This window comes from Vipera ursinii, assembly GCF_947247035.1.
Source record: "Vipera ursinii genome assembly, chromosome: 3".
Classification (NCBI taxonomy): Eukaryota; Metazoa; Chordata; class Lepidosauria; order Squamata; family Viperidae; genus Vipera; species Vipera ursinii.
Genome location: NC_139516.1, coordinates 211,281,237 through 211,349,559, shown reverse-complemented (window position 1 = coordinate 211,349,559; position 68,323 = coordinate 211,281,237). Strand labels below are relative to the sequence as shown.

The 68,323-nt window shown below is 50.6% G+C and overlaps 4 protein-coding genes across 10 annotated transcripts in view; 2 read left to right on the top strand and 2 right to left on the bottom strand.

The window, feature by feature from the left end:
* The window catches only part of CPSF1 (cleavage and polyadenylation specific factor 1), a 42,495-nt gene extending 28,262 nt beyond the window's left edge, over positions 1–14,233 (top strand). For all 4 annotated transcript variants that reach the window (XM_083360022.1, XM_083360021.1, XM_083360023.1 and 1 more), the window contains exons 22-37: positions 125–331; positions 2,232–2,321; positions 3,278–3,421; positions 3,691–3,843; positions 4,048–4,164; positions 4,503–4,593; positions 5,701–5,785; positions 7,513–7,654; positions 8,704–8,856; positions 10,082–10,258; positions 10,388–10,454; positions 10,772–10,819; positions 11,386–11,541; positions 12,603–12,732; positions 12,846–12,984; positions 14,051–14,233. In XM_083360022.1, the coding sequence (XP_083216148.1) occupies positions 125–331; positions 2,232–2,321; positions 3,278–3,421; positions 3,691–3,843; positions 4,048–4,164; positions 4,503–4,593; positions 5,701–5,785; positions 7,513–7,654; positions 8,704–8,856; positions 10,082–10,258; positions 10,388–10,454; positions 10,772–10,819; positions 11,386–11,541; positions 12,603–12,732; positions 12,846–12,984; positions 14,051–14,098 (1,947 nt within the window). In that variant the 3' untranslated portion in view covers positions 14,099–14,233. The remainder of the gene's footprint in view (positions 1–124; positions 332–2,231; positions 2,322–3,277; positions 3,422–3,690; positions 3,844–4,047; positions 4,165–4,502; positions 4,594–5,700; positions 5,786–7,512; positions 7,655–8,703; positions 8,857–10,081; positions 10,259–10,387; positions 10,455–10,771; positions 10,820–11,385; positions 11,542–12,602; positions 12,733–12,845; positions 12,985–14,050) is intronic.
* Positions 14,234–16,716: 2,483 nt separating this feature from the next.
* Positions 16,717–42,107, bottom strand: ADCK5 (aarF domain containing kinase 5). 3 transcript variants are annotated; one of them, XM_083360074.1, is made up of 16 exons: positions 42,039–42,107; positions 35,391–35,491; positions 34,425–34,574; positions 33,572–33,647; positions 31,561–31,761; positions 31,149–31,223; positions 29,992–30,132; positions 29,589–29,702; positions 27,712–27,843; positions 25,110–25,193; positions 24,163–24,244; positions 22,439–22,517; positions 21,571–21,662; positions 20,312–20,570; positions 18,737–18,853; positions 16,717–17,700 (listed from the first exon to the last, which is right to left on the bottom strand). In XM_083360074.1, the coding sequence occupies exons 1-16, from the start codon at positions 42,054–42,056 to the stop codon at positions 17,586–17,588; spliced, it is 1,836 nt and encodes a 611-aa protein (XP_083216200.1). In that variant the 5' UTR covers positions 42,057–42,107; the 3' UTR covers positions 16,717–17,585. The 3 variants fall into 3 exon arrangements, with proteins under 3 accessions (XP_083216200.1, XP_083216202.1, XP_083216201.1); XM_083360076.1 differs by lacking the exon at positions 33,572–33,647 and having other exon boundaries at positions 31,561–31,756; XM_083360075.1 differs by lacking the exon at positions 31,149–31,223 and having other exon boundaries at positions 16,721–17,700.
* Positions 42,108–42,272: 165 nt separating this feature from the next.
* On the top strand, positions 42,273–47,894 carry LOC310638750 (flavin-containing monooxygenase 5-like). Of its 2 annotated transcripts, none has more exons than XM_083360088.1 (2): positions 42,273–42,411; positions 45,998–47,894. In XM_083360088.1, the coding sequence occupies exon 2, from the start codon at positions 46,175–46,177 to the stop codon at positions 47,774–47,776; it is 1,602 nt and encodes a 533-aa protein (XP_083216214.1). In that variant the 5' UTR covers positions 42,273–42,411; positions 45,998–46,174; the 3' UTR covers positions 47,777–47,894. The 2 variants fall into 2 exon arrangements, with proteins under 2 accessions (XP_083216214.1, XP_083216213.1); XM_083360087.1 differs by having other exon boundaries at positions 42,371–42,443.
* An 11,775-nt stretch (positions 47,895–59,669) lies between these two features.
* MFSD3 (major facilitator superfamily domain containing 3) overlaps positions 59,670–68,323 on the bottom strand; it is a 9,287-nt gene continuing 633 nt past the window's right edge. Inside the window, exons 1-5 of the mRNA XM_083360098.1 lie at positions 68,220–68,323; positions 63,974–64,121; positions 62,643–62,746; positions 61,489–61,598; positions 59,670–59,857 (exon numbers count right to left, since the gene is read on the bottom strand). The exon at positions 68,220–68,323 is cut by the window's right edge and continues 633 nt beyond it. Of these exons, the coding sequence (XP_083216224.1) occupies positions 59,705–59,857; positions 61,489–61,598; positions 62,643–62,746; positions 63,974–64,121; positions 68,220–68,323 (619 nt within the window). The 3' untranslated portion in view covers positions 59,670–59,704. The remainder of the gene's footprint in view (positions 59,858–61,488; positions 61,599–62,642; positions 62,747–63,973; positions 64,122–68,219) is intronic.

Sequence of the window (68,323 nt, the reverse complement as noted above, 5' to 3'; positions counted from 1 at the left end):
TAAAGCTTCACCTGATCTTGATTCCATGCCTCCGTTGATGCAGCCTAGCACTGTGCTGGCTTTTTTGCCCACTCCACCTGCCCCCTCTCTGGTTCCTCCCACTGTCCTCTCGCCTCGCCCGCAGATCTACCAGCTGCCCGATTGGCGCCTGGTGTTCCTGGTGAAGAACTTCCCCATGGGGCAGCGTGTGCTGGTGGACAGCTCCTTTGGCCAGCCGGCCAGCCAGGGGGAGACCAAGAAGGAGGAGGTCGTCCGTCAGACTGAGATGCCGCTGGTCAAGGAGGTGCTGCTGGTGGCCCTGGGGAATCGACAAAGCCGCCCGTACCTCTTGGTGAGTCTGGAGGGTCACCTGCGCTGAGGGAGGCTGGTGGGGGTGAGGACCGAGCGAAGTTTCAGTTCTTCCCCCCAAGAGCCAAATCGACGTTAGGCGCCGTAGAGCTGGCAGATGCTTCCATGAAGGGAAGGTGCTCCCAAAAAGGTGTGCGGAGAGAGGGAATAAGTGTTCTGTTCCAGCCTACGACCGGCCCTGTTTGTGTGTCAAGGACAACCCCTTTTTCCTTTTAACAGTCAATAGGCTGGGGAAAAAACCAACCCAAATTTATTTGCAGTTCCAAATAATAAAGTCTTTCAAACAAAAAAAGCAGCAAAATATTTTCTTCAACCAAAAATACATGATTCAAAACGTCCAACAAGAGTCAAACAGATTAGCAAGAACAGACCAGGATTCTCTTTGAATGTCCCCGAATGGTTGCCTTCAGCAACTAGCACCGCCCACACCTCCCCCTTATCAGTCTCAAAGCGTGGCTTCTCACTGCCTTCTCCTCCTCTCACTGAGTTGCCTCATTGATTTTCTCTGCTCTGCTCTGCTGGATTGCCTGGTTCTAGCGTCTCTGAAACAGATTCAGCTGTGACTCCTGTGAGTCCCACACCTCTTCCTCACACAGCTGAGCCTCATGAGGAACTTGACTGGAGGGGCCAGGCTGAGAGTCCTGCAGTGCATCAGAGCCTCCCTCCAACACCATAGGCTATCCAAACCCCTCCTCCTCCTCCTCCTCTCCCTCCTCAGATTCCTCGGACTCAGCTGCTGGGAACACAGGCTGACACTGAATCACAACAATAAGTAGATAAACCTTGCAGAAACTCCGAGAAGGGCAGAGTACCGAACCATCTCAGGACAGGCTGTGTGGGGAGATTCTCCACCATCCAGGTCACAGTTGTCCCAAAGGGGCTTTTTCTAAAAGGCAACTGAACTTTCTTGGTTGGTTTCCCCCCCCCCCCCCCCTTTGAAGAGATGTCGCTTCTCATCCCAGAGGCTTCTTCAGTTCTTCAAACTTCTGAAGAACTGAATAAGCTCCTGGGACGAGAAGTGAAATGTCTTCAAGGAAAAAAAAAGGAAACCCAAGAAAGTCCAGTGGCCTTTTGGAAAAGCACCTTTGGGACATCTCAAGACGGGAGATGAGAGAAGCAACCGGGTCAGAATAAGTTCTGTTCACACTTAGAAATGTCGCTTGTTTTGTTCAAGGATCCCGTTGGCGGCATCGGCCGGTATTTAAAAGCTTGTCTGAAGCTCTTCTTTTTGTTTTGTTTTTTTAATCGAAGAAGGCTTTTGGGAAGGGAAACTGGAAAAGCTCTTTTTTGTAGAGAGGCCGGAGAGACGGGTCCAGGGTCTGTGGGGGTCTCTTCCTTTGGGGCTAGCTTTCTTCCCCACCGGCGTATCGCTCCTTGGGGGACTTGATTCGCTTTATTCGTGCTCTTTATTTCTATCCGCTTTCCTTATTTTATTTTATCAGATTTTATTTGCCACCCATCTCATGGTTGAAGCTGACTCTTGAGTAGTTACTTTCATGTAATTCAAGGCAGCAAACATGCCTACTGCTCCTTCACCCTCCTATTTTCCCCACAACAACAACCCTTTGAGGTAGGCTGGGCTGAGAAAGAGTGATTGGCCCAAAGTCACCCAGCTGGCTTTCATGCCTGAGACGGGACTAGAACTCACCGTCTCCTGGTGATTGGCCCAAAGTCACCCAGCCGGCTTTCATGCTTAAGGTAGAAGAACTAGAACTCACCGTCTCCTGGTTTCTAGCCTTCCTCAACTGGACCAAACTGGGCTTCGCGGTAACTCGGTTCTCTCAGGAACGGAGCTGAGGGAGGCACCTGCAGCTCAGAGCCGTGCCTGGTGAGCCGTTACGGGATGGAGTGACTCTCGGCGGCCTTCCCAATTCTCTTGCCAGGTGCACGTGGATCAGGAGCTGCTCATCTACGAGGCCTTTAACCACGACTCCCAGCTGGGCCAGGCCAACCTCAAAGTGCGATTCAAAAAGGTAGCCTTGGCAGTTGGGACCCTCCCTTATCAGTCGGGCGGGGGGTGGGGAGTGCAGCCCCCCCCTTTTTCTGGGTCTCAGTAATTTGCTTAGCAGGGAAGGGGCAGAGCAAGGGGCCCACCATTCCCCCTATAGGCAACCTTCCTTCCTTCCTTCCTTCCTTCCTTCCTTCCTTCCTTCCTTCCTTCCTTCCTTTCTCTCTCTCTCTCTCTTCTTTCTTTTTTCCCTTCCTTCATTTCTTCTTCCTTTCCTTGAATTCTTTCTTTCTTTTTTCTTTCTTTCTTTCTTTCTTTCTTTCTTTCTTTCTTTCTTTCTTTCTTTCTTTCTTTCTTTTTCTTTCTTTCTTCCTTCCTTCCTTCCTTTCTCTCTCTTTCTTTCTTTTTTCTTTTTTTCCCTTCCTTCATTTCTTCTTTCTTTCCTTGAATTCTTCTTTCTTTCCTTCCTTCCTTCCTTCCTTCCTTCCTTCCTTCCTTCCTTCCTTCCTTCCTTCCTTCCTTCCTTCCTTTCTCTCTCTCTCTCTCTTTCTTTTTTCTTTCTTTTTCCCTTCCTTTATTTCTTCTTCCTTTCCTTGAATCTTTCTTCTTTCTTTCTTTCTTTCTTTCTTTCTTTCTTTCTTTCTTTCTTTCTTTCTTTCTTTCTTTCTTTCTCTTCCTTCCTTCCTCTCTCACTTTCTTTTTTCTTTATTTTTTCCCTTCCTTCATTTCTTCTTTCCTTGAAATCTTTCCTTCCTTCCTTCCTTCCTTCCTTCCTTCCTTCCTTCCTTCCTTCCTTCCTTCCTTCCTTCCTTCCTTCCTCTCTCTCTCTTTCTTTTTTCTTTATTTTTTCCCTTCCTTCATTTCTTCCTTCCTTCCTTCCTTCCTTCCTTCCTTCCTTCCTTCCTTCCTTCCTTCCTTCCTTCCTTCCTTCCTTCCTTCCTTCCTTCCTTCTCACCTGCTCTCTTTGTCTCCTCCAACCAGGTTCCCCACAACATCAACTTCCGGGAAAAGAAATCCCGACCGTCCAAAAAGAAGTTCGAGAGCGCGGGGGGCGAGGAATCGGGAGCCCCCCGAGGACGAGTCGCTCGCTTCCGCTACTTTGAAGACATCTACGGCTATTCGGGAGTAGGTGAAGAATTCCTGGTGGACAGAGGGGCAGACCAGGAGGGGCTTCTGGGTTTCTCTGAGGAACAACGGAGACCAGAACGTTGGGGGTCTCCTGGTGGAGATGGTCAGGGAAGAGCCACTTTGGGGCACCTGCTGAATAGGACCCCAAAGTTGGGGGTGGTGAGATTTTTTTTGTACTGGACAAAAGGGAGTCAAGGAGGCTATCCTGGAGAACCAGGAGAATTCTCGGGATTCCTTAAGCAAGAAGCACCTGTGTTTCTTCTCAGGTGTTCATTTGTGGGCCCTCACCACATTGGCTGCTGGTGACATCTCGGGGGGCCCTGCGCTTGCACCCCATGACCATAGATGGCCCCATTGAGTCCTTTGCCCCCTTCCACAACGTCAACTGCCCCAAGGGCTTCCTCTACTTCAACCGGCAGGTAAGCCTCACTCATCCAGGGTTAGAACTTGGAAGGTTTCCCCTGGTTGGGACACCTGCCTGCTGAGTTCCTTAGAGCTGATCCAGAACCTGGTAGAGCAGGGCTGGCTGGGGAATCCTGGGAGTCGAAGTCCACAAGTCTAAAAGTTGCCAGGTTTGGAGACCCCTGTGGTAGAGGAACGTCTGACTGTGTTCTGTCCTGCAGGGGGAGCTACGCATCAGCGTCTTGCCCGCGTATCTTTCCTATGATGCGCCGTGGCCTGTCCGGAAGATCCCACTGCGTTGCACCGCCCACTACGTAGCATATCACGTGGAGTCCAAGGTAGGACTGGGCGCTCTGGGTAATGCTAGATTGGCTTGGAAATTGGGTTGCCCTGGTAACACAAGCCAGTTTAGTTTCTTTTATCGCTTTGATTCTCTTTGGAAATTCCTTCGTTGGTTTTAACGTGTTCAGATTACACCCTTAAATGTTTCTTCAATATCCAAAGAAGTCGGGCATCGTGTGTGACAGCGTGTGAGAGTGTTCAGTTTGTTGATTTCTGGATCATCAGCCTGCATGACTGCAAGCTTCACGGTTTCAGAGGCCGAGAGGATCTCGTTTTCATTCCGTGTATTCCCGTCTCTGCCCTGCGCCTTGAACACACTCCCCCTCCTGCCTAGGTGTACGCCGTGGCCACCAGCATCAACAACACTTGCACCCGCATCCCCCACATGACGGGGGAGGAGAAGGAGTTCGAGCCCATCGAGAGAGGTGGGTGTGCCGGGGGCTGAGGTGCCACATCCTCCAGCCAGAGGGCTTCCTTGTGGAAGTTTTGCCTGAGCTGAGGACGGCCCCGGGAGCAGTACTGCCCTGGTCCTGCCCAGTGGAGGGTCTTTGGGGCAAAGGAGCAAGGAGGAAAATTTGCTGGACTGTCCCTGAGCTGCTTGGTGAGGGTCCAGGGAGAAGAGCAGGGGACGTGCCCTTAAACGAGGCAAGAATGGCTGCAGTGCCTTTCTGGGCTAAATATTAATAACGAATAACAGAGTTGGAAGGGACCTTAGAGGTCTTCTAGTCCAACCCCCAGTTTAAGCAGAAGACCCTATACCAGCCAGGTCAAATAACTGTTATTGAAAACCTCCAGTGATGGAGCGCCCATACCTTCTGGTGGCAAGCCGTTCCGCTGGTTAATTGTCCTCACTGTCAGGAAGTTTCTCCTCAATTCCTGGTTGCTTCTCTCTTTGATCAGTCTCCATCCACTGTTTCTTGTCCTGCCCTCTGGTGCTTTGGAGAATAATGTGACCCCCTCCTCTTCTTTGGGGCAGCCCCTCAGATCCTGGAATTCTGCTATCACGTCTCCCCTGTTTCTTCTTTTCTCTAGACTAGCCAAACCCAAGTCCCGCAGCCGTTCTTCGTGTGTTTTAGCCTCCGGGCCTTGGATCATCTCTGTTGCTCTTCTCTGAACTCTTTCCAGAGCCTCAACAACTTTTTTATATTGTAGAGACCAAAACTGCACATTGGATGCATATTGAGGCAGTATCCTTCATGCAGTCGTGGCTTCCTCCTTCCCACCGGAGTTGGCAGAAACCATTGGACTTGCTAGGCAAAGAGCTGCCGTTTGGGGAAGCATAGATTCCCACAACCATAGACTGGGAGATTTCCTCCTCCTCACTGTCTCTCCAGCCTCCTTGAGCCTTGGCCCTCCTCCATCAGTAGGCAGGTTCTGTGGCTGCCAGGGCTTGGCAGCACATTTGGCAGCTACAGATATTCTCCTTTATGGGTACCAGGCTCTCTGGAGCTCAGTCTCTTTCCCCCCACCCCCTCACCTCCCTCTTGGAGTGGGCCCAAAAGCCGGACATCCCTCTTCCTTCTCCTCCGCAGATGACCGCTACATGCACCCACTGCAGGAAGCCTTTTCTATTCAGCTGATCTCGCCGGTCAGCTGGGAGACCATCCCTAACACCAGGTGAGAAGAGGGGAGGGCAGCCCTTGGATTAAGCCAGGGGAGGCTTTCATGGGGAGGGAGACGTTTATTTTATTTATTTTTTATTTTAATTCCATTTATATCCCGCCCTTCTCCGAAGACTCAGGGCGGCTTACAAGCTTAGCAGTAGCCTTCATTCTATGTATATGCCTGCTTATTAGGGCTTTCACACACACCCCAAGCGGCATTATTACAAATTGCCCCCAACAATCTGGGTCCTCATTTTACCTACCTCGGAAGGATGGAAGGCTGAGTCAACCTTGAGCCTGGTGGGACTCGAACCTGCACTAATTGCAGGCAGCTGGTGTTACTTAAGGCTCAGGCCGTTGCTTCGTCTCGTCCAGTGCCCCCCCCCCTTCCTTTGTGGATCGTGGAGATCTTCTCCAGAAGCCCAGACAGAGCCCAGAGGCTCGTCGTGTGAGAACGGCCGACAGGCCCCCTACCAAAAGGGGAGACCCACAGAGAGAGAGGCAGCTTACCGCCCCAGTTTTGGAGAAGCCTATACAGGTGGTCCTCGCCTTACAACTATTCGTTTAGGGACCGTTCACAGTTACGACAGCACTGAAAAAAAAGTGACTTAGGACTTCTTTTCACAATTACGAGTATTGCGGCGTCCCCGTAGTCACGTGATCAAGCTTCAGATGCTTGGCACCTGACTCGTATTTATGACGGTCGCCGTGTCCAAGGGGGGGAGGGTCACGTAATCCCCTTTTGCGACCTGATAAAAGTCAATGGAGGAAGCCGTATTCAACTTAACGACCGTGTGACTCGCTGAACAACTGGCAGTTCTATTGCTAAGTGCCCCACCTTCCACCCAAAAGACGGGCCTGTCCCTTCTTCTGCACAGGGGAGGTGGGAGGACACACAAACGTCGAACACACAGAGTGTGTGGTGCACAAAACTTGCTTTCTGTATAAATCAGTCACTGCAATTATTATTTGTGTGTCTTACAATCGCCCAAACTCCGATGGAATTGTTTGATACAGGGAATCCTTCTTACAACCCATCACTGACCCGTTACACACATCACACTAAGCCACAAGCTGTTGTTATCAGTGCACGTAGTCCTCAACTTACAACTATCCATTTGGTGACCGTTCAGAGTTACGACAGCCCTGAAAGCAAGCGACTTAGGACCATTTTTCACACCGTACGACCGTTCCAGTGTCCCCAGGGTCACGTGATTCGGACGCTTGGCAACTGACTCATATTTATGACGGTTGCAGCGTCCCAGAGGGGTCACGTGATTCCCCCTTTGCGACCATCCGGCAAGCAGAATCAATGGAGGAAACCAGATTCACTTAACAACCAGGTTACCCATTTAACAACCGCAGTAATTGACAGCCACTGTGGCAAGGCAAGTTCTCGAATAAGGCAAAACTCACTCAACAAGCGTCTGACTTAGCAACAGAAGTTTTGGGCTCCGCTGTCATCGTAAGTCGAGGTCTACCTGTATCTATGACCGTCACAGTGTCCTGGGGTTCACACAATCCCCTTTTGCGACCGTCTGAGAGGCAAAGTCAGTAGGGGAAGCAGGGTTCATTTAACAACCAGGTTACTAACGCGGCGTTCACTTAGCCGCCGTGGTGAGAAAATGGGGCAAAATTCACTTAACAACTGTCTCACTTAGCGACAGAAATTTGGGCTCTTAAGTCGAGGACTATCTGTAAGCAGCGGCCTTCCCTCCCACCCCCTCCTCTGCTCCGCAGGATTGACCTGGAGGAGTGGGAGCACGTGACCTGCATGAAGACGGTGTCTCTGAAGAGCGAGGAAACGGTCTCTGGCCTCAAGGGCTACATCGCTGTCGGGACCTGCCTGATGCAGGGCGAAGAGGTCACTTGCAGGGGCCGGGTGAGACACACACCCCTGGCGGTGTTGCCAACCTTTTCCCTGCCCTTGTCACCCCAGCTCCGTTCTTCGCTCCCAGTCCCCATTGTGTGTCCCACACAGTTCAGAGGTTAGGCTAAAGAATCAGGGAGATGTAGAGTTGTAGAGGGATCTCTGAGCCTGGGGGGGTCATCTAGTCCTTCCCCTGGTCAGGGTGGGATCCACCACTAGGCCAGGGTTTCTCAACCTGGGCCGCTTTAAGATGGGCGGACTTCGACTCTCAGAATTCCCCAGCCAGCATTGCTGGCTGGGGAATTCTGGGAGTCGAAGTCCGCCCATCTTAAAGCGGCCCAGGTTGAGAAAATCTGCCTTAGGCCCCTCTGATCAGGATCGTGTTTCCTTGCACCCGTACAAGCAGTCATATGGACACACACACCCCATATAAATTTTGTGGCAGTTGTTCTCTTCGTGGCCTTGCAGGTTATTTTCTGACTTTCCATCCGAATAGAGCTGGAAGGGACCGTGGAGGTCTTCTAGTCCAGCCCCCTGCACAAGCAGGAGACAATCTCTTCTTAAAAGCCTCCGGTGATGGAGCGCCCACAACTACTGGAGGCAGGCTGTTCCACTGGTTAATTGTCCTCACTGTCAGGACATTTCTCCTTAGTTCCAGGCTGCTTCTCTCCTTGATTGGTTTCCATCCGTGGCTTCTTGCCCTGCCTTCGGGCGCTTTGGAGAATAGCTCGACTCCCTCATCTTTGTGGCCTAGCTCAGTGGTTCTCTACCTGTGGTCCGTGGTCCCCTGGGAGGGGGTGCAGCGTCATCACAGGGGTTCCACAAAGGCTTGAAGAAATGTTAGGATTTAAATCTTAAGTCTTGGGGCCCCTGGCCATGGTCTGTGTCCACAAAAGGCATTTAAAGGGAGTCTGTGGTGAAGAAAAGGTTGCTGGGCTGTGAGCAATTTTACGGGGAGTCCGTTGTAACTATCAATGGTCACTAAGTGACCGCTCCTAAGTCGAGGACTTACGAGAGTGGGATGGCTCTCTTTCTCTTCCTCACTGGCCCCTTTTGCACAGATCCTGATCATGGACATCATTGAGGTGGTTCCTGAGCCCGGCCAGCCACTCACGAAGAACAAGTTCAAGGTCCTGTACGAGAAGGAGCAGAAGGGGCCGGTCACCGCCCTCTGCCACTGCAACGGCTACCTGGTCTCGGCCATTGGCCAGAAGGTGAGTGGCTCGGGCCCAGAGCAGACCAGAAGCTGTGGGAGCTAGGACTGCGGCACCCAGCAAGGAGAGGATTGGGGGCTCAAGGGCTGAAACGGGGGCTCTCTGAGCTTAGGGGTTCTCTTGCAGATGTTTCATGACCCAACTAGGGAACATCATCAGTGCTAGAAGGGAGTCGGGATTGGAGGGGGGAGGAAGAGGAGTGGAGGAAGGGAGGAAGAGGGCTGTTGGGTCCTTGGTGCTCTCTGAGCAGGGTGGTTTCCTTGCAGACGTTTCATGACCCAACTGGGGAACATCACCAGTGCTGGAAGGGGTGGAATTTGTACCTTCTAGCATTGAGGATTTTACCTCGTTTGGGCAATGAAATGTCTTTTAAGAAAACAGCAAGGTCCAAGAGCACCGAGGACCCCCAGGACTTTGGGGTGACAGAGGACTTGTCGAGGAGGGCCTGTACAGAGTCTGGGGGTTCTTCACGCCGATGTGCTGGGGGGCAGCCAGACCGGAGAGAAGCTGAACGATTCCAAGGGGAATCCAGGCATCCTCCCTCCCCTCCCTCTTTTAGTCAAGAGTTTTTAGCTTTTATTATTTTTTTAGTTCCTGTTGTGTATAGGAAAAAAATGTGGATTGCCCTAAACATCTCAGCTTCTGAAAATTGTTTGATGGACTCTGATGGGCTGAAGACAGACAGGTCATGGAGGGACGTCTGGGAGGGGGGGAAACTTTCCGAAACTTTTGGACATTCCGTTCTAGCCTATTGCAACCAGCATCTTTGTCAGAGTGTGCATAGTCTTATTGCGCGAGATAACCCAGGAGTAAATAAAATAAACAGTGGTCTATATTAAATGGTGGTTTATCTTACACTATCTACAATATCATACACCAGGAACAATCTACACACACGAGCTAATACGGCAGGATCCAACACACCACAGTTGCAGCAGAAAACGGAAGAGAGAGAACACATCAGCAGAGCCTTCCCTTCATACAAAGGCTCCTAAAGAGACACAGACCCTGCTGAGTCATTCTCATCATTACATCTTACATTACATAAGATGGTTAGCTGTTAAATCAATATCTTGACAATCTTTTAGTGAACGGACCTATCACTTCACCCAAAGGGAGTCGAGGGGCTTTCTTTCCTAAGAGATCGGACTGGGGCAGGCCTGGCAGCCAGGTTGACCTTCTGCATCCCTCCACCCACTCGTGTCCCCCTCCATCCCCCGTGCAGATCTTCCTCTGGAGCCTGAAGGACAACGACCTGACCGGCATGGCCTTCATTGACACCCAGCTCTACATCCACCAGATGATCAGCGTGAAGAACTTCATCCTGGCAGCCGACGTCATGAAGAGCATCTCGCTGCTGCGCTACCAGGAGGAGAGCAAGACCCTCTCTCTCGTCAGCCGGGTGGGGACCCTGAGCAGGGCGGGGAGGGCTCTTCCCACCCCACCCCGCCCCAGGCCACATCCCGGGCCTCTGCTGAGCTCCCCACCTCTCTCTCTCTCTCTCTCTCTTCTCTGTCTCTCCCCCCCGCAGGATGCCAAGCCCCTGGAGGTCTACAGCGTGGACTTCATGGTGGACAACGCCCAGCTGGGATTCCTTGGTGGGTTCCAGAGGGGGTCTTGGGAAAGGGTGGGGCAGCCTAGATCCAGGGACTTGGGTTCTCTCCAGCAGGCTGGTGTCTGCCCCCCCCCCCAAGGCTGGGGAAGGGATACTGGGGAGCAGTGGGTGAAGGGGGGGGGCCTTTGCAGCAGGGATCCAGGCTGGTGCCTCTCTATAAAGACGCTGTGCTCCTTCCTGGATTCACCCAGGCAGCTGTGCGATCCCAGGAAGATATAAGTCCTCAACTTACAACACTTCATTTAGTGACCATTCAGAGTTGCCATGGCACTGGGAAAAAAGGGACTTTTTCTTTTGCAGTGTCTGACAGGGACCGCAACCTCCTGGTCTACATGTACCTGCCGGAAGGTGAGAACAAGCAAGGGAGTTCATTGCCCATTAATAATAATGAATATTATTGTATTCTGACTCTGGGGGAGGCCGAGACCGGTCTCTATTCCGGGGGGGGGGTGTGCATTTGGGTCTCTGGAGATGCTCCCTCCTCCCAGGTCAGGATCGTCCCAGAGGTGCTTTTTCCAAAAGGCAACTGGGCTTTTCTCCTTTGCTTTGCCTCGAAAACGTTTCGCTCCTCACCCGGGAAGCTTCTTCGGTTCTAGCTGACTGGCGGGGAAGGGAAGGGTTTGTATTCTTGGCAGCCCTCTTGCGTCGAGGAGATTGCAGAGAGGATAAATCTTCTCGTTCCCCGCCAGTCGGTCGGAACTGAAGAAGCTTCCTGGATGGGAAGCAAAACGTCTTCGAGAAGGGGGGGGGGGAAATCAAGAAACTCCAGCTGCCTTTTGGTGAAAGTTTCACTCCCTTTCCTGCCCCTGGGGGGTCCCCTCGGCCAGTCCCGGTGGAGCAGCGGCATTGGGGAGGGGGCTCCTCCTGGTTCCCGCCTTCCAGCAGCCCCCTGGGGCCTTGTGCTTCCTCCGCAGCGAAGGAGAGCTTTGGCGGGATGCGGCTTCTCCGCCGAGCGGACTTCCACGTGGGGGCCCACGTCAACGCTTTCTGGAGGACGCCGTGCCGGGGCGCCCTGGAGGGGCTGGCCAAGAAGACGAATGCCTGGGAAAACAAGCACATCACCTGGTTTGGTGAGGGGAGGGGGGGTTGCAGGGAGATCCAGAATGGAGTGCTTCTCCCACCTTGTCCCGTTCACACAACCTTCCTGCGTTAGCCCTGGAGGCAGCCTATCGAGGAGCAGGTTCTGTTGAAGGGTTTCCAGATTAGAATATCGGTGGCCGTCTTGCAGACGTTTGCATTACCCAGCTAGGCAACATCATCAGCGCTGGAAGGAAGTGGGGTTCGTGGAGAGGACCAGGAGGAGGACTGTGTGCCATCTGAGCTGGGTGGTTTTCTTGCAGACCTTTCATTACCCAACTAGGTAACATCATCAGTGAATCAGCATTTGTTGGGTTATAAAACGTCTGTAAGAAAACCACCCAGCTCAGAAAGCACCAAGGACCCCACAGTTTTCCTCTCCTCCCCCCTCCCTCCCTCCCTCTTCCTCTCCACAAACCCCACTCCCTTCTAGCACTGACGATGTTACCTAGTTGGGTCATGAAATGTCTGCAAGAAAACAGCCAAACTCAGAGAGCACCAAGGACCCCCTATTTCAACCCCGAGCTAAAAAGATTCTCCTTTATCGGTATCTCCACTGATTAAGCCCTCCACTTAATAGCTGTAATTTAGGCCACATTTTCAGTCCTTAAGCCAACTGTAAAGCAGGTCACCACACGACTGCCACCCCATTTTACCCTATTTTTGCAGGGGTTAAGTGAACGTGGCAGTCGTAAAGCCAACACAGCTGTCACTAAGCGAACCCGTTGTTTGTTACGGGGCAAGGAGTAAATGCCAGTTTCTGGCAGAAATAAAAATAATTGTTAAATCGTAGCCACGTGACTGCAGGACACCGCAAATGGCTGACCACACAATCTGGTTGGGTACCACCCAAAACGCAGTCGCGGGTGGCCGCGTTGAGGAGGGACGGACGTTGGAACCTGGATCCCAGGTCCTCAGTCCCGTTTTGGGGATCAAGTGGTTGCTAAGTGACAGGTCGTAAGTCCAGGACTACCTGTACAGAAGTGGGGGGCGGGGGGAAGAGCTTGCAGGATGCTGTCCTGAGTCCTGGACACGGGTGGTCTTCCTTCTGCAGCCACTCTGGACGGAGGCATCGGGCTGCTGCTGCCCATGCAGGAGAAGACCTACCGCCGGCTGCTGATGTTGCAGAATGCGCTGACTTCCATGTTGCCCCACCACGCGGGACTCAACCCCCGGGCCTTTAGGTAGCTCCCCCCCCAGGGGGCGGAAGGGGGCGGGAGCCGGGCCCCGAAGGCAGCAGGGTGGGCAGCCTGGGCTCCCGGCAGCCTCACCTCCTCCTCCCCCTCCTCCGTCCTAGGATGCTGCACGTGGATCGGCGCATCCTGCAGAACGCCGTCCGGAACATTCTGGATGGGGAGCTGCTTAACCGCTACCTGTACCTGAGCACCATGGAGCGCAGCGAGCTGGCCAAGAAAATCGGCACCACGCCGGACATTGTGAGCAGCGGGGGGGGGGGAGAGGGAAGGGAGGGAGGGCAGACCCCGACCCCTCGGGAGGTGGTACTTTGGCTGAAGGCAGACGGAATTGGGACAACTCGCTGCGGGACAGCTTAACACGAGATGATAATAACGACAATTTCCTGACTTTACAAAACAAAAAACAAAAAACCCCACCTTACTTGGAACTGCCTTATATATATATACTCAAGACGCTGCCTGAACAGGTCTCAGGGCCTTGGTTACGACTTGGACGGTTCAGCTTTTACCAACCCCGGGCTGTGAATCGATTAAAAAGTGATATTCCTAATAATATTTGCCCCTTCCCAGCTTGTCCCAAAGGTGCTTTTTGCAGGAGGCAACCGGACTTTCTTGTTTTTCCTTTGAAGACGTTTCGCTTCTCATCCAGGAAGCTTCTTCAGCTCTGAATGGATGGTGGGGAAGGATTTATACTCCTTGCAGAGAGCTGGTCATTTGCCTCCTTTTAGAGTCGTTGAGGCCACTTGGAGCGTCACCTGAGTGGTGCAAATGGGGGTGGAGCCTTCTTGGAACTGCTGAAAGGACTGTATGGTAGACGGGAGATAGACGATATTGTGTCCCCCCCCCTCTCCCCCCCCCAGAGAGAAGGCTGTTCAGTTTGGGCCTTTTTGGCCCCTTTTTCAAACCAGCGGTCCTCTGCGTCCAAAATGTGGACTTTGCCATCTTTGAAAGGGCCACCTTTGTCTTTTAAATTCAGATGGACTGCTGACTCTTGTCCTGATGGGTTTGTTCTCCTATGTTGTGCCGTGCGTTTGTGAAGGGTTTGTTTTGTTTCCCCAATACACTCTAAAAGAAGGTGAACGGCCCGATGACTGCCAAGGGAGCATAAATCCTTCCGTTCCTCACCATCCAGTCAGAGCCGAAGAAGCTTCTGGGATGAGAAGGGAAACGCCTTCCAAGGAAAGCCAATCCAAGTCCAGTGACCTCCTGAACAAAAACACCTTTGGGACAGCCGTGACCCGGATGATGGAGAACCTCTGTAGACATCCCAGCTTCCTCACATCTTCTTCTTCCCCCCCCCAAACAGATCCTGGAAGACCTGCTGGAGATTGATCGCGTCACCGCCCATTTCTAGGGTGTCCCGTCTTTGCTGCAAAGGAGGCATTTCGACATGCCCCGTCTTCTCCCCTCGTTTGTGTTTGGTGTTTGTTTTTGATAGAAAACCGTCAATATGAGATTTGTATAAAATGTTAAGGATTTGTAAAGAAACGACCGAGTTTCTGTTTGGGGAGTGGATTAAGTGCTGGGGGGGTGGGGGTGTCTCCCATGAGTACCAGTTGGGGGTGGGGGGGGTGAGCAACAGGGACCCCCTGATCTAAATCTGCCCTCAAAGTGGTTTTCCAGGGAAGGAAGGAAGCAATCTCCAATTCTGTACCCAACGTGCTTTTGCAAAAGGAAGCTGGACTTTTGTTTTTCCTTGAAGAGGTTTCGCTTCTCCTCCGAGAAGCTTCCTCTGTTCTGGCTGAATGGTGGGGAAATGGAAGGATTTTATCCAATTTCTATATTCATCCAGAACTGAAGAAGCTTCTTGGAAGAGAAGGGAAATGTCTTTGAGGGGAAAAACAAGAAAAGTCCAGCTGCCTTTGGGGCAACCATGATCTGGAGGATGAAGAAGCTCTATGCACAATCTCGATTCTGGGTTTCTGAGTGGAATGAATTCTTCATTTGGAACCTGGACCACAGGCAGCCATTTGCATTCTCCTCAGCCGGATGACCAGGTTACACAAAGCAAATATTGCTTTGGTCTGAGAGGAGGAAAGGGCTGATGGGCCAAATAGGCAGGGAAGCTGTAAGTCTGGGGACTGTGGTCCATAACCTCCAACCTGTAAACGTCAACTCCCAGAATTCCCCAGCCCACAACATGGGCTGGGGAATTCTGGGAGTTGAAGTCCACAGGTCTTAAAAGCAGCCAAGGTTGGACACGCCTTCCCAAAGCTTATTGAGGTGCCACATGGCAAGTGATGGGGACTAAATCAGGAACAAGCTGTGTGCTGCCACCACGTGGCTGTGTGGAGAAATCACAATGTGGGCAGTCAGACCCTCCTACCCTATGATGTATTTCCTTTCCTCTCCCCTTTCTGGGATTTCCTCCTCCTTTGTCTCTGGAGAAAATGTGATACCAAGCAAACTCAATATGCAGATCCTGGGAATATTACCATTTTCTAACCTTGGGAACATCTTGGCAATATCTTGGAAATGCTGTACGAATACCATCTGAATGCATCCACCTATTATATTCCATTCTACACGCAATAAAGGTATTTCTATATAAAAGGTGTTTCTATGACTTCAAACTATCTGGAGAGATCTGTTAGTCTTAATGAAATCTGCTTATGTAGACCATAGAAGTCTTAACGAGATTAATTAAAGTACAACAGCTTCGATCCAGAATAGTTAGAAAATGGTAATATTCCCAGGATCTGCATATGGAGTTTGCTTGGTATCACATGTCTACTCTAATGGAGAATGAACACTCTCAGGACCAAGGAGGAGGAAGTCCATCCCAGAAAGGGGAGGGGAAAGGAAATACATCATAGGGTAGGAGGGTCTGACTGCCCACATTGTGATTTCTCCACATAGCCATGTGGTGGCAGCACAAACTGTCCTTTGGAGTTGGGAGTCACCGGAACGGGGATGGGGGTCTTGTCCCTCAAGAGTGGGCATGGCCGTCCCTTCTGCCCAGGCAGCAAGTAGAGCAAGGACACTCCCAGCACTTGGCGCGCTGCATTGCCAGGCGGTGGGTTTTCATCCCTTTTTTCAAAGCCCGTTTGAAAAGCAGCCGTGGTAATGAAACGGATTCCTCCCAAGGGCTGAACACTTCACCGGACAAGGATGAGGGTCTGAGGTCAGCTGTACCCATACTCCACCTCCCCCTGAAGAACTGGACCCTCTGCGGAAAGCATGTTTGGCACGCCTGAAGCCAGTCCAATAAACGGGCAGGGCCTGAAATTGCCAACATTGCAGGTTCCTCGGGGAAGGGCAGGTGGTCCCGGTGGGTGGGTGTGTGCGTGCGCTTTTGCTCCCATCATTTGTGCAAAAAGGCATTTAGTCACACAATGGCGAGTGTTGCAGGACACAAAGGATCCTGGGTGCTCTGAGCGTGGCGGTTTTCTTGCAGATGTTACATGACCCGACTAGGCAACATCATCAGTGCTAGAAGGGAGTAGAGATTGTGAGGAGGAGGGCTTCGGGGTCCTTAGTGGTCTCGGAGCTTGGGTCTTTGCTTGCAGACATTTCACTACCCAGCTAGGTAACATCATCAGTGCTAGAAGGCACTAGTGGTTAGGGAGAGGAGGAGGAGGTGGTCCTGGGTGCTCTCTGAGCAGGGTGGTTTCCTTGCAGACGTTTTACTACCCAGCTAGGTAACATCATCAGTGTTAGGAAAGAGTGGGGCTTGGGGAAAGGAGGAGGACGGTGGGGTCCCTGGTGCTCTCTGAACCAGGCTGTTATCTTGCAGGTGTTTCGTCACCCAAATTAAGTAACATCCTCAGTGCTAGGAAGGGCAGAGCCCACTCCTTACTAGCACTGAGGCCGTTACCTAGGTGGGCAACGAAACGTCTTCAAGGAAGCAACCAAGGGACCCTACAGTCCTCCTCTCCGCAATTGCCTTTCCCCCTCTAGCACTGACGACGTTCCCTAGTTGGGTCACGAAACGTCTGCAAGGAAACCACCCAGCTGAGAAGGCGCCAGGGACCCCCACGCTTCAGCCCTGAGCTAGGAGATTCCCCTTTGTTGCGTAGTGGCAGGAAAGCAGGCAAGGCAGAGCTTTAAGCTTTTCTTTTAATGCAGCTACAACAGGGAACTTTCCTCGTCCGGTGGGACTCGGGAGCCTAAGCACAGGGTTGATCCGTGTTACCACTCCGGAGAGCTGTGGGGGGGGGGCACATGGTTTGTCCCCCAACACCCACCCCTCCGCTCCAATGATTGGAACGGCCTGGTTGGACCCCTTGCTCCCCATTAACCAGCCTGGGGCCCTTCCGAGGACCCCAAAGATTCCACGTTTAGCCCAGCCCCTGCCCCCCGCCGTCCCCTAAACGCAGGGGTCTTCAAACTTGGCTCTTGGATGACTTGTGGACTTCAACTCCCAGAATTCCTCAGCCAGGCACACGTGCCTGGCTGAGGAATTCTGGGAGTTGAAGTCCACAAAGTCATCCAAGGGCCACGTTTGAAGACCCCTGCCCTAAAGGCAGAACAAAATGGGGAGTGGGCTCCAGAGAAACAGCTCCCCCTTCTCCGTGGATTCGGGGGAAGAAGAAAGAAAAGAGACAACCCCCCCCCCACACACACACACAGACACCCCAGCACCGTTTCTGGCTCGTTCTTTTAAGTTAAATATGGCGAGTTGCCCCTTATTCAAGTTTCTGAACTAATTTTTTTTTTAAAAAAAAACCTCAGTCAGGCTGTGCTCCAGAAAGAGGAGGGGGCTTCCTCGAACGTCCCCCCCCCTACACTTTGCGATGCAGAGCCAAGCGTCAGTTCCTCTCGAGGGACCCCGAAGGGGGTGAGGGCAGCCCCGTGCTTGCCCGGCTGGGCACACGGGCATCTTCCGGGCCTTTGGAGGCTCAGGCGTGGAGCAGTTGGTAGAGTTGTTCCTGCTGCTCACTGGGCTTCAAGAAGCCAACATAAACCAGGAATTGTAGCAAAGACCTGGTTAGCTTCATGGAGGTGACTTGGATCCTGCAGGGGGTGGGGGGAAAGACAAGAGACTGGGTGGGTGGGTGGAGGCACTTATGCTTTGGCAAAGAAGGGGGGGGGAGTTAAAAGGGCAGGAGACCCACCCCCCATATTTTGGCACACGCAGAACTGCAGGCGGTCCTCGGCTTGCTTACTCCACTTCGTGGCGTCACGGCCAGACCAGAAAACTACTTCCCACCCAGTTACAAGTAGTCCTCCACTTACAACCGTTTCACATAGCGACTGTTCAAAGTTACGATGTCACTGGGAAAAAGGACCTAGGACCGTTTTTCACGCTTAACAACCGTTGCCGCATTCCCCCAGGGTCAAAATTCGGTCGCTTGGCAAGGGACTCCTATTTACGACAGTTATGCGGCGTTGTGCGTGTGTGTGTGTGTGTGAGGCGTGATCCCCTTTGGCGACCTTCTGACGAGCAATGGAGGAGGCCAGATTTGCATCCCAGCCGTGTGACTAATGCAGCGATTCACTTAGCAGCCGGGGCGAGAAAGGTCATAAATTGGGGCAAACCAATGTCTTCACAAATGTCTCACTTAACAACAGAAATTTTGGGCTTGGTTCCAGTCGTAAGTAGAGGACTGCCTGCACTGAAGGGCCAATTTCTCCTCACCGCCATGGTGACTGGGTTTTGGGCCGCTCTGCAGCCATTCACATTTTTATTTATTTTTATGGGTTAAATTTATATACCACCCATCTCACTGTTTGGGGTGACTCTAGAGCAGCTGTGCCCAAACTTGGAAGAGCCGTGGACTTCAACTCCCAGAATTCCCCAGCCAGCGAATGCTGGCTAGGGAATTCTGGGAGTTAAAGTCCACGGGTCTTCAAGTGGCCTAGTTGGGACCACCACCACCCCGCTCTGGGCAGCCTCTTCCGGCAGCACCTCTTAATCCCCCAGCTAATGATCGGCTCACTTAACGACGGCTGTGAAAAGTGTCCGAACTCGCTTTTCGACTCGTTGTGCGGGACTGTGCTTGATCGGCTCTGTTAGGGCTGTTAAGCCGAGGCCTACCTTTCCCCTTACCTGAGAGTAAACTCGAACACAAGGCTGTCCCAAAAAGCACGGATCCAACGGACGAGGAAGAAGTTGGCCAGGACGCCGGACCTCTGGCTGACCGTGCGGCTCCAGCATTTCACCGCGCTGAGGGAGGGAGGGAGACAGACGGACAGCTGCCCTGGGTGCTGCTGGCACAAAAGGACGCGGGCAGGAGACCCCCCCCCAGCAGCACAGAGGGCCCTCCCCTCGTCCCTGACCTGGCTGGCTCCCTGCCTCCCCACGAACGAGAGCCCTGTAGTCATAGTGGGGGTGTCTCCATTTGTCTGAAATGGCACAGGGTCTCCTGCTTAAGCAGGGGGTTGGACTAGAAGACCTCAAAGGGTCCCTTCCAGCTCTATTCTGATTGATTGAACTACTTTCTGAAATGGCCTAGGGTCTCCTGTCTCAGCAAAGGGCTGGACTAGAAGACCTCTGAGGTCCCTTCCAGCTCTATTACGATTGAACCACTGTCTGAAATGGCACAGGGTCTCCTGCTTGAGCAGGGGGTTGGACTAGAAGACCTCAAAGGGTCCCTTCCAATTCTGTTAGTTCTGTTCATTAACCAGTGGAACGGAAGCTCCCTTCAGGATTTGTGGGCGCTCCATCACGGGAGGTTTCCAAGAAGAGATTGGAGAACCATTTGTCTGGAATGGTATCCGGTCTCTTGCTTGAGAACGGGGGTGGGGGGTGGGGTTGGACTAGAAGACCTCCAGGGTCCCTTCCAAATCTGTTATTCTCTTCTGTGGGAAGAGACTGTCCAGGGGGGCGGGCAAACCACAGCCTCCCCCCTCGTTTCTCTGGCCTCTTTGCCCCTTCTTCCCATCGGGATAGGAGCACCTTTCCCAGGCTCACCCTACGGGATCCATCTTGTGAGGCCCCCAGCCCCCCCGTCCCAGGATTTCCGAGGGGCCTTCACTGCCCCATTTCACTGCCCCAAACTGCACCCCCTCTCCGTTGCAGGTGCTCTACATGCAATTCAAATGCTCCCCCAGCCAGATAACCTGTCATTCTATTTATGTTCTTGAAGGTGTCCCAGGAGTCACTTCACCAAGGGAGGAATCATTGACGGGGCATCTGCTAATAGCAAAGATCCTCTCAAACAGAAGTTTTGTGAAACTTTAGAATAGTATTTCTCAACCTTGGCGGCTTGAAGATGGGTGGACTTCCCTCAGCCAGCTTCCTGCTTAAAGATGGGTGGAGCCAGCTTCCAGCTGGATGCTTAAAGATGGATGGAGCCAGCTTCCAGCTGGATGGACTTCAACTCCCAGAATTCCCCAGTCAGCTTCCAGCTGGGAGATGGGTGGACTTCCAACTCCCAGAATTCCCCAGCCAGTGAGGGTTTACCAACATTCAAACAAGAACAGACGTGGCCAGACTACTTTATCGCATTGTTGTAACTTTCTTAATAGACGGTGGGAATGTGGTAGATGTAATATATCTTGACTTCAGCCAAGTGGGGGAAAAAAAATAGCTGGCTGGGGAATTCTGGGAGTTGAAATCCACCCATCTTCAAGCCGGCAAGATTGAGAAACACAGCTTCTGTCCACTGCTTGTGGCTTGTACCTTCTGGCCATGACGTAGTAGCGATCCACGGGAGCCCCCAGGGCCACGTTGATGCCCCGCACGGTGTTGATGTTCCGGAAGACGAGCAGCATGGAGCGGGGCAGGTCCTTCAGCACCCGCACAATGGAGTCGAAGTGGTGCTGAGCCATGTCACGCATGTACATGGTCTCCGCTTGGGTCAGTATGTTGGACATTGCCAGCTCTGCCATGTTGATGGGCCGCTGTAGCAGCATCTCGCAGAAGAGGAAGTAATCCTGGGCTGGGGTGGGGCGGGAGGAAGGGGCAGTCAGGAATGGAGACCCCCCCATCACCAGGCCAGAAAGGAATTGAGGGGCAATTGGAAATGGGTTGCAAGTGAGGGGTCCTTGGTGTTCTCTGAGCCTGCTGGTTTTCTTGCAGACATTTCATTACCTGAGTAGGTAACATCATCAGTGCTACAAGGGAGGAGGAGGAGGAGGAGGAGGAGGAGGAGGAGGAGGAGGAGGAGGAGGAGGAGGAGGAAAAAAAAGAAGAGGAGAACTGTGGGGTCCTTGGTGCTCTCTGAGCTGGGTGGTTTTCTTGTAGGCATTTGATGACCCAGCTAGGGAACATCATCAGTGCTTGAAAAGAGTGAGGAGGAGGAGGAGGAGGAGGAGGAGGAGGAGGAGGAGGAGGAGGAGGAGAGGAGGAGGAACAACTCCTTAGTGCTGAGTTTGGCTGTTTCCTTGCAGATGTTTTATTACCCAACTAGATAACATCATCAGTGCTAGAAGGGAAAGACATTGGGGAGAAGGTGGAGGAGGAGGAGGAGGAGGAGGAGGGGAGGAGGAGGAGGAGGAGGACTACAGCATCCTCAGTGCTTGGTTTGATTCCTTGCAGGCCTTTCATTACCATAATGGGTAATACCAGTGTTACAAAGGAGTGTCAGAAGCAAACCCCGCTCCCTCCCAGCACGGAGGATGTTCCCTGGTTGGGTCATGAAACGTCTGCAAGGAAACCGCCCAGCCACCCCACCCTTCAATCCCAATCTACAAATGTTCTCCTTTACGACTTGCCAGCAGGGCAGCCAATTCAGAAGTGCCATTCTTCCCCCCACCCCAATCCCAATTTCCCCCAGAATAGCGGGAGGCCACCGCCCCCCCCCCCCCCGGGCAAAGCCATTTCTGGAGGCATCACCAGAAACCCAGCTGGATCTTCACCCCGACGGGATCCAGCCAATGCCTCTTCGCCAACCAACCCCCGTGACTCCCCCTGACGGATGCCCCCTGCCCCCTCCTCACCTTTCACGCCCAGCTGCTGGGAGTGGAGCTGCATGGAGGGCTGGTCTCGCAGGATGAGGGCGCGCCAGAGCTTACACAAAGCTTCTCGTTCCCTGGGGGGGGGGAAGCACAGAGAAGAGCTGTCGGCAGGGGAGGAGGCGACGCAGCTGCGGACCCTCATGGGTCCAGGAGGCAGCTGCAGGTTGTCCTCAAGCTATGACGGCCATTAGGAGCGGGATATCCCCCCCCTCCCAAGGCTGATGCAGTCTTAAAGCGTGATGTCAGGGAACCACATCCCTTAGCAATGACAATCCCTGGAGACCCCGTTGCCGTTGTTGGGTGCCACCTCCTCACAACCTGGCAGGAATTTGCCCGCCCCCCCCAGCCCCCGCACGGACTGCAAGCATCCTGGCAGGCAAGTTCAGACAGCCTCCAAGTTGAGTTTTGCCCCGTTTTTCTTGCCCCGGTTACTAAGTGAATCACCGCGGTCGTTAAGCCAGTAAGCCGGCGGTTAGATGAACTCGGCTTCCCCGTCGACTCTGCTTGCCAGGCCACAAAAGGGGAATCCCCTGATTCCGGGACGCGGCGACCGTTGTAAACGAGAGCCGGTGGCCAAGCATCCGAATTCTGACGCCGTGACCGCAGGGGATGCTGCAGCTGGCCATTCAGTGTGAAAAACGGACTTCAGTCCCTTTTTTCAGGGCCGTCGCTGCTTCAAACAGTCACTAAGTGAGCCGCTGTCAGTGGTGGGGGGGCTGAGGCTGCTGGTCACTGAACAAGAGGTTGCTACTCAGGCAGTGCAAAGGGGATGCTCCTGCCTGACACTGACACACACACATACACACACACACACACACACACACACACACACACACACACGGATCCTTACTTCTCGCGAAGGACCTCGTACAGGCCGTGATCGAGGAGAACCAGCTGAGCTTTGCCATCTGGTCCTTTCTGTACCAGCACTGCAAGACAGGAATGAGGGATGAGGGGGGGCGAGGGCAGCCCAATGCAGTCCCGTCTGGAGATGAAGCTTTCTCCCACCTAGTCCCCCCCCCAAGGAAATTCCCTTTAAAGCCCGCCTGGCTCCCCATCCGTCCGGGCTCCTCGGTCTGGTTCTGTGTAAAGCTGAGCGAGCTGCCTCTCTGCAGGCTCTCCGTCCCTTCGCTTCCCACCGTCAACACCCAGCTCGAGAATCCAAATAAAACCCTGGGTCTGTTCCGTTTCTGAAAAGCACACGTTTTACTGAACGCGCTGCGGGGTTTTGTCGGAGCAAAACTAACTCCCGGGTTCCAAAACACCAATTGGTAGACTTAAAAGATAGTTTTGCCAGCCAGCCAAATCCCTCCCCCCTCTGGCAACGTCTTACGTAATCCATATCAACAAGTTCACTTCGCGAAGGGAACCGTCCGCTTCAAATCCACACCTGTTCTGGTGTCCTTGAAAAGGTTTCAGGCTCCCGTGGCCTTCAGCTGAATCGAAGAAGTTTCGTTTCTCCATCTCCCCACTTGAAAGGAACACCTCCCATCCCCTTAATCTAAAGGCGAGTTGAAATGCAGAGGCACGGGAAGTTTCACCCTTGACATCTACTCTGTTTCGTTTTTCTTTCAATGCACATCCTTCTGTTCCCCTGCGGCTGACCTTCCCCCTCCCCCTCCAGATGTGCAGGCAGTGAGGGGGGTGCAGTCATGAGGAATCTCAGAATCTGCCTGGACAGAGCGAGTGGTCCTTGGTGCTCTCCGAGCTTGGTGGTTTTCTTGCAGACGTTTTGTGACTCAACTAGACGACATCACCATGATATGATGATGAACCTCGCCCCCCCCCACCACTTTTAGCACTGATGATGTTATTTAGTTGGGCCATGAAACATCTGCAAGAAAACCACCAAGCTCAGAGAGCACCAAGGACCCCACAGTCTCCCCCCCCTCCTCCTCTCTGCAAAATCCCATTCCCTTCTTGCACTGATGATGTTGCCTAGTTGGGTCATGAAACGTCTGCAAGAAAACCGCCAAGCTCAGAGAGCACCAACCCATTCCAACCCTGAGCTACAAAGATTCTCCTTTATTGGAAACTGAGTCTCTGCATTCAGCCTGGCCAGTTCGCACAAGCGTCTCCACCAGAGAGTCTCCGGATTCACACCCCAAACCAAGGAGGATCCTGCCAGCTGACCTGATCCCCCAACTGCCCCCCCACCTCCCAGCTCCACTGGGTGTCAGAGCATCCGCTGGCGCAGCCCACGGCTTTCCCTTCAGCCTCTGGGGCCTTCCATTCCTCAGCTCTGAATATAAATGGAGCGCTGTATCCTCCCCTCAGTGCGACTGCGATGTCCCACGCCCAACTGCGCCTCACATTGCGACCGACTGTAAGCCGAGGGCATCTAGTGGTCCAGTTTCTGATTTTTTGTCCTATAAACGATGCTGTGCTTTAATGATTAGATGGCCAAGGCAGGGGGTATTTGAACCTAGTTCATTTAGCAATCGTATTTTATCGTGTCTTTTTAATCTAGGCGAAATGTTAACACACACACACACAGACATTGCAAGTCCATGTATGATATGCCATATGCTAAATAAAATAAATAAATCCTTGGTTCTCGGCCGCGTCTCCTACCGTTTCCTGGGTGAGGGTCTGCATGGATGAATCCGGTGAAGAAGATCTGCTCGGCAAACACCTTGATCAGCTTCTCTGCTGCCTGCAGAGAGGGAGGGAGAGAGGAGGGGGGGGGTCTCTGAAAGGGGAGAAAGCCAAGGCCGTGGCTGCAGAAGAGACTCTGCTCCGAGACAGATTCTCCCTGGAGAAGCAGGTGTCCTTGGGGCTCTCTGAGCTGGGTGGTTTTCCTGATGTTTCGTTACCAAACTTGGTAACATCGTCAGTGCTAGAAGGGAGGGGGATTTGTGGAAAGAGGAGGAGGAGGAGGAGGAGGAGGAAGAGGAGGAGGAGGAGGAGGAGACTGCTGGGCCCTTGTTGCTCTCTGAGCTTGGTGATTTGCTTGCAGACGTTTCATGACCCAAACTAGAGAATATCATCAGTGCTAGAAGGGATTGGGGTTTGCAAGGAGGAGGAGGGGGTGGGGTGGGTAGGGATAGGAGGAGGAGGAGGAGGAGGAGGAGGAGGAGGAGGAGGAGGAGGAGGAGGAGGAGAAGAAGAAGAAGAAGAAGAAGAAGAAGAAGAAGAAGAAGAAGAAGAAGAAGAAGAAGAAGAAGAAGAAGAAGAAGAAGAAGAAGAAGAAGAAGAAGAAGAAGACTAATGTTGGGCCCTTGATGCTCACTGAGCTTGCCAACTAGGGAACATCATCAGTACTAAAAAGGAAAGGGGTTTGCAGGGAGGAGGAGGAGGAGGACTGTGGGTCCCTTGGTTGCCTCTTTGCAGACGTTTCGTAACCCAACTAGGTAACATCATCGGGGCTGCCGAGGACAGAAGCTGTGCAAGGCCCCCCCAAAGGACTCACCCGAGCCGACGATCCCCAACCAAACCAATCGGCTTCCCGGTGGCACTCAAGACCCAACGGTGATGCCCGACCTTCTCCGCCCCTCCCCCAGATTCCCCCAGAGACTCACGTCCTTGGGGCTCAGGCCTTGCCTCAGGAGCCCCTCCAGGTCGTTGATTTTGCAGGCTTCATAGAAATCGGCAGTCAGGACCCGCTAAGCACAGGGAGAGAAGGAAGAGGTGTTTAGAAAAGGCTGCAGCACAGAACTGCCATCAATGGGAAAGACCCACGGGGATGAATGCCACACGTGAGCAGAAGCCCCAGGCCCCAAACTGCAGAGTGGCCCCACAGTAACAGAGCTGCGTCAAATACAATCAGTCCTTGACTTAATGACCACTTGCTTAGCGTCCGTTTGAAGTTCTGATGGATGTAGTTGGAGGGGAGGGGGGACCTACGACCCAGATCTGAACTTTGGGGCCTCTCAGCAACTGAGTTGCATGGATAGGATAGGATAGAATAGGAAATAGAATAATAATAGAATAGAAAGTAGAATAGAATAGAATAGAGTAGAGTAGAGTAGGATAGGATAGGATAGGATAGAACAGAACAGAACAGAAAATATGGAATGGAATGGAATGGAATGGAATGGAATGGAATGGAATAGAATAGAATAGAATAGAATAGAATAGAATAGAATAGAATAGAATAGAATAGAATAGAATAGAATAGAATAGAATAGAATAGAATAGAATAGAATAGAATAGAATAGAATAGAAAATATGGAATAGAATGGAATAGAATAGAATAGAATAGAATAGAATAGAATAGAATAGAATAGAATAGAATAGAATAGAATAGAATAGAATAGAATAGAATAGAATAGAATAGAATAGAATAGAATAGAATAGAATAGAATATATGGAATAGAATAGAAAATATGGAATAGAATAGAATAGAATAGAATAGAATAGAATAGAATAGAAAATATGGAATAGAATGGAATAGAATAGAATAGAATAGAATATATGGAATAGAATGGAATAGAATAGAATAGAATATATGGAATAGAATAGAATAGAATAGAATAGAATAGAATAGAATAGAATAGAATAGAATAGAATAGAATAGAATAGAATAAAGAATTAGAATGGAAAGGAATGGAATGGAATGGAATAGAAAAGAAAACAAAATATGGAATGGAAAAAATAGAATAGAATAGAATAGAATAGAATAGAATAGAATAGAATAGAATAGAATAGAATAGAATAGAAATAAGAATTAGAATTAGAATTAGAATGGAATAGAATAGAAATAAGAATTAGAATGGAAAGGAAAGGAAATGAATAGAATAGAATAGAATAGAATAGAATAGAATAGAATAGAATAGATGCCAGATGTTGACTTTCTCTCCCTGTAACCCCAGTAGCGCCCAGGGGAAGCCTTGGATGGATGATGGTTAACAGGTGAATCAGACGGGAGGTGGCTGCCTTGACAGGTGGGCGTGCCTTTAGTGACCACTGGAAGTTATAACACCACTGAAAAAAGGGACCTATGACCGTTTTTTCCCCACGCTTGTCACGTGTCAACGCTGCTAACATCGAATGTCATTGCTTGACAAGAGATGAAGAAGTAGCCATTTCATATGTTAAACTTGTGTATTGCTTTAAGAGATTGAGTTTAAGGTTAGGAGGGGGGATGAGTAGGAATGCACCTTCAAGGCCCTTCCTCTGGGTCTTCTAATGGAAGGGAAGCTGATTCTTTAAATCAATTGGAGAATATGATTAATGACAAAATTAGAAAGGTGGAGAATTGTGTTTTAATATATTGTGCAAGGGGCGGAGATTTCAGATTCCGCTTCCTTCAAGCAAGCATTTGCCGGTGTATAATTAGGCTAATAAAGGACTTTTAAGGTAAACGATGCCTCAGAGTCATTTGAAAAGCCCAGACCTCGGAAACTTGACACCAATCCAATCCAATCCAATCCAATGTATTGCTTTAAGATTAGTGCAGGGGTAGGCAACCTCGGCTCTTTTATGACTCATGGACTTCAGGGAGTTGACTCAGGAATTCTGGGAGTTGAAGTCCGTGAGTCATAAAAGAGCCGAGGTTGCCCACCCCTGGGCTAGTGTATTGCTTTAGTTTAAGGTTAGGAGGGGGGATGAGTAGGAATGCACCTTCAAGGCCCTTCCTCTGGGTCTTCTAACGGAAGGGAAGCTGATTCTTTAAATCAATTGGAGAATATGATTAATGACAAAATTAGAAAGGTGGAGAAATGTGTTTTAATATATTGTGCAAGGGGCGGAGATTTCAGATTCCAGCTTCCTTCGAGCAAATGTTGCCGTGTATTAGGCTAATAAAGGACTTTTAAGGTAAACGATGCCTCAGAGTCACTTGAAAAGCCCAGACATGGGAAACTTGACATCACGCATGCAGCAACCCTGTGATCAAAATATCACGGCATGGATTTACGAGAGTGGAAATTTTTGGGTGGGTGGGTGTGTCACGTGATCACCATCTGCAACCTTCCCGGGGGGGGGCTCGCCTTGCCTAGCAACATAACTTTGGGGGCTCCGTTGCCGGCTGCGGAACTCAACGAAGTCCACGAGTCTTAAAAGTGGCCCCAAACGTTGGAGACACATTTCCCCCCCCTCCCTAAAAGAAAAGACCACCCGTTTAGGGAGGAATAGAGCCCGGCGCTCTGCCCGCTTCGAAGGGGGGGGCACCAGACCCACCTTGCTGCTTTGCTCCCAGTGAATACGAGGAACCGCCACAAAACGGAAGTGCTTCAGCTCCCGGGCACAACGCTCCCCGTTGCGGCCTTCGATCTCAAAGTCCAATTCTTGGGCCAGGGTCCCCTTCAGGTCCTGGAAGGGGAGGGGGAGGAGAGAAAGCAGGGAGGGAGGGGGGAAGGAGGGGGAGGGTCAGCCTGCCCTGAGCAAGTGTAACTCAGGGGTGCCAAACATTGCTGGATGGAGACACCGTGTCCGTTCCTGGTGCATTTTGCAAACCGAAACTCCTGGGCTATGGGGAAGACTTCTGGCAGCCAAAGGGGAAGTGAGGAGAAGGGCTGCTATGCCAGGGGGTTGGGCTAGAAGACCTTTAAGGTCCCTTCCAGCCCTGAGTCTGTGATCCCTTTGGCCAAGGGGCGTGCTGGTTTCTCGGCGCACGGACGCTCATGGGGGGGACCCAGAGGCTGTTCAGGAGCAGCAGGGGATGTCCTAGTCCAGGGGTAGGCAACCTTGGCTCTTTTATTACTCATGGACTTCAACTCCCAGAATTCCTGAGCCAGCATGGGGGAACTATGGCCCCTTCATGACTCGTGGACTTCAACTCCCAGAATTCCTCAGCCAGCCATGCTGAGGGGAAGGGAGAGTTTTCCAAGCTAAGCCATGCTGGCTCAGGAATTCTGGGAGTTGAAGTCCATGAGTCATAAAAGAGCCAAGGTGGCCTACCCCTGGCCTAGGCCGCTTTATGACTCGTGGACTTCAACTCCCAGAATTCCTGAGCCAGCCATGCTGAGGGGAAGGGAGAGGTTTCCAAGCTGTGCCATGCTGGCTCAGGAATTCTGGGAGTTGAAGTCCATTAGTCATAAAAGAGCCAAGGTGGCCTACCCCTGGCCTAGGCCGCTTTATGACTTGTGGACTTCAACTCCCAGAATTCCTGAGCCAGCTATGCTGAGGGGAAGGGAGGGGTTTCCAAGCTGAGCCATGCTGGCTCAGGAATTCTGGGAGTTGAAGTCCACGAGTCATAAAAGAGCCAAGGTTGCCTACCCCTGGCCTAATCCAACTCACGCCACCTCTAGCTGCCTTCCAGAGCCGGGGGGGGGGGCGCCTCTCCCCATAAGCTCTTCAATGTTTCCACCAAGATCCCACCGCCCCTCGGCCCCTCGCACTGCCATCGTTGGAGGGTTAGGGTCTTCTCTGTTCCTCTTAAAACCGCACCTGGAGCAGCCCTCCAGGAGCGAGAAAGATGCTGGAAGGGGATCCTTTTAAAGCCCGCCCCCCTTCAGCCTGACCCGTTCCCTTAAGCTGTCGACCGGGGGTCTTTGAACTTGGCCCTTTGATGACTTTCTTTGAGGAATTTGCAAGCCTCGGAGTTCTGCTTGATTTGTCTCTGTCTATTGCAGGGTTCTTCAAACGTGGACCATTTATGCCTTGTGGACTCCAACTCCTGGCTGAGGAATTCTGGGAGTCGAAGTCCACAAGTCATCAAAGGACCAAGTTGGAAGACCTCTGCGAGTCTAGTCTCCGTCTATTGCAGGGGTCTCCAAACGTGGCCCTTTGATGACTTGTGGACTTCAACTCCCAGGATTCCTCAACCAGACACAAGGAATTCTGGGAGTTGCAGCCCACAAGGGCCTGGTTTGAAGACCCCTGCCTTAGACCCTCTCCTCGTCAGTTTTGCCAAAACTGTTCTGAACCAGGCCGCCTTCACGGTGGGGAGACACAAAGGGCCCTGGCTCAGATATGGGGGGTCTCCCTTGTCACCAGAGTCGGGTGCCTAGAAGGGCAAGCAAGCCAAGGAAATTGGGGTGCTGCGGGGGGGGAGGAGGCGGGTTCGAGAGCAGCTCTCTCAGGCCAGTGGCGAGAGACGCTGGGCCACACCGTACCTGCAGGATCCAGCCGAGGCCAAAACTGGGGTGCATCTGCTCCACGATCCACAGCAGGAACTCCAGGGTGCGGATGTCTCCGTCAAACCGGTCCCTCAGGTCAATGTACTGCACCTGTACAGGGAAGCCAGAGATGGTGATGCACCCCCCCCCCCGAGGAAGGGAGCAGTCCCAGAGGAGAGTCGTAGCCCAAAGGACCAGAGCCACACCTTCCCCCCCCCGCCCCCAACAGGAAGCCAGGCCAGATCCCTAGAAGTCGGAAACGAAGAAGACAACCTGCTGCTCTATAATTCCCAATATCAGCAGCAGCAAGGGACGCTGGGAAGTGTAGTTCAGTGATGCCCGCGCCCCTCGGATCCTTCAGGCTGGCCCATCCTCGCCTTGCCTGCCCTCCCAGACGCACCTTTACAGCCACCGGGGTGCCGTCATGAAGCCGAGCCCGGTGCACCTGGGCCAAGCTGGCCGCCGCAATGGGCCGGTAGTCAAACTCCAGGAAGAGCTGGTCCGCTTTGGTGTTAAAGTCTTCCAGGAAGAGGTCGTCCACCTGCGGTCAGGAAGGGCCAGAAGAGATGGGGGGGGGGGGGGTCAGTGAGGGCCATGGACTGAGGGGAGGAGCTTGTGAGCCAACCCTCCTTCAGGAAGGGCAAAGAAGAAGGCGGAGTTACAAGTAGTCCGCAACTTATGACCGGCATAAGCTGTCACTTTACGCTTGCTGTGCTCCGCTCTTGTGCAGTGACGGACCGTGAAGGGTAGGGATGGGGGAGGGTTGGGGAATCGAAAGTAGAGGCTGAGTCGGCTCGAGAAGCTGCCTCAAGGTCATCCAGCTTGAAGGAGGAATGAGCCTCATACCAAGCTGTGCCATTATAGAGCCTTGGTGGAGCAGTGGGCTAATGCCTCCTTAAGTAACACCAGCTGCCTGGAATTAGTGCAGGTTCGAGTCCCACCAGGCTCAAGGTTGACTCAGCCTTCCATCCTTCCCAGGTAGGTAAAATGAGGACCCAGATTGTTGGGGGCAATTAAGCTGACTTTGTAATAATGCCGCTTGGGGGTGTGTGAAAGCCCTAATAAGCAGGCATATACATAGAATGAAGGCTACTGCTAAGCTTGTAAGCCGCCCTGAGTCTTCGGAGAAGGGCAGGATATAAATGGAATTAAAATAAAATAAATAATAAAATTATGAAAACACCTGGCATGGAGTCCATCGGTGACAGTGGGGTGGGCAGCGAGGGGAGAACGTAACGGATTTGGAGGCACGATCCTCAGCTCTGGCTTTACCACATTTCTAATAAAATACACCTTTCTCAACAAATGGAGCCCAGGGTCGTTTCTATTTAGAGCAGGGGTCTCCAACCGTGGCCACTTTTAAGACTTGTGGACTTCTTCAGCCAGCTTTGCTGGCTGAGGAATTCTGGGAGTTGAAGTCCACAAGTCTTAAAGTGGCCAAGGTCGAGGATCCCTGATTTAGAGGGTTGAGTTAAGGCCAGTCTGAGTTGTGGCCACTTGCTTAGCAGGTGTTCAAAATTATGACAGACCTACCAAGAGGCTACACGTAGTCCTCACCTTACAAGCACCATTGGGCCTAAGCGAAGCGAGGCAGCTATTGGGCTTTGGCCCATCTTGCGACTTTTCTTCCCACTGACTTTTGGAAGATTTAAAATTGAATATTTAAATGCCAGCAACAGATTCAAATCTAATCAACGGCGGGGAGGGGGGTGGAATAAAGGAAACGAAGAAGCTGCAAGGAACTCTGGGACGTTTTCCCCATGTAAGAACAGAAGCCGCTTAGGGGTCCTGCTAGCGGAAAACCAGATGTCGCTTTCCTACTAACCCTCCACTCTCTCCCCCCTTCTTTGGCTGGTGGCCCAAGGAACAGCCCCCCCCCCCAAAAAAGAGAGGAAGACCTGGTGACACCCCCCTCCCCAGGTCCTCGTGTGCAGCTGCTGCTGAAGCGGCCCGCAGCTGCCCCACGCACCTCCGAGTATCCCTGCCTGAGCGCCTGGTCCTCCAAGGTGCGCAGGAAGCTGACGTACTCCTGGGGGAGGATGTGGTTGAAGGCACACAGGCCTTGGCCCAGCTTGATGTAGAGGCCCCCGTTCTGGATGGCCCCGAAGACGATGCTCTCGGCCGAGCGCTGGTGACATCTGGACACGGCAGCCACGTACTCCGGGCTGTTCTGACCACAGGGAAGACGGGCGAAGGAGAGCAGGGGGTTAGATCCTTCCCAGCAGACCTGACCTCACGGCAGGTGGCAGCGTGGACAGCACTTCCCAGGATCCCCCACCCCACCGGCTATCCTGGGAGACTCCTGTCCTTTTCGGAGGAGAAGGATTACTGAGTTGCCACCCTGGATTACGAAGGTCCTAAGCCTGGGAGAGAGGTTTGCCTCTGGAGGTGCAACCGAGAAGCAACTGCTCTCCTCCTCCTCCTCCTCTCCCACTGAGGTGCCTTCCTCTCCTCAATTTTCTGCACTAAGCAAATACATGTGCTTGGACAAATACATCTACCAGGCCATATCCTTTTGGGATAAGCAACTACGTTCCTACTGCAGGGCAATGAAACTGCAGACATCGTGCAAAGATAGGCCAAGCATGAAGAGGGAAATTCTACCCCCTACAAGACAGTGCTCTGTGTGTGTGTGTGTGTGTGTGTGTGTAAGTCCCACTGCAGCTAACAGAGGGGGATAGAACAAAGACTTACAGAATAAGAGTTGGAAGGGGCCTTGGAGGTCTTCTAACCCCCCCTGCTCAAGTAGGAAATGCTAGACCATTCTGGGCAAAGGGCTATCCAATTTCCTCTTAAAACCCTGCAGGGATGGAGCCCCCACAACCTCTGGGGGCAGGCTAATTACTCCAACACTCAGGAAATTCCTCCTTAGTTCCAGGTCGCTTCTCGCCTTGATTCGTTTCTATCCGTTGCTTCTTCTCCTGCCTATGGCTGAGGCATTCTGGGAGTTGAAGTCCACAAGTCATCAAAGGGCCACCTTTGAAGACCCCTGCGATAGACAAAGAGACCAACAAAGCAGAACTCCGAGGCTTGCCAATTCCTCAAAGAACGTCTTTATTGATGCCAAGTATCGGCCCTTCAAAAGTAAAACCAAGGCTGAAGAAATGCATAGCAATTCCCCAACGCAAAATCAAGAACTCCCTCCCCTGGGGCGATGCAAGCAACTACATTTCCCCATGCAGCTTCTCGGCGGGCGTTTCACGCAACGCCCAGCCCACAGTCTCAGGAGCGCCCTTCTCATTCCTAGTTGCCACACAGCATGGAGGGAGGGGGAGTTGACAGGTGTCAAGCTAAACAAAACAGATTTTCTCCCTCGGACTTTCCTTCCTGGGAACCAAGGTCATCGGCTGCTCCCGAGGCTGCCGGAAAGCCCACCAAGAAGCTGCATGGGGAAACGTAGTTGCTTGCATCGCCCCAGGGGAGGACATTCTTGAATTGTGTTGGGGAATTGCTATGCATTTCTTCAGCCTTGGTTTCACTTTTGAAGGGCCGACACACTCGGCATCAATAAAGACGATCTTTGAGGAATTGGCAAGCCTCGGAATTCTGCTTTGTTGGTCTGTTGTCTATTGCAGGGCTCTTCAAACTTGGCCCTTTGATGACTTGTGGACTTCAACTCCCAGAATTCCTCAGCCAGGATGCTTTAAGACAGGGGTCTTCAAACTTGGCCCTTTGATGACTTGTGGACTTCAACTCCCAGAATTCCTCAGCCAGGATGCAAGACAGGGGTCTTCAAACTTGGCCCTTTGATGACTTGTGGACTTCAACTCCCAGAATTCCTCAGCCAGGATGCTTTAAGACATGGGTCTCCAAACCTGGCCCTTTGGTGACTTGTGGACTTCAACTCCCAGAATTCCTCAGCCAGGCACGAGGAATGCTGGGAGCTGAAGTCCACAAGTCATCAAAGGGGCAGGTTTGAAGACCCCTGCGAGTCTAAAGACTTTAAAAGACCCGTTTCAAAGCTTGACAAGCAACCGTACCTCATCCAGGCCTCGCAAGGTGATGTGGTTCGTCCACCAGTAATCCAAGGAGATTTGCATTCCCAGCCGCAGGGACCTTCGGGAGAAGACGACCCAGACTCAGGCTGTCCCCCAGTGCCACCCCAGGCCTTGGGGAGAAACCCAGGAGGGTCCGGGGCAGACCTAGAAAGAAGCTGCCACTGCTCCCCATGTGCCAGGGTAGCCCCACGGGGCTTGAAAGTCCCTGGGTTAGAGGCCTCTCTGGAGCAGCTGGTGGCCAGGACAGGACCCAAGAAACACCTGAGCTCAGACCTAGAGAGTTTCTGGCTCCTTTAGTGCAGCTGGGGGTGTCATGAGGTTCTCTAGACCAGTGGCCCCCAGACCTTTGGGCACCGAGGACCGGTTCCATGCAGACAGGTTTTTCGGCAGACCGGAGGGGGCGTGGTTTCTCAGGCTGCCTGCATCCCACGGAAGGTGCTTCACTTTATGCGTGGAGCAGTTTCTGGCACGCCGTGGCCCGGTGCCGTTCCACGGACCCGAGGTTGGGGGACCCCTGCTCTAGGCCTCTCCGGCTCGGCAGACTGGCTGAGGCGGCAGGCGAGGGTTGGTTTTGCACATGCGTGCCACTTCCACAAACGCAGCTCCGCGTGTGCTTGCCCACCACTTCTGTGGCCCGATTCTGAATGGGCCACAACACGACCCCTGCTCTAGTCCTACACGTTGCTGGTGGAGCCACAGAAAAGCAGCCACACGTTGCAGCGACGGATGGGCTGGCCTTTATGAGGGGGGCGTCAAGGAGTTGGTCGGGACTCTTTCTCCACGCCGCCTCCCTCCCCAGGAAAGGGCCGAGGACGCCTTGCGGTCGCCACCCCACCTGACGAAGCGCATCACGCTGCCGGACACCAACCGCATCTTCCTCCGGTCCTGCTTCTCTGCCAAGGCGTAGTAGATGCCCGTGGCCAGGGGAAGGGCCACCAGCGTGCCCAAAAAGGTCCTCTTCAGTAACCCCCTCTGTCCCGTAGAACTGCGTGGTGGGGGGAGAAAGACAGCTGTCAATCAAGCGGAGAGAACCACTCCACCTCACTGCCACTGCCCGTCTCTTCCTGGGCGTTCGAGACCCGAGTGCTGCTGCGTGTCGGAGCGAGCTCCCGTCACTGGCTCCGGCTCCGGCCCAGTTGGCGTTCGCAAGGGTGCAAATGCGGAAATAAAAATAGGTACCCGTTGTGGTGGGCTCATCAATGGGGACGTGAAAGGAGCCCCCAAACTGGGTGTCCCCAGGGCGACGGTGGTGTCCCTGGCTAATCCTTTCAACCCGGAAGCACCTCAGCGCTTCCAACCCGGAAGCGGTAATACAGGCAGTCCTCGACTTACGACCGCAACGGAGCCCAAAATTTCCGTTTGCTAAGCGAGACATTTGCTAAGCGAGTTCCGCTCCCATTTTGTGGCCTTTCTTGCCACTCTTGTGAAGCGAATGACCGCAGAGATTAATGACGCGGTCGTTAAGCGAATCTGGCTTCCCCGTTGCTCGTGAGGAGGTTGCGAGCGGGGATTACGTGTCCTTTGGACACAGCAACGGTCGTAAGTATGAGTCGGTTGCCAAGCAGCTGAATGTTGATCGCGTGACCCTGGGGATGCTGCAAAGGTCATCCCGCGAGCCGCATTTTTCCCAGTGCCGCTGTAACTTTGAAGGGTCACTAAATGAATTGCTGCAAGCCGAGGACTGCCTGGAACAGCCCCAAGGACCCAAACTGACCAGGCAACCCCAGAGAGGCTCCACAGGGCAGGAGGAGGAAGCCTCGCCCGGCGGCGTAAATCGGCCTTAATCTAGCCCAGCTCCTACCTGGCCGACTGGGCCTCGGCGCGCCACCGGCAGGGCGGAGAGACCAGCCAGGGGCTCCTCTTGCGCTGGAGGAGATGCCGGTGGAAGCGGCAGACCTGGAGCTGCAGAAGAGCAGAAAGGGGGACCGGGTGGGGAATCAGCCCAAAGGAAGATCAACCCCAAGGAAGCTGATCCGGGAGGAGAGTGGAAGTACCGGAGCTCACGATAGGGGGCGCTGTGGGTCAGGCCTCCCCCTTCCCCTTTAGGGCGAGCTGGGAAGGGTGATGCCCAGGTGCCAGGCAGAGGTTTCAGCGGCATGGGCCCAGGAGCAGAATATACAGATATAGAATATAATAACTAATTCCTACAACACTGTCAAAATACTAGCAAAGCTGTATTACTATGATACTATTCATCCTTCCTATTACCTATCCTTATCTTCTTAAAACTACAACTTTGTGGCTTGTATCTTGCAATTCATATTGTTGGATTTTCTTTTTGTACCCTAGTATGATTTATGCTGTTTGCTTAGCTTGTACTCTATGACTAGGTGTTGCATCTTATGATTTGTGATGAAGTGTTGTATTTCACCGTTTGTGATGAATGTATTGGCAGGTTGTATGTGTGCAGGATTACCACTATTAATTGTGTGCACACTGAGAGCTTCTGCACCAGAGACAAATTCCTTGTGTGTCCAACCACACTTGGCCAATAAAGAATTCTATTCTATTCCATATATTCCATTCTCTATTCTATTCTATTCTATTCTATTCTATTCTATTCTATTCTATTCTATTCTATTCTATTCTATTCCATTCTATTCTATTCTATTCCATATATTCCATTCTCTATTCTATTCTATTCTATTCTATTCTATTCTATTCTATTCTATTCTATTCTATTCTATTCCATATATTCTATTCTATTCTATTCTATTCTATTATTCTATTCTATTCTATTCTATTCTATTCTATTCTATTCTATTCTAATTCTATTTCTATTCTCTCCTGTCCTGTCCTATTCTAATCTATATTCTCTTTTCTATTCTAATATATATATAATATATAATGTATAGAATATATAGGATGTGTAGAATGTATAGAATATATAGAATAAATAGAATATAGAATAGGGGTCCCACACCCCCAGGCCACAGCCCACTATGGGCCTTGGCCAAGTCAGAAGTGGGCCACGCAAGTGGCAGGTGTGAGCACAGCTCCACTTGCTTGAGTGGTGGGCACTTGTGCCAGCCACTCAGACTGAACATTCCCTCTCCCCCCACTGAGCCCCCACGCAGGGAAGGTTGGGGGATGCTAATATAGGATATATAGAATATGTGGAATGGGGGACAGGGCACAGAACAGGATACTTTATTTGGCCAAGTGCAATTAGAGACACAAGAAATTTGTCTCCAGTACCAAAGGAATCAGTCCACTTGCAAAACATCATCATCATCATCATCATCATCAACTAAAAGTGTGCCACCAGTAATAAGAGATAGCAAAAGGATGAATAATCCATCTGCAGGGAATGGCCTCCCCATCCAGCCCAGACTAACCTGGTTAAGGCAAAGCAAAGGAAGAGGGCTGGAACATCTCCCCTGCAAAGGATTGGGGGGAGGGAGAAGCCCGGAAGCCCCAAGGGGGGAGGGCAGGAGAGAGAGGGGGGGCAAGCAGAGGGGGGGAAAACGAGGCCATCCCTTTGCCCAGCTCTGTCTCCGTCCGTTCCCACCCACCCACCCACCCCCTCGCCAGAAGAGCTCCTGCAGCTGGCCAGCAAAAGGGGGGGGGGGGGGAAGAAATGCCTGGGGAGGGCCTTGACCTGAAGTTCCAGCAGGGAGGGGGCCGGCAAGGTCTTGGCGTGGGTGGGGACGTTATCCTGGAGGACATCTGCCGGACAGCTCCAGCGGAGCAGACGGGGTCAAGGCGGGACGGAAAAGACCGCCAAAGAAATTAGAGGGTCCTTGGGGCTCTCCGAGGGGGGGGGCTTCCCTGCAGGGCTTTCATTGCCCAAACTGGGGAACGTCCGGGCACTTTGTCTGCAAGGGAAGCACCAAAGGTCAGAGAGCCCCAAGGACCCCACAGCCCCCCTCTTCTTCCTCATCCCTTCCCCTTCCTTCCTTCCTTCCTTCCTTCCTTCCTTCCTTCCTTCCTTCCTTCCTTCCTTCCAGTTTGGGTAACGAAAGTCTGCAAGGGAAGCACCAAAGGTCAGAGAGCCCCAAGGACCCCACAGCCCCCCTCTTCTTCCTCATCCCTTCCCCTTCCTTCCTTCCTTCCTTCCTTCCTTCCTTCCTTCCAGCCATCGTCCATAATCTCCTTCCTTCTTTCCTTCCTTCCTTCCTCCCTCCATAATCTCCTTCCTTCCTTCCTTCCTTCCTTCCTTCCTTCCAGTTTGGGTAATGAAAGTCTGCAAGGGAAGCACCAAAGGTCAGAGAGCCCCAAGGACCCCACAGCCCCCCTCTTCTTCCTCATCCCTTCCCTTCCCCTTCCTTCCTTCCTTCCTTCCTTCCTTCCTTCCTTCCTTCCTTCCTTCCAGTTTGGGTAACGAAAGTCTGCAAGGGAAGCACCAAAGGTCAGAGAGCCCCAAGGACCCCACAGCCCTCCTCTTCTTCCTCATCCCTTCCCCTTCCTTCCTTCCTTCCTTCCTTCCTTCCTTCCTTCCAGCCATCGTCCATAATCTCCTTCCTTCTTTCCTTCCTTCCTTCCTCCCTCCATAATCTCCTTCCTTCCTTCCTTCCTTCCTTCCTTCCTTCCTTCCTTCCTTCCTTCCAGTTTGGGTAATGAAAGTCTGCAAGGGAAGCACCAAAGGTCAGAGAGCCCCAAGGACCCCACAGCCCTCCTCTTCTTCCTCATCCCTTCCCTTCCCTTCTCCTTCCCCTTCCTTCCTTCCTTCCTTCCTTCCAGCCATCGTCCATAATCTCCTTCCTTCTTTCCTTCCTTCCTTCCTCCCTCCATAATCTCCTTCCTTCCTTCCTTCCTTCCTTCCTTCCTTCCTTCCTTCCTTCCTTCCAGTTTGGGTAATGAAAGTCTGCAAGGGAAGCACCAAAGGTCAGAGAGCCCCAAGGACCCCACAGCCCTCCTCTTCTTCCTCATCCCTTCCCCTTCCTTCCTTCCTTCCTTCCTTCCTTCCTTCCTTCCTTCCTTCCAGCCATCGTCCATAATCTCCTTCCTTCTTTCCTTCCTTCCTTCCTCCCTCCATAATCTCCTTCCTTCCTTCCTTCCTTCCTTCCTTCCTTCCTTCCTTCCAGTTTGGGTAATGAAAGTCTGCAAGGGAAGCACCAAAGGTCAGAGAGCCCCAAGGACCCCACAGCCCTCCTCTTCTTCCTCATCCCTTCCCTTCCCTTCTCCTTCCCCTTCCTTCCTTCCTTCCTTCCTTCCAGCCATCGTCCATAATCTCCTTCCTTCTTTCCTTCCTTCCTTCCTCCCTCCATAATTTCCTTCCTTCCTTCCTTCCTTCCTTCCTTCCTTCCTTCCTTCCTTCCTTCCTTCCAGTTTGGGTAATGAAAGTCTGCAAGGGAAGCACCAAAGGTCAGAGAGCCCCAAGGACCCCACAGCCCCCCTCTTCTTCCTCATCCCTTCCCTTCCCCTTCCTTCCTTCCTTCCTTCCTTCCTTCCTTCCTTCCTTCCTTCCTTCCTTCCTTCCTTCCTTCCAGTTTGGGTAACGAAAGTCTGCAAGGGAAGCACCAAAGGTCAGAGAGCCCCAAGGACCCCACAGCCCTCCTCTTCTTCCTCATCCCTTCCCCTTCCTTCCTTCCTTCCTTCCTTCCTTCCTTCCTTCCTTCCAGCCATCGTCCATAATCTCCTTCCTTCTTTCCTTCCTTCCTTCCTCCCTCCATAATCTCCTTCCTTCCTTCCTTCCTTCCTTCCTTCCTTCCTTCCTTCCTTCCTTCCTTCCTTCCTTCCTTCCTTCCTTCCAGTTTGGGTAATGAAAGTCTGCAAGGGAAGCACCAAAGGTCAGAGAGCCCCAAGGACCCCACAGCCCTCCTCTTCTTCCTCATCCCTTCCCTTCCCTTCTCCTTCCCCTTCCTTCCTTCCTTCCTTCCTTCCAGCCATCGTCCATAATCTCCTTCCTTCTTTCCTTCCTTCCTTCCTCCCTCCATAATCTCCTTCCTTCCTTTCTTCCTTCCTTCCTTCCTTCCTTCCTTCCTTCCTTCCTTCCTTCCTTCCTTCCTTCCTTCCTTCCAGTTTGGGTAACGAAAGTCTGCAAGGGAAGCACCAAAGGTCAGAGAGCCCCAAGGACCCCAGGAGTCCTTCTTCCTCCTCCTCCCTCCCTGGATGATGTTACCTAGTTGGGTAATGAAACGTCTGCCAGGAGAGCACCAGGCTCTCCTCTTTTCCACCGGAGCTACAATTCTTCCCCTTTCCCGGCCGCCTCTCTCTCTCTCTGCTAGGAAGCGGCGCCTGGGCCCAAAGGAGGAAAGGCGGAGCCAGGCGCCGTGCGTCCACGGCTTGAAAAGACACACACGGCAACCGACAGGCCCAGACCTGCTGCTCTTTGAAAGAGGGGCAAAGGTTGGCCTCCAACGGATTTCCAGAGCCCAGGAGAGGCACGGCAGCCAGGAAAGAGGCTTGCCCACCCTCGGGAGCAGGCTAGGGGTCTGCTGCTGCTTCTAACTCCCACCCCTCCAAGGAAAGGCAAGGGGTACCCGCTCAGGATCCCAGGCCAGGGCTCCAGAAGTCTCCCCGGGCCTCACTAGAACACCACACACACACACAGTCACAACACTGCAAGGGAAGGCACAACGATCCCGGCTTGATGCAAGCCTGAGAAAGCGCTGGGCCGGAAGACCCGGTCCAGCTGGGGAGGGGGAGGCAGGGGAGGGGGCTGCACAGCCATCCTTGCCTCAGGCCTCCCAAGGCTTCGTGCAAAAGAGGGGCTCAGAGACCCCCCCACACACACACACACACGTGGAAACAGAAGGGACACCCCGGATGGCGGAGCTTCAATCTTATTCAATCGTGGGCGCTCCACCCCTGGGGGTGTTTAAGAAGAGGCTAGTCCCTTGTCTGAGACAGGATAGGGCCTCCTGCTCGAGCAGGGGGCTGGACTAGAGGACCTCCCAGGCCCCTTCCAGCTTCTATTCTGTTCTAAATTACATACGGCCAGATTTTTAGGCTAAACGGACTGCACTCCGGCAGGCGCTTGGCATGCCCGTCCAACAGGAGGAGGGGAGGAAGGGGGGCTCTTATGCTGAGGGGTGGGGGGCCGCCGGGCAGAGAGGAGGGGGCCGGGTGCCCCATGGTCCGCAGAGGCACAGCCTGGCTGTCGTAACCTGAACCCGAGCTGGCCCCAGGTGGCCCACCCAGCCAGGGGGAAAAGCCCTGGGCTTGCTCTGTTCGAGACCCCCCCTGTGGGCCGGCCTGGCAGCCAAAGCCCACTGCCCACCTGTCAGCCGGCCACCCGCAAGGCGGGAAAGCAGAGGGAGGGGATGATGGGTTGCAGGCGAAGGCAGTCGGCTTTCCCCAAAGGCAAGGCCCAGCTTGTGCAACAGCGAGGTGGGGGGGAGAGGGGGGCAGACACACCCCCCACGCGAAAAGGGGGGCAGCCACAGAAGAGAGAGGATCCCCCAGACCAGGGGTTGGCAACCTCGGCTCTTTTATGACTCGTGGACTTCAACTCCCAGAATTCCTGAGCCAGCATGGCTCAGCTTGGAAACCTCTCCCTTTCCCCTCAGCATGGCTGGCTCAGGAATTCTGGGAGTTGAAGTCCACAAATCATAAAGAGGCTTAGGCCTAGGCCAGGGGTAGGCAACCTTGGCTCTTTTATGACTCATGGACTTCAACTCCCAGAATTCCTGAGCCAGCATGGCACAGCTTGGAAACCTCTTGCTTTCTCCTCAGCATGGCTGGCTCAGGAATTCTGGGAGTTGAAGTCCACGAGTCATAAAAGAGCCGAGGTTGCCGACCCCTGCCCCAGACAGTGGAGTACAAGGAGGGGCGGGGGGGGGCTTCAGGACCAATGGATGCCCCCAGGCAGGGAGGGAGGGGCAGGGAGGGCCAAAGACCCCCCCCAAGACCCTCCCCGCCCACCCCTGTGCCAGTTCCCGGGAATGGAGGGTGGGCTGCTGAGCACCGTTTCTTTGCGGTGGTGGGGGGGGGGAGAAGCCCCAGGAAGTGAGGGGCAGGGAGGGGCTGGGGAGGGTCTTCCGAAGCCCCCCGAGACCCCCACCCACCCCCTCCCCACCTCGAGCTCATTCCCAGGAATGGAAGGCGGGGCTGCTGAGGACCATTTCTTGGGGGGGGAGGGGAAGCCCCCCAGGCAGGGAGAGGGAGGGAGGGCCGAAGACCCCTAGAGACCCCCAGCCCAACCTCGAGCAGCGGGGGGGGGCTTCCCTGGGGCGCCCCAAGGGTGGGCAGACGGGAGACCCCGACCTCTAGGGCAGCGTTTCCCAACCTTAGGAACTTGAAGATGCGTGGACTTCAACTCCCAGAATTCCCCAGCCAGCTATGCTGGCTGGGGAATTCTGGGAGTTGAAGTCCACGCATCTTCAAGTTCCTAAGGTTGGGAAACGCGGCTCTAGGGCTGGGCTTCACCCGGCGCTCCCAGAAGGCTCCCCCGACCCCTCCGCTGGGTCCCCACGAGGGCATCGGGTCCACCCTCCCAGAAAGGACCCCCCCGCAGCCCTCCCGCGAAGGGGAATGGGGAGGGGGTCCGCGGAGGGGGTCTCACCGTCCGCCGCAGCTCCATCCCGCTCGCCGCGCTTCTCTCCACGCCTGGCAGGAGGCTCCGGACGGCCCCCCCCCCGCCCCGGACACGCCCCGGGCCCGCCCTCCCGCCAGAGAGCGCGCCTCCGATTGGCCGCCCGCGCCCAGGCCCCGCCCACCCCGCCGGCGATTGGCCCGCCGCCGCCGTCTCGCCACCCGGCGCGGGGAGGAGGAGGAGCCACGATGGGGGCGGGAGGGACCCCGCCCCGTGGGCGTGGCCTTCGGCCTGTCGGTGACGTTTCTGGACTTCAACTCCCAGAATTCCCCAGCCCAGCTGCTAGTGCAACACCCCCCCCCCCCAGCTCGCCCAAGTCCGGTCTCTTCTGGAAGGCTTGGCGGTGAGGAAGCTCCCTCTTCTTGGAGACGTCGGGTGGGTGAGGAGTTCCGCAGGCCCTGGCTTTGGGGGGCGGTGGGAGACAACCCAGGGGAGTCCCTGGGGGGTTCGTTAGAAAGCAGGCAAAATGCTTTAAAGCTTGCTTTTTTTCCCCCAAAGTGGGCAATTTAAAGAGGTTGGGCTTCAACGGTTCCAGATGGCGCCTGGGTCTATACCAGGGGTCTTCAATCTCGGCCCTTTTAGGACTCATGGACTTCAACTCCCAGAATTCCTCAGCCAGCATGCCTGGCTGAGAAATTCTGGGAGTTGAAGTCCATGAGTCCTAAAAGGGCCGAGTTTGAAGACCTCTGGTCTATACCAAGGGTAGGCAACCTCGGCTCTTTTAGGACTCATGGACTTCAACTCCCAGAATTCCTGAGCCAGCTGTGCTGGCTCAGGAATTCTGGGAGTTGAAGTCCATGAGTCCTAAAAGAGCCGAGGTTGCCTACCCCCGGTCTAGACCCATCGCCCTCACCCACAGCCCGGCCGACGCCTTGGTGGACGCCAGGGAAAGGGCGGCCGCCGAGGTGCTCGACCGTGTTGCACCCTTGCAACCCCTGACCCGGCGCAGATCCCGGTGGGCTCCATGATTTTCTGCGGAGCTCTGGGAGATGAAGCGTCGGAGACGAGGTCTAGAGAGCGGTTGGAGGTCCAGCCGATCCGAATCTGACCGATTGTAGATAAGAGCCTTTACGAGGTCTTATCTCGTGGCGATGAGGACGGCGAGGGCTAATTACTTCGCTGCCCTCATCGCGTCCGCAGATAATCGCCCGGCCGCCCTGTTTCGGGTGACTCGCTCCCTCCTTAACCAGGAGGTGAGAGAGGATCCCATGCAGGGACGAGCCGAGGAGTTTAGTCATCATCTGGTGGACAAAATCGCTCAGATCCGGGCTGGCTTGGACTCTGACTGGACAGAGTCTGACGTGGAGGAATCGAGCGGTCTTGAGAGTGTTACCTGGACTGAGTTCGATCCTGTGACTCCCCGATGAGGTGGACAGGATCATGGGGAGGCTGAGCACCACCACCTGTTTGTTGGATGCATGCCCCTCCTGGCTGCTTTATACGGCCCGGGAGGAGACACGAGGCTAGTTCCAGGCAGTAATAACTGCCTCTTTGAAGGAGGGTGTCTTCCCCGCCGCCTTGAAGGAGGCGGTGGTGAGACCCCTCCTCAAAAAGCCTGCTCTGGACCCGGCTGTTTTAAATAATTATCGTCCAGTCTCCAACCTTCGCTTTCTGGCAAAGGTTGTTGAGAGCGTGGTGGCACATCAGCTTCCTCTGTTCCTGGAGGAAACTGATTATCTGGACCCGTACCATTCGGGTTTCAGGCCCAGACACAGCACGGAGACGGCATTGGTCACACTGGTGAATGATCTCTGGCAGGCTCGGGACAGGGGTTGTTCCTCTGTCCTAGTCCTATTAGACCTCTCAGCGGCTTTTGATACCATCGACCATGGTATCCTACTGCGGCGTCTCAGGGGGCTGGGAGTGGGAGGCACCGTTTTACGGTGGTTCTCCTCCTATCTCCTGGGCCGCTCACAGTCGGTGTTGACTGGAGGGCAGAGGTCTGCCCTGAGGCCTCTCGTTTGTGGAGTTCCTCAGGGGTCGGTTCTCTCGCCCCTCCTGTTCAACATCTATATGAAGCCGCTGGGCGAGATCATTCGTGGTTTTGGGGTGGGGTATCATCAGTATGCTGATGATACCCAGCTTTTTATTTCAACCCCAAACCAACCCAGCGATGCCCTCGCCGTGATGTCCCGTTGCCTAGAGGCGGTCCGGGTCTTAATGGGGAGAAACAGGCTTCGTCTCAATCCCGCCAACACTGAGTGGCTGTGCATATCGGCATCTCGGACTAACCAGGTCATTCTACCTTTAACGATGGGGGATGAGGTGTTACCCCCCGTCGATAGGGCTCGCAACTTGGGCGTCCTCCTGGACTCACGGCTCAATTTTGAAGATCTTATAGGAGCCGTGACCAGGGGGGCTTTTGCCCAGGTTCGCCTGGTGTGCCAGTTGCGACCCTACCTGGACTGAGATGCCCTACGCACAGTCACTCATGCGCTTGTGACCTCCCATTTAGACTACTGCAACGCTTTCTACATGGGGCTGCCCTTGAGGACCACTCGGAGGCTTCAACTGGTGCAGAATGCGGCCGCGCGAGTTGTGATGGGGGTTTCCCGATACTCCCATGTAACACCTCTGCTCCGCGAGCTGCATTGGCTTCCGGTTGCCCTCCGGGTGAGATTCAAGGTCCTGGTGATGACCTATAAAGCCCTGAATGGCTTGGGTCTGGGATATATGAGGGAACACCTGCTGCCGGCATCAAGCTCCCTTCGTCCAGTGCGCTCCCACAGGGAGGGTCTTCTCAGGGTGCCGCCGGTTAAAGACTGCCGGCGGATAACACCCAGGGGGAGGGCCTTCTCTGTGGGTGCGCCTGCCCTCTGGAACCAGCTGCCCACAGAGCTTAGGACTGCCCCCGACCTTTGTTCATTTCGCCGGGACCTGAAGACCTTGCTCTTTGAGCTTTCCGGCCTAGGCTGAGAATTTTAATTGGGGTTTTTATTTTTTAGGGATTTGATTTAATCTTTTTAATTGTTTTTTAACTTTTGTATTGATTTTTGTTTTAAATACCCTGTAAACCGCCCTGAGTCCTTCGGGAAAGGGCGGTATATAAATCCAATAAAATAAATAAATAAATAAAATAAACTCCCAGAATTCCCCAGCCAGCAAAGCTGTCCAGTCTCTTCTTAAAAACTTCCAGTGTTGGAGTATTCACAACTTCTGGTGGCAAGTTGTTCCACTGATTAATTGTTCCAACTGTCGGGAAATTTCTCCTTAGTTCCAGGTTGCTTCTCTCCTGGATTAGTTTCCATCCTTTACCTTTAAGTGCTTTGGAGAACAGGTTGATCCTCTCTTCTTTGGGGCAGCCCCTCAAATATTGGAAGACTGCTATCATGCCCCCCTCGTCCTTCTCTTCATTAAACTAGACATGCCCAATTCCTTCTGTCAGAATCCATTTATATCACATTCATAAATGTATGTTTAAAACATTTTTCCCCCCCCATGGATTCTGCCATCTCCCAAAGGAGGAGGAGCGGATGTGGATTCAGCCTGCCTTAGGTTATTTCAAAGACCAAGAGAAACCTTTTGAACTGGGGGAACAAAGGGGAGGGCTAAGGAAGGAGGCATCTGGCCTGTGTCTCCATTTGAATCTGTAGAGGAAGAAGGCAATAACCGTAAAGATTCGAAGTTCCCTTTTTTCCCACGAAAGGGATGACATGAAGTAAAATGATGGGGGGCTGACCAAATGGGGTTGAGGGAAGGGGAGTTGAACCAGGAACCCTTTATAAAGTTTCAATCTGTAAAGCAATACCAGGTCCTGTCTTGTATTTCCACAACCAAACATGTCCTAGTAAAAATTCCTTTTGGACTAGAACTGACTCCAAGAGTTTTTGTTTTCCTAAGACGTGGATTGGGGAGGGTCCTGACACCTTCTATGTTTTAGCCTCCAGACCTCTGATCGTCTTTGTTGCTCTTCTCTGTACCCTTTCTAGAGTCTCAACATCTTTTTTACATCGTGGGGACCAAAACTGGATGCCGTATTCCAAGTGTGGCCTTACCAAGGCCTTGTGAAGCGGTATTAACACTTTTTATCCTGCAAGAAGCGAAGAAGAGAATACGTACATTCATTTTCCCTGCTGTCGACTGTTCATCTGCAGCCTTCCCAGGAGATGGAGAAGAAGAGAGTGGCAGTTATTGGAGCTGGCTCCAGTGGACTTTGCAACATCAAATGCTGCTTGGAAGAAGGTCTGGATCCTCTCTGCTTTGAAAGCAGTGATGACATTGGGGGGCTCTGGAGGTTCAAGGAGAACCCCCAGGAAGGCCAGGCTAGTATTTACAAATCTCTGATCATCAACACCTCCAAAGAAATGATGTGCTTCAGTGACTTCCCCATCCCAGATGATTTTCCCAACTACATGCACAACTCGAAGATCATGGACTACTTCCGGTTGTATGCCAAACACTTTCAGCTCCTGAAGTACATTCGCTTCAAGACGAAAGTCTGCAGCGTAACAAAACGCTCAGATTTCTCTACCAGCGGCCAGTGGGAGGTTACCACGGAGTCAGATGGCAAGCGGGAATCCTCCGTCTTTGACGCAGTTTTGGTCTGCACCGGTCACCACACCACTGCACATCTCCCCCTGGACTCCATCCCAGGGATTAGTACTTTCAAGGGCCGCTACTTACACAGCCGTGATTACAAGAGTCCCGATGCATTTACGGGAAAAAGGGTCATCGTGATTGGGGTTGGGAACTCGGGGGTGGACCTCGCGGTGGAGATCAGCCACACAGCGCAACAAGTCTTCCTCAGCACGCGCCGAGGCGCTTGGGTGCTAGGCCGTGTTGCCGATAAAGGCTATCCACTTGACATTGTACAGATTAGTCGAGCTCGGCTATTCCTGAAGCAATGTCTTCCCTCGTCCGCGATCAAACTGTTCTCGCAGTACAAATTAAATAGCAGATTCGACCATGCTCATTACGGCTTGAGGCCTAAACACGGAGTTTACAGCCAGCATCCCACCATCAATGATGACCTCCCGAATTGCATTCTTTCGGGGAAAATTGTCATCAAATCAAACGTCGCCGCGTTTACGGACACTGCTGCCCTCTTTGAAGACGGCTCTAAGGAAGAGGACATCGATTGCGTTGTCCTTGCTACAGGCTACAGCTTCTCCTTCCCTTTCCTTGGGGACCTGGTGAGGGTGGTTGAAAATCAGATCTCCCTGTATAAGTTTGTCTTCTCGCCCACGCTGGAGAAGCCCACGCTGGCAATCGTTGGCCTTGTGCAGCCACTGGGGGCCATCATGCCCATTGCAGAAATGCAAGCTCGCTGGGCCACGCGTGTCTTTAAGGGGCTTGCTGAGCTGCCCCCAGCCAGCGAGATGATGTCTGATATTAGTGTTAAGAGGTTTTCCATGGCAAAAAGGTATGTGAAAAGTCAACGCCACACCATCCAGGTGGATTACGTAGACTACATGGATGAACTGGCCTCCCTGATCGGGGTCAGGCCCAACCTATGGTCCCGGTTTGTCACAGATCCTAAGCTGGCCCTGGAGCTTTTCTGGGGGCCGTGTACTCCGTATCAATATCGCTTGCAAGGACCAGGGAAATGGGAAGGAGCCAGGAAAGCCATCCTGACCCAGCATGAGCGGATCTTGAAACCCTTGAGAACCAGGCCCCTTGCCCAACCAGACGACAGTGCCTCGGTTCCCTTTTGGTTTAAGTTGGCTGGCCTCCTTGTTCTGCTCGTGGCAATTTGGGCTTATTTTTAAGTCCACACAAAAGTCCTGTCCTCCTAATCCAGGGGTAGGCAACCTTGGCCCTTTTATGACTTGTGGACTTCAACTCCCAGAATTCATGAGTCAGCATGGCCGGTTCAGGAATTCTGGGTATTGAAGTCCACGAGTCATAAAAGAGCCAAAATTGCCTACCCCTGTCCTAATCCAATCCCAATCTACATAGATACTGGCATTATGATTTCATCTTTGTGCCTTTAAAAACTTACCTGTTAAGTCTGCACATATAAACAGGCAGGTTTTATTTTTCTAAAAGGAGCAAAATTTTACTATATTATGTATATGTTTTGCCCACAAATGATTGGGGTTTTTTATTTTTTAGTTTTTTAAAAGTATAAATCTAAATAAAAAACAATATAAAAAAATACAAATACTACAGTGCACACACACACACACACACACCCCGGCCAGGACCATTTTTATTACCTATCTTTCTTCTCATATAACAACTAACAATATGCAATATATTTCAATTGTGCCCTTATCCCCTCCAAAACAGCATATATTCTTGAGCAGGTTTATTCCCTTTGCCTTCCACCAAGACTGCTTTTATAAAATCATCCCATATTTCATTATAATTATTTACTTTAATCATCCCTTTTTTAAATTTAATTTCTGTTGTTAATTTATCATTTATTGCCATATTCCATATTTCATTATACCACTCATTTCTTTGAATAATCTAATTCTGTCTCCAATATTTAACCATCATTAAAATTTACAATTAATTATCAAATTTACAATCAATTCCTTTTTTGCTTCATTTACATCTTGTTTTTCCGCCAGTAACAGTAATGCAACCCTCGGTGATATATCTAAATTTACCTTCAAAAGTTCTCTAATTTCCCTAAACACCCTGTCCCATATCTTTTGTGTGCTATCACAATCCCACCACATATGTTTATATGTTCCCATCTGTTTCTCGCACCTCCAACAAATATTTGTATATTTAACATCTATTTGATTTAATTTACGTGGTGTTAGGTACCACCTCCATATCACTTTATATCCATTTTCCTTAACTCTAACTGACATTCTTATATACTCTTCTGTTCCAAATATTTTTCCAATCTTTATCGTTTATTTCTCCTATATATTCTTCATTTTCCTCACTCTTTTATAATGATTTCAAATTTTGTTAACTGTCTTATCTTTCATCTCAAATTTTTCTTCCATTTTTATCCATTTCTCTAATTGTATTAAATTCAACCAATTTAATTTAGTATCTGATTAAAACAATCCTTAATTGTATTATATTCTTTATCTTGTTCTTCCAGTCTTCCCATTTATATATGATTTTTTTTAAATTTACTAATCCAATCTTTCAATTCAATCTTAGGGAATTTCTCCATTTCTACCATCAGTGTTAAAGGAGAAATTCCTGGCATTAACCAATATCTCCATTTATTCCATAATATCAAATTTTTTTAAAAGGGATTTTGAATTCTCTTAACAATTTTTTTAATATGCTTTTTAAACCAATATGTTTCTATAGGATTGCCTATTTCCCTTAATTCCTTCCATTCTATTATCACTCCATAATAAATCTCTATTTACTGCTATAATATCTGGGACCAATAATTTCTAACATTTGGAAGACCCAGCCCACCCTTTTTTAATGGTTCATACCACAATGCTTTACTTATTCTTGCTCTCTTACCTCCATTACAATACACCTCCAGCAATCTCTGTATTTACTTTAATTCTTGATCCGAAAACTTAATTGGGATCATCCAAAACAAAAAAATAATTTTTGGTAAAACTTTCATTTTTATCGCTGCAATTCTTCTGAACCATGATAATTTTACTTTTCCCTATTTATCCATTTTATCTTTTATATCTTTCTTATTAAACTTCTCATAATTTATCTTCTTTAATTCTCGAATAATTTTTGGGATGTCAATACCTAAACATTTGATACTATCCACTATTTGTCATTTATATTTTTCTTTCGGCACATCAATTTCTTCTTTACTATGGTTATATGATATCATTTCTGATTTTTCCCAGTTTATTTGCAATCCACTATATTTCCCAAGGAAAGCGGTGGCTCAGTGGGTTAGGACGCTGAGCTTGTCGATCAGAAGGTCGGCAGTTTGGCGGGTCGAATCCCAAGTGCCGCGTAGCAGAGTGAGCGCCTGTTACTCGTCCCAGCTTCTGCCAACCTAGCAGTTCGAAAGCACATAAAAATGCAAGTAGAAAAATAGGGACCACTCCGGTGGGAAGGTAACAGCGTTCCGTGCGCCTTTGGCGTCCAGTCATGCCGGCCACATGACCACGGAGACGTCCTCGGACAAGCGCTGGCTCTTCGGCTTTGAAACGGAGATGAGCACCGGCCCCTAGAGTCGGAAACGACTAGCACGCGTGTGCGGGGGAGCCTTTACCTTTATATTTCCCAAATTCATTCAAATGTGAATATAATACCCTCCCTATAGTAGCTGTGGGATTTGAAATGTTAGTAATGTATCATCTGCAAATAAATTTATTTTAGTTTTCTTATATACACCAATTCCTTCAATCAATGAATCTTTCCTGATTGCATTTGCCAAAACCTCCATCAATAATACAAATAGAACTGGGGATAAGGGGCAATCCTGACTCGTTCCCCGGCTTAAGGTTATTATCTCTGTAACACCATCATTTATTCTTGCCTTATTCTCTGAATATAGTTAAGTCAACACCTTTCTAAAAAAAAATTTCCAAAGCCTAACTTCTCTATTAATATCCTCAATGTAGGCCATTCCACACAAAGGCCTTAAAAATGTCTAATGCTAATAAACCAGCCTTTAATTTTTGATTCTTTATGCAATATATCCTGTATTTAATACCCTTCTTACTACATCTGACATTTGTCAGCCTCTTATAAATCCACACTGATCATTTTTTAATATAATTCTCTATAAATATATTCAATCTATTTGTCAATATTGCTGTAAAATCTTGATTAATAAGGGATATTGGTCTATATATGATCCTGGGTTTGTAAGATCTTTATTAGGTTTTGCTATCAATACTATCAGGGATGGATTCCAGGAACTTGGAATAATTTCCCCTTCCATTATTTTATTAAACATTAACCTCATCTTTGGCGCCAATAATCTTTTAAAATTTTTATAGTATTCTACGCCTAGTCCATCGAACCCTATTTTCAATTTATGAATACCGGTAACTTCCATTATCTCCTCCTCTTCTATTTGTGATTCCATTATTTCTTTATCGTATTCTCGAATTTTACAGTTTAAATTCTTTTCTGCAGATGCCTGACTTTCTTTCACATTTGTTTCCTTTCCCTTGTATAGCTTTTCAAAAAACTTCTGAAATACCAACAATTTTTCTCTCATCATGTTACGTCTTTCTCCCTTTTTGTCCTTTATTACTCCAATCAGGCCTTTTGCCTTTTTAACTTGTGAGGCTCTAAGCCAACATTCTAGAATTTTTATTACTGTTTTCATAAAATTCCAGATTTTAAATACCGGTAAATTAGATTTCTTTGAACCTGTTCTAATTCAATATTTTGCAACTCTTTTCTTTTAGCTGATAATTCTAGCGTAATCCTATTCTCTCTACTTTCTATATATTTACACTCTAGTTCCTTAATTTCTGTTTTTTTATATTATAAGAATATTTTATCCCTAAACCTCTTACCGCTGCTTTCACTGCATCCCATATTACACCTATATTACTACCTCCTCCTTCATTGAAAAGGATTTGAAACCACAGTGTTTTTTTTAAAAAAGACAAAACTAAACAAATTAAGCCTGAAAAGAAAAAAAAATGTTTTCTGCTGACAGTTTCCTGTGTTTGGTTCCTAATTCTTTAATAATAATAATAATAATAATAATAATAATAATAATAATAATAATAATAATAATAACAACAACAACAACAACAACAACAACAACAATAATAACAACAACAATAATAACAACAACAATAATAACAATTATTATTATTATTATTATTTTATTTTGTATACCACCCTTCTCCCGAAGGACTCAGGGCGGTGAACAGGGCAGACATATAAAAGTACAAAAATACAAAAACAGTGATACACATTCACAAGAACAATTTATAGTCGATACGTCTTTTAATTCTCTTTCCATTTTCTCTAAAATGTCTTTATTTTTAAAAATCCTCGAATCCATTCTCCAGCTACTTGCCTCTTTATAATCACAATCTTATTTCCATTTCCTTAGTTACCATTGCATGATCTGATATTTCAATTATTTTTATCTCTGCTTTCATTATTTTAGATAATATTCCAATGTTACTAATGAGTAATAATAAGTAATAATAATAAGTTGGAAGGGACCTTGGAGGTCATCTAGTCCAACCCCCTGCTAAGGCAGGAAACCCTATAACTGTATAATCTATTCTTGTAAAAATTTTGTCCATTAGAAAAATATGTATAACTCTTTGGATTGCCATGTAATTCTCTCCAAACATTTTTAATCTATTTCTATTAATAATTTTCTTAAATCTGTATTATACTTTATTTCCACTTTTGATGGATTAGATTTATCATTTCCTGTATCCATAACCATATTATAATCACCTGCCATTATCACATAACTTTTTTTTATTTCTTTATATACCCTATTATAAAACTCTCTGATTTGTATTAGGTGTATACAAATTTGCTAAAGTGACCTCTTGTCCATAAATCAAGCCTTGAATTATAAAAAATCTTCCCATATCATCCCTTTTTATGGCTTTTGTCTTAAATTCACATCTTTTAGCGACCATGACTACTACCCCTCTGGCTTTTGATGTACCAAATGCCTTTTCATACACATCAGCCCAATATAACCTAAGTTCGATCACCCTTTCTTTCTTTTGATGTGTTTCTTGTAAAAATACAAGATCTATTTTCTCTTTGTTAATTGATTTTTCAATTCTTGCTGTTTTATATTTTCCCCCCAAGCCATGTACAATTCCATGGAGCTGCCTTCAACGATTTCCCACAAATGATTGTTAACATTTCTTGTTTAGGGAACAGTTTTGTGTTATTCATTTTATGGATTGTACTTTTGTTGGTCAAATGATCGAAATAAAGAAGGGGGCTGGACTAGAGGACCTCCAAGGTTCCCCTTCAACTCTTCTGTATTCTGTATCCCAACTTTTTGATTCGAACCTTCTTGGTTTCCTGACGGGTTGTCCTGATCCTCGGGGCTGCTTTTGCTCGTGATAACAAAGATGGTGACCCGCTTTGTCGAAACCCAGATGGGCTGCGAAAATGGTATTCCTCTTGATTGTGAACCAGAGTTAGTTCCCCTCGCTGCCACTCCCGGAGAAGGAATGAGGATGGCACTCTTTCCAAGAGGCTGCAAGAAAGCGTTGCCATTTGTCTGAAATGGCATAGGGTTTCCTGCCTGAGCAGGGGTTTGGACTAGATGACCTCCAAGGTCCCTTCCATATTATTATTGTTGTTATTGTTATTATTATACAGTTAGTCCTCAACTTATGACGACAATTGCGACCTGAATATCCCTGATTAAGCAAGGCGAGTCACACCCAACCGCATGCTTAGTTGTATACGGTCTTTATCATCTTTACAAATAACGTATTGGTGCAAACATATCCAACAACAACCTTTTTTGGCACTGGTTATTAAGCGAATCACTGCCATTAAGTGAACCCCAGGATTGTTAAGCCCGCTTAGAAAGGCTACAAAGGGCGATCACACCAACCCGGAGGTTCGCAACTGCAAGTAAACTCACGCTGGTTGTCAAGCAGTCAAATTTTGGTCGGGTGACCCGGGGGAGGGGAGGAAACGCTGCGACAGTCGTAAGTGCGAGGACCTGGTCGTTAAGTCAACTTTTTTCAATGGCGTTGTGACTCGGATTGGTGGCTCAAGGAATGGTCTTAAGCGGAGGATCGCCTGCACTGTGAAGTCTTCCCAGGTGTGGGTGTGCGGTTAACTGTTAATAAGCAACTTGTGCAGTGCTGTGTTAAGTCGCTTTGAGTTAAGAGGTAACCCTGAAGGCAAAGAGGGCATGTTTTAGCATTTATGGTGGACGTGTGATAGAGCAAGAAAATAGTAGTAGTAGTAGTAATAATTTATTTTTTTATTTTTATTTTAATTCCATTTATATCCCGCCCTTCTCTGAAGACTCAGGGCGGCTTACAAGCTTAGCAGTAGCCTTCATTCTATGTATATGCCTGCTTATTAGGGCTTTCACACACACCCCAGCGGCATTATTACAAAGTCAGCTTAATTGCCCCCGACAATCTGGGTCCTCATGATGATGATGATGGAAGGGACCTTGGAGGTCATCTAGTCCAACCCCCTGCTCAGGCAGGAAACCCTATACCATTTCAGAGTAGGATTCATACGTTAAAACAGAATATTTAAGAATATATAGAAAGAATACAGAAATATTCTGTATTTAGAATATTATAGAGTATAGAAAGAAAAACGGAGACTTTTCTCTTGGGGCTAATGGACAAAGACCTGGGGGGGGGAATGGAATTTCGGTGTTCCATACGTTGACAGCAGCAAGATTATTCTATGCTCAGAAATGGAAGACTACATTGATTCCCAGAACGGAGGAACGGTTGCCAAAACTAATGGATTTAAGCTGACTGTACTGATTAAAGAGAAGAATACGAAGGCTTTTATTGCCAGGTGGAAACCGCTCGATCTAGATTTTGTGCTCGAGGTGGGGGGAAAAAATGAAACTTCGATCGTGGGCTTTACCAGTTAGAGACGGATTTGATGCTGTCGAAGTGGCTAGTAGTTTATGTTATTTTGCAAAAGTAAAAAGCTGAGGCTTGAAGTTGATAACTCTGTTGCACCAAAGGGAAGTCGGAAGCCAATGACTTTTTCTTCCTCTTTCTTCCTCCTTTGCCTCTCTTCTCTACTTCCTTTTTCCCTTCCCCATCTTTCCCGCTATTCGTTTTTGTGTTTGGATTGTATCCTATGTTATAAATTAATAAAACTTTGTAGAAAAAGAGAGAGAGAGAGAGATAACCTCGAAGAGGGAGGGAGGTGCAGCCTTGAATCTGCTGGCTTCCCGTCTTCATAGAACAGCTGGAATCCCGATTCTCTTCCCCGCCTTTTATTCCAGATGTAAACACGAACAGGCCTTGACTGCCGTCCTTGCCTCCCTCCTCCCTCGCATCACCCCCCATTTTGCAAACTCCCCAAACCTCAGCTGGGCTTTTCTGCATCCCGAGGCCAGGCGGGGCTGGGCTAGCCAGGGACTGTGGCTTCCACACACACACACACACACCTGGCGTCACCCACCGGAGAGTAACCAGCCATTAGCCACCATCCTCGGTCTTAATTTTTACAAATAACTCAGCTTAGCCACGTTCAATCAACTTTTAAATTAACAGGAGAATAACCAGGGAAGGGACCTTGGAGGTCTTCTAGTCCAGCCCTCTGCTCAAGCAGGAGATCCTCTGCCATTCCAGACAACCGGTTGTCCAGCCTCCTCTTAAAAGCCTCCAGTGATGGAGCACCCAGAGGTTCTGGTGGCCAGCTGTTCCACTGGCTAACTGTCCTCACTGTCAGGAAATTTCTCCTTAGTTCCAGGTTGCTTCTCTCCTTGGTGAGTTTCCATCCGTTGTGGAATCCAGGAATTTAATTTAATTTAATTTATTAATATTTCTATACCGCCCTTCTCCCTGAGGACTCAGGGCGGTGTACAGGGCAAGAATAATACACAGAAATGTACAAAAATTAAAAGATAATTAAATACATGCCCGATTAAAATACAGTTAATACATAATAAAAACCCAATAAAAATGATAAAAAAACCCACCAATCCCCCTCATGCCAGGCCGGCTTGCTCAAACAAGTATGTTTTCAGATCGCAGCGAAAGGAGCGCAGATCGGGCGCCGACCAATAGTCCTATGAAATGGCTTCCCATCTCCTGCCACCTTGAGCTTGTCCAAACTGTAGGTAATCCTCAACTTACAACTGTTCATTTAGTGACCAAAATTACAACTGCACCAACAGAGTCCCAAAGTGACTTGCGATCGTTTTTCCCACTTAACGACCGTTGCAGCGTCCCCGTGGTCGCATGCCCCAAACTCAAGACCCTTGGCCACTGGCTCACACTTACGACGGTTGCAGTGTCCTGGAGGGTGTCAGGTGATTCCCCCTTTGGCGATCTTCTGCCAAGCGGAGTCAACGGGGGGAAGCCAAAATCACTTAACCACGTCATTGGCTTAACTGCCGCGATCCGACTTAGCAACCGCGGCAAGAGAGCTTGTAAAACGGGGTGAAGCTCGCTTAACCAACGTCTCGCTTAGCCATGGAAATTTTGGGCTTAACTGGGGCCGTAAATCGAGGACTACCTGTACTGCAGGTGGTGGAATGCAATTTTAGAGCAGCAATTTTCTCCTTCCTAAAAAAAAAATAATAATCCTAAAATGACCTGAAAAGTTGCTTTGAACTACGAACGGGGAGATTTTTCAGCTGTTCTGTTTTTTCCTTTTTCCTTTTTCCTTTTTTTTTGTCTCCTAAAGCAGGGGTCCTCAACCTTGGCCGCTTTAAGACTTGTGGACTTCAACTCCCAGAATTCCTCAGCCAGCAAAGCTGGCTGAGGAATTCTAGGAGTTGAAGTCCACAAGTCTTAAAGCGGCCACGGTTGAGGACCCCTGTCCTAAAGTCAATCCTTTACCACCACCACCCCAATGAATTGGCTTCAAAGACCCTCTTTTTCTTTCCATGCCTGTTTCTGCATGTCACACAAGTCGGCTCCTCTCTAAGCGTGTGCACACGCAAGCACCAGGCGTGCAAAAAAGCTGGATTTTGGGTTGTCGATCGCCCGGAGGTTTGATATACCAGCTGTTCCCTTCCTGAAGAGCTGCTTCCCAAGTCCAAAGGTGGTTTTTGGAAAAGCTGGGCTTTTCCAAGTGGTGGGAAGAAGCAGTGATTCATCTGGAGGCTGGTTGGGAAAAACTCTCCAGATTAAGGCGATTCCTGATTTTTCCCGGCTGACAACCTCAGTGGGGCAGGAATAATAATAATAATAATAATAATAATAATAATAATAATAATAATAATAATAATAATAATAATAATAATAAGAAGAAGAAGAAGAAGAAGAAGAAGAAGAAGAAGAAGAAGAAGAAGAAGAAGAAGAAGAAGAAGAAGAAGAGGAGGAAGAGGAAGAGGAAGAAGAAGAAGAAGAAGAAGAAGAAGAAGAAGAAGAAGAAGAAGAAGAAGAAGAAGAAGAGGAGGAGGGACCTTGTAGGTCATCTAGTCCAACCCCCTGCTCAGGCAGGAAACCGTATACCATTTCAAACAAATGGCTGTCCAGTCTCTTCTTAAAAACTTCCAGTGTTGGAGCATTCACCACTTTTGAAGGCAGGTTGTTCCACTGGTTAATTGTTCTCAATGTCAGGAAATTTCTCCTTAGTTCGAGGTTGCTTCTATTCTTGACTAGTTTCCATCCGTTGCTTCTTGTCCTGCCTTCAGGCGCCTTGGGGAATAGCTTGACTCCCTCTTCTTTGGGGCAGCCCCTGAGATATTGGAACACTGCTATCATGTCCCCCCTGGTCCTTCTCTTCATTAAACTAGACAGACCCAATTCCAGCAACCGTTCCCTATATGTTTTAGCCTCTAGTCTCCCAATCATCTTTGTCGCTCTTCTCTGCACTCTTTCTAGAGTCTCAACATCTTTTTTACATCGTGGTGACCAAAACTGGATGCAGGATTCCAGGTGTGGCCTTACCAAAGCATTGTAAAGTGGTATTAGTACTTCACGTGATCTTGATTCTATCGCTCTGTTAATGCAGCCTAGCACCGTGTTGGCTTTTTTGGCAGCTGCAGCACACGGCTGGCTCATATTGAAGTGATTGTCTACTAAGACTCCGAGATCCCTCTCACAGTTATTACTATTGAGCAAGGTACCACCTATACTATACCTGTGCATTTGATTTTTCCTGCCTAAATGCAGAACCTTACTTTTTTCACCATTAAATTTCATTTTGTTAGATAGTGCCCAGTGTTCGAGTCTGTCCAGATCCTTCTGTATCTTAAGCCTATCTTCTGAAGTATTGGCTATTCCTGCCAGCTTGGTGTGGTCTGCAAATTTGATGAGTTCCCCATCTATCCCCTCGTCCAAATCGTTGATGAAGATGTTGAAGAGCACTGGGCCCAGAACAGAGCCCTGGGGCACCCCACTACACACTTCCAAGTTCTCCCCGACTGAGACTAGTTGAGGAGGAGAGGTTTAGCTGAACATGTGGAAGCAGCAAGGAACACGGAGGGGAAAGGATTGTGCTGCTGTTTTGATTACTGGGTTTTATTGTTGTTATTGCTGGCTCAGGAATTCTGGGAGTTGAAGTCCACAGGTCCTAAGGAGGCCGTAGTTGCTCAGCCCTGTTCAAGCCAGCCAAAATGTTCAAGCCACCTATCCCAACTCCATTTTGTCACCCTAACCACCACCACCGCCGCCCCCGAAACGTGCTGTGCCACTGAGGTTTCTGGCAAGTAAATAAACAAGAACCTTCTTTCCAAACAACCAGCCTCCATTTTTATTTCCAGCCTCTTAGCCTCCATTTCATTTACTCCCCACTTGGGCTGGACCTGGTCGGTAAAAGTAAAAGAGACAATAAGGAAAGCTCTTTTTTTTTCCATTCCAGAATACCTGAGCAACGAGGAGGAGAAATTCCACTGCAGAATACCCTCTCCAAGGTAGGAAAGAACACACAAGGACGGTTCAGTCCTCGTTTAGTGACTGTCTCCTTTAGCAGTCACAATACCAACGGAAAAGTAACTTTACAACCAGTTATCCTAACCGGATAACTGGGTTTGTTTTTTTCCCCCCAAAAGGCAACTGGGTTTTCTGGATTCTTTCTTCGAAAACATTTCGCTTCTCGTCCAGGAAGCTTCTTCAGAACTGAAGAAGCTTCTTGGATGAGAAGCGGAATGTTTTCAGGGTGGGGGAAAAAAAAACAACAAGCCCAGTTGCCTTTTGGAAGAAAAGAAAAAAAAGCACCTTTGGGAAAACCATGACCTGGATGACGGAGAATCTCCATACATCTTTACAGCCGATTCTCAAAACCTTCGTAGGTCTGTAAAGCGAAGGAAAACGGAAGGAGAATCATAATCACCGTCATAGTTTCACTCCGTGACTGTTTTAATGACCAAGTCGCTGGTCCCTGTTGTGACTGCTAACGGAGGACTACTAAAAAAATCTGCAGGGCAACTCTGTTCCCCATCCGACACTCCTACGTGGCTCCGATGGGAGTGCTATGACTCTTCCCCACCCTGTTGTGATTCAGGGTCAGCCTGTGGGTTCGGCAGTTGGGTCGGAGGACTCAGAGGAGGAGGAGGGGGGTGTTGGAGAGCTTGCTGAGAATAATATTGAGGCTCCGCAGAGCCCTCAGCCAGGCCCCTCCCACCTGGTCACCACGCAGACCCAGCTGTGTGAGCCTGACAGCGTGGATGAAGATGACCCACAGCTGGCCCTGTTCAAGGACGCCCGACGCAGGAGGCAGTCAATCAGGAGTAAACAGAGGAAGGCAATGGGGCACCGAGGAAGGAGGCAGAGAGAAGCCACGCCCTGAACTGTATAAAAGGGGAATGCGTGGGAGGGCTGGTTTGCTGAAGGCAACCGCTTGGATAGCTCCTGTTTCATAGCTCCTGTTTCATGGTTGGTGTCTTGTTTTGCTCTGTTTTATGTTAATAAATTTGGCAGGCTTAATTCCAGCCTCTTGCCGTTTGTAAAGGGGTTGTCCCTGCCTTTTCTGCAGGGCCGGTAGCAGGCTGGTACAGAACACACCCCTTGTCAAGGAGGACGGGCCAGGAAGCAGTTGCATGAGGCGGCTGCTTTAATGAGACGTCCCCGGATTTCAATGGGCTTCTCTCGGAGTTGGCCTCTCTCTCTTTGGCCAGCCACACGGGACTGATCCTGGCGGGACGGCCCTCTGCTCATCCTGGCTTACACGGTGTAGAGCACGGAGGCAAAGGAGAAGGCGAGGAAGATGCCAAAGGTGTGTCGGAAGCCCAGCCGGTCCACCAGGCTCCCTGCCACGGTGCTAAAGGCCACCTTGCCCAGGACCTCGATGGCGGCGAGAAAGCTGTAGTGGGTGGCCTGTGGGGAGAGGGAAGCAAGGTGAGCCCAGCCGAGCAGGCAGCCTGGACAGCCCTTCCTCGCCACCCAGGAGGGAGGGGAAGGGAAGGTCACTCACAGCCCTGGTCATCTCGTGCTTGGACTACAGCTGGTCCTCGGCTTACGACCACAATGGAGCCCCAAATTTCTGCTGCTCAACGAGACAGTGACGTGACTTCTGCCCTGTTTCATGACCTTTCTTGCCATGGTGGCGAAGTAACAGGATCGTTAAGTGGATCCGGCTTCCCCACCAACTTGGCTTGTCGGAAAGTCGCCAAAGGGGATCAACCTGACCCAGGGGCCGTCGTAAATATGAACCAGCCGCCAAGTACAGACAGTCCTCGGCTTACAACAGTCCGCCTAGCGATGTTCAAAGTTACGACGGCACTGAAGAAAAGGGACTTGTGGCCGCCTTTCGCACTTACGACCCTGGCAGCATCCCCGTGCTCACGCGATCAAAATTTATAGACACTCGGCTGCTGCCTCGTATTTACGACGGGTTGCAGCGTCCTGGGGGGAGGATGTCATGTGATCCCCTTTGGCGGCCTTCTGACAAGCAAAGTCCATTGGGAGAGGCGCCAGATTCACTTAACAACCGTGTGGCTGACTTTAACGACTGCCGTGATTCGCTTAACAAACGTGGCCAGGGAGCTCGTAAGAAACTCACTTCACCAATGTCTCGCTTAGCAACATAAATTTTGGGCTCCGTTGTGGCCGAGGACCACCTGGATCTGAATTTTGTCGTACATCCCTTTTTTTAGGGCCATTGTAACATTCGAACGAACGGTGGCAAGTCATGGACTTCCTATACTGCAATGTGCTCCACGTGGGGCTGCCCTGGAAGAGTATTCAGAAGCAACAGCTGGCCCTCAATGCAGCAGCGTGAACACTTTTGGGGTCCCCTAGAGTGCGGTCCCCAAACCTTGGTCTGTGGCCTGGGACAGGGCTGCGGGCTCTTGGCCAGCGGGCCGTGGAAACAGCTGGCCAGTGCACGCACATGTGGCTGCGCGCCTTCCCCCCAATCACGCTAGCACCTGCGGCCCTGTTTGCGCATGCGTGTGGGTGCGAACGGGAATGCTACTGCACAGCAGGTGTCTGCAACCCATTTGTGCATGCGTCCCTAGCCCAGGCAATTTGCGTGGCCCATTTGCACACATACAAATGGCTGCTATCCACCGTGGGAGGTACGCAGCCGTTCGTGCATGCACACAGTGCCACTGCATGTCGCATGCACGGACGGGGCTGCTAGTGCTGCGCCAGTGTGTGTGGGGCCCATGTGCGTGCGCACACACCAATTTTGAATCTGCTTTCCTTCCCCCCCGGGGTCCTCGAGCCCGAAATGGTTGGATACCTCTGCCTTAGGGTGGCCCATGTTACACCACTGTGTTGTGAACTTGCTATAGGTGCCGTCCACCCACCGTCACCCCGCCTCTGGCCTCTTTACTTACTGTGACCACCGGGAAGCAAAAGACACAGACAGCAGGCATCTGTACCCAGAGATCTCTCTGTGGCTTTCGCACTCGGCTTCCGAACTGAATTTGTGGGCCGTGGAGGCTAGGCGGCCCCGATGAATCCGTGGGCAAAGGCCCGAGACTCCGAAACTAAGCACCCACCTGGATCCTCTCTGGGGCCTTCTGAGTGCAGAGCATCATCTTGCTGAAGACCAGCGTGGTGACCAGCCCCCCGATGAAGTGCTGGATGCACAAGCTGAGCACGGCGGCCACTGCAACGAGAGGCCACCCGATCGGTTCAGCTGCAGGACGGACAATCAGCTGCCCAACTTGCTGCAGCCGGAAAGAGCGGCAACTTGGGCTCAGGAAAGGGAGACCCAGATTGGTGAGAAGGGACAGGAATGGAAGGGGAGTTACGGGCTGTATTCCCAGACCATTAACCCAGTTAATTGTTCTAACAGTCAGGAAGTTTCTCCTTAGTTCCAGGTTGCTTTCTCTCTTTCCTTCCTCCCTTCCTCCCTTCCTTCCTTCCTCCCTTTCCTTCCTTCCTTCCTCCCTCCCTTCCTTCCTTTCCTTCCTTCCTTCCTCCCTTCCTCCCTTCCTTCCTCCCTCCCTCCCTTTCCTTCCTTCCTCCCTCCCTCCCTCCCTTTCCTTCCTTCCTTCCTCCCTCCCTCCCTTCCTTACTCCCTCCCTCCCTTTCCCTCCTTCCTTCCTTCTTTCTCTCCTATCCTTTTCCTTGTTTCCCTTCCATCTTCCTCTTCCCCTTTCATCCTTCTCCCAAGGGGGCTTTTTTCAGGAGGCAACTGGCCTTCCTTTGTTTTATTTGGAAGACCTTTCGCTTCTCACCCCAGAGGCTTCTTCGGCTCCGACTGGATGGTGGGGGCCTGGGAAAAAAGAAGGCAAGGAATACAAAACCTTCCGTCCCCCGCCATCCAGTCAGAGCTGAAGAAGCTTCCTGGATGAGAAGCGAAAGTCTCAAACACACACACACACACACACACACACACACACAGACAGGACAACAAAGACAGCCCGGTTCCCTCTTGAAAAAAGCAGCTTGGGCACAGCCAGGACCGGGAGGGCGGAGAGTCTCTGGAGAGGTTCACACAGACCCCCGGGTCCCCTTCCCAGGCGGACAAACCCTCCTTTGCACTTGGTCTTTCCGGGATAAGCCCGCAGCGCTACCTCTTCCCTGCCCTCCCGCTTTCGGATCAAGCTTCCTGGTGTTTTTTGCGACTCCTGCGTGCGGAAGCCGACTCCTGTTCTTGAGCCGGTGGGCAAACGGCTGCCGCGCCGGACGGGACCCCCGGGCTCACCTTCGAAGGCAGCTGCCCGGTCTGTGTAGGTGACCATCACCCAAGTCTGGAAAAGGAGGTTGCAGAAGCGGAGGACCAGCAAGGTTTGAAGAGGCTCGGAATTCCTGACGGGAACAAACCAGAGGGATCAGAGGAGCATTCAAGGACGTCGCGCGTTTGCCTGGCTGAAGGCCTAGGCCAGGGGTAGGCCAGCTTGGCTCTTTTATGACTCGTGGACTTCGACTCCCAGAATTCCCCAGCCAGCAAAGAATTTGCATCCAGGGCACAGAAAGAAACATGGCGTCACCAAAAACCTGAAGCCAGAATGGTAGTCCAGAGGTGGTTTTAGGGGGCCCAAAGTATCAGGGCTACCTACTCGGCAGTTCCAGTTGCAGATGTTCCCCAAAGGAAGACACTCTGGACTTTTTATCATTCTGCTGGACTTTCAGAGCACTTTTTCCCCCCGTCATTCTTTTTCTTTTTTAAATCAGGGGGATGGGGAGGCAAATTCCCATGATTCTTATGAGGAAGGCTCCTTGGTGCTCTCTGAGCTGGGCTGTTTTCTTGCAGACGTTTCGTTACCCAACTAGGTAACATCATCAGTGCTAGAAGGGAGTGGGGTGTGTGGAGAGGAGGAAGAGGAAGAAGAGGAGGAGGAGGACTCTGGGATCTTGGTTCTCTCTGAGCTTGGTTGTTTTCTTGCAGAAATTTGATTACTCAGCTATGTAACATCAGTGCCAGAGGGGAGTGCAGCTTGTGGAGAGGAAGAGAAGGAGGAGGAGGAGGAGGAGGAGGAGGAGGAGAAGGAGGAGGAGGAGAAGGAGGAGGAGGAGAAGTGTGTGGCCTTTGGTGCTCTCTGAGCTTGGCTGTTTTCTTGCAGACGTTTCACTACCCAACTAAGTAACATCATCAGTGCTAGGGGGGAGTGGGGTTTGTGGAGGAGAAAGAGAAGGAGGAGGACTGTGGGGGTCCTTGGTTCTGCCTGAGCTTGATTGTTTTCTTGTAGAAATCTGATTACTCAACTAGGTAAGGTTCCTCAGTGCTGGAAGAGGCAACTCCCCTCCCTTCCAGAGCTGGTGGTGTTGCCTAGTCAGCGCCCGAAAGGTCTACAAGAAAGCCACCAAGCTCAGAGAGCACCAGGGACCCCTCAGGTCAGCCACAGACCTTCTCCTTTATTGGAAAAGAGGCCTCCCTCGTGGGCCATCCTCAGAGACGGGCGCGAGAGGGGAACAGCTGGAGAAAGGGAATATAGAGGCACCCCCTTCTTGGGGGACGCTGGATGCTAAGTCCCACCCCCCACCCCCACCCCCGGAGATCCCCAGGGAGCAGAGAAAAGCCTCCCCATCATTTACCTGCCGGCTGACACCATGTGGCCCCCCAGGGAAGAGCCGGTGATGGAAAAGGCGGTGGCCACGATCCCGTTCCAGAAGCCGAGCTTCTGGGGAGAGAAGCTGTGGTCGAGAAGGAAGAGGGGGAACATGGAAACAGAGCCCTGTTCGCCTGCAGAGAGAACCGAGGTTGAGTTCCGGGCGATGCACGTGGGAAAGGAATTACCGGGGGGGGAGGGGAGAGGGGGGCTGAGATGGGGAAGAGTCCAGGAAGGATGTGTGAACACAACGCTTGCACTTTGTGGGGGTTGTTAGGCATATGGTTATAGCCTACCTGGTTGGGTTGGAAATATATAAACCACGATGTTATAACCTTAAGGTGCTAATTGGCCAATGGGTGTGTAAGTTTTTCCAACGGCCATAAGAGGGAGCTAGGAACGTGGCTTCTTTCTCTCTCTCTCTTTGCTCTCATTGTTTTTGCTTTTTATTTATTTATTTATTTTTGGGACTTATATGCCGCCCTATCTCCCAAGGGACTCAGGGCGGCTTACAACAATAAAAACAACAATACAAAAATTAAAAAACGAATTAAATAACAGCCCCAAAATAAATTAACTACAGTTAAAAATTAAAACATATTTAAAAACCCATCATCAATCCAGGTCAGCCTGATGGAAGAGAAAAGCTTTGAGGTCACGGCGAAAGGACCGGAGGTCCGGGGCCATCCGAAGCTCAAGGGGAAGCTGGTTCCAAAGGGCTGGTGCTCCCACAGAGAAGACCCTCCCCCTGGGGGTCGCCAGCAGACATTGTCTGGCCGACGGCACCCTGAGGAGGCCTTCTCTGTGTGAGCGCACCGGGCGACGGGAAGTCGTCCCCGGTAGCAGACGGTCCTGCAAGTATCCCGGGCCTAAGCCTTATAGGGCTTTAAAGGTAAGTACCAGCACTTAAATCTCGCCCGGAAGACAACTGGTAGCCAATGCAGCTCATGCAGCACCTTAAATCTCGCCCGGAAGACAACTGGTAGCCAATGCAGCTCATGCAGGAGGGGTGTAATATGGGAGTATCGGGATGCTCCCATCACTACCCGCGCAGCTGCATTCTGCACCAGCTGAAGCCTCCGGGTGGTCTTCAAGGGCAACCCCATGTAGAGAGCATTGCAGTAATCTATCCGAGAGGTAACGAGTGGCTTACTACTGTGTTAAAACCTTAGGAACTGTGTACCTGACCTTCAGACCGGTAAGAAGACATTGTATTTTGGATACTCCCTGGACTGTTGCTGTTGCTTATCTGTTGTTCTTCGTGTATGAGCTGGACTGTTTATTCGGATTGTGTGGGTTTTTTTGTTTTTACACCTAACAGTAAAGTATTTTCCTGTTTATCACAACTCAGTGTATCTGTGTGGTTAACTGTGTGACTCTTACTATTCTCAGTACGCTTTTGCCTGTGCAGGTTCTTGATAACTCAAGAAGCACTTTGCAATCTATGTTAAAGGGGAGTTAAAGCACATTATGAATTTGGTTAATTTTATATTATGGATAATTTTTAGTTAGAATATGATTATTACATCTATAACCCTGTATTTAGCTCTGGGAAGTGGGGGGGGGGAAGGGGGGTGGTTTGGGGTGGGTGGGTTTTGGGGATATGTATTGTAAAATCTTTTTTTTGTAAAACTCTTTAATAAAAAATAAAAAAAGAAGCACTTTGTACAACAAATTTCTTTTTTTTTGCTAACAGGGGTCCCTGGTGTCCCTCTCGGCTGGCCTAGTTTTCTTGCAGACGTTTCACGACCCAACTAGGGAACGTCATCCGCGCTAGAAGGGATTGGGGTTTGCGCCTTCTAGTGTGGATGATGTTACCTAGTCTGGTCATGAAAGGTCTGCAAGAAGACAGCCCAGCCCAGAGAGGCACCAGGGACCCCCTCACTGCAACCCTGAGCGACAAATATTCTCTTTTATTGGCTCTTGCAGTTTGTGACGTGTGTTTCACAGAAACAACGCTGGAGGAAGGCCGAGAGTTCTGCTCCATGCAGTCAGCTGCGCTATAAATAACCCAAAGGTGCTTTTTCTTTGAAAAACCTTTCACTTCACTTCGTCAGTTTTCAGTTCGTCCAAAAGCTTCTTGGATGAGAAGCGAAATGTTTTCAATGAAAAAACAAGAAGAAGAAAATCCAGTTGCCTTTTGAAAAAAAACGCATCTTTGGGACAACCCTGACCTGGATGACGGAGAATCTTCAGAGACGTTCGCTCAGCCATGATTGTTAGCCTCGTGAGTGAACCAAGCCAAGCATATTTCATGTATGTATTCAAAATGGACTGTTATTAATACATATGTCTGTGTCCATACGTATGTGTGTGTAAGTATATATGTACGCATGTACTTTTTCTATGTACACAATGGCACGTATTAAAATTGTCTGTTTACACACACAGAAAAGGAATTTCACTTCTGGGTGCACCTTCCTCAAGCTTCCTCTTTCCACTACGTATTCAAAAGGGACAGTGATTAATATTTATACGTATCTATATGTAAGGAAAGGGACGCGGTGGCTCAGTGGGTTAGGACGCTGAGCTTGTCGATCAGAAGGTCGGCAGTTTGGCGGGTCGAATCCCGAGCGCCGTGTAACAGAGTGAGCGCCTGTTACTCATCCCAGCTTCTGCCAACCTAGCAGTTCGAAAGCATGTAAAAATGCAAGTAGAAAAATAGGGACCACTCCGGTGGGAAGGGAACAGCGTTCCGTGCGCCTTTGGCGTCTAGTCATGCTGGCCACATGACCACGGAGACGTCCTCGGACAAGCGCTGGCTTTTTGGCTTTGAAACGGAGATGAGCACCGGCCCCTAGAGTTGGAAACGACTAGCACGTGTGTGCGAGGGAACCTTTACCTTTACCTTTATATGCAAGGATGTAGGTATATACATATGTATGTCTATATGTGTGTTATGTAGGTGTACACTTTTGAGAGCAGGCAACAGAATTTCATTTCAGTTAATCAATGGCACTACATCCGCATGGAGAGGAGTAAGCGGTGGGGTACCACAAGGCTCCGTCTTAGACCCAGCACTCTTCAATATCTTTATAAATGACTCGGGCGAGGGAATTGTAGGGGAACTCATCAAATTTGCAGATGACACCAAACTGGCAGGAGTAGCCAACACCCCAGAAGACAAGCTCAGGATCCAAAAAGATATTGACAGACTCGAACAATGGGCCCTATCCAACAAAATGAGTTTCAATGTGGAGAAAAGCAGAGTCTTACACTTAGGCAGAAAAAAATTGAAGATATAAATACAAATTAGGTGAGACCTGGCTGAAAAATAGTAACTGTGAGAGGGACCTTGGAGTCCCAGTGGACGATCACTTGACCATGAGCCAGCAGTGTGCAGCAGCAACCAAAAAAGCTAACACAATCCTAACACAGGCATAGAATCAAGATCACGTGAAGTGTTACTACCGCTTTTTAAAGTCCTAGTAAGGCCACACCTGGAATACTGCAGCCAATTTTGGTCACCATACTACAAAAAAGATATTGAGACTTTGGAAAAAGTCCAGAGAAGAGCAACTAAGAGGATCAAAGGCCTGGAGACTAAAACATACGAAGAACAGCTGTGGGACTTGGATTTGGCTGATCTAAAGAAAAGAAGAAATAGGGGAGACACAATAGCAGCATTCCAGTATTTGAGGGGCTGCCACAAGGCACAGGAAGGGATCACATTATTCCCCAAAGCATCAGAGGGAAGGACGAGAAACAACGGATGGAAACTGACCAGAGAGAGAAGCAACCTGGAATTGAGGAGAAACTTCCTGACACTGAGGACAATTAACCAGTGAAACAACCTGCCTCCAGAAGTGGTGAATGCTCCAACACTGGAAGTTTTTAAGAAGAGACTGGACAGCCATTTATCCGAAATGGTATAGGGTTTCCTGCCTGAGCACGGGGTTCGACTAGTTGACCTCCAAGGTCCCTTCCAACATCATGCTGCTGCTGCTGCTGCTGCTGCTGATGATGATGATGTTGGAAGGGACCTTGGAGGTCATCTAGTGGCAAAGCCAGATTCCCTTAACAACCGTGTTCTTCATTTCACACCCGCAGGGATTCACTTGAACAACCGTGGCAAGACAGGTTGTCAAAGGGGGCAAAACTCACTTAACAAACGTCTCGCTGAACGACAGAAATTTTGGGCTCCACTGTGGCGTTACGTCGAGGGCTGCTTGCCTTAGCAAGGTTCTCCGAGAATTAATTCCACCGTTCCTCGCTCTGGAGGAATGACTCACCCAACTTATAGATGAGGACAAAGCCAGCAGTCCACAGCGTGTCCGGCACCAGGAGAAGCTCGTGGAAAAAACTCAGCAGGCTTAAGCTGCGGTCCTTGGCAGGG

Excerpts from the sequence above, each read along its gene's own strand:
- ADCK5 (XM_083360074.1), bottom strand. Across the intron at positions 25,194-27,711 it reads ACTGGGAGCAAAGCAGCAAG|CGGGTCCTGACTGCCGATTT; the intron begins GTGGGTCTGGTG and ends CCCTGTGCTTAG. Across the intron at positions 20,571-21,570 it reads CCAGCAGCTGGGCGTGAAAG|CCCAGGATTACTTCCTCTTC; the intron begins GTGAGGAGGGGG and ends GCCCCACCCCAG.
- LOC310638750 (XM_083360088.1), top strand. The coding sequence starts at position 46,175 with ATGGAGAAGAAGAGAGTGGCAGTTATTGGAGCTGGCTCCAGTGGACTT.